Source organism: Ruditapes philippinarum, unplaced genomic scaffold (assembly GCF_026571515.1).
Source record: "Ruditapes philippinarum isolate M1 unplaced genomic scaffold, ASM2657151v2 ctg1884_1_1_1_1, whole genome shotgun sequence".
Taxonomy (NCBI): Eukaryota; Metazoa; Mollusca; class Bivalvia; order Venerida; family Veneridae; genus Ruditapes; species Ruditapes philippinarum.
The window spans coordinates 18,288-90,376 of NW_026854812.1; the positions used below are offsets into that span (position 1 = coordinate 18,288).

Consider the following 72,089-nt stretch of genomic DNA (forward strand, 5'->3'; position numbering starts at 1 on the left):
TAGGTCTGTCTCGGTTTCTTCTTCTCTTACAGTTGTTATTTCTTCTCCTAAAACGACAAAATAATGATAATATCTTTAAAACGAGAAGTATCTTTGACGAGGTAAAACTTTTTTTACTTGCATAGGTTATTTTGGAGTTTTGAAATACCAATTAATTTTTAGATCTAGATAATACTGGACGGTATATTTCTAAATGGAACTGACGTGTTTCCGTAAGTGTACCTTACACTTAAGTATTCATGTACACATTAATATATGTTTTTTATTCTTATGTTAAATAAGATATTCACTATGTAATTAATGGCAATTTTAACAGAAGTGCAAATTGTTTATTTGGAGGAAGTTCACAAATCTCAAATATCAGAGAAATTTAACCAGAAAGTTTGTTACCGATAACCCTTTAGTTTATTTTATTATTTGGATGTGAATACGTTTCAGAAAGATCCTTTAGATGTTAATACTAATTTTAGAATGACCAATGAGATTCCCTGATTTAAAGATGACCAATGAAATTCATAGTAATATTTAGTTGTTTCCTGTAAATTTTATAAGAAGTCAAACCGTTCTCAGACAGACTTCGTCCGAAAAAAGAACGATAAGAGGCACAATGGAAAAAAAATTCTCTTTTGAAATGTGTCCATAAAGCCATGCATAAAGTGAACAACTTTTGTAAGACAAATAGATATTGATCTATGCAGAAACATCATGTCAATAGAAGATAAACATTAAGGATTTATGGTTTTATAAAAAAAAAGAAACTTAAGAGACTTACATGTATCACTTAAGGCTGGAATATACTGCTTTAAACTGTATGAATACCAATTACCATAGTATGACATAATACAAGTAAATGATATATTTATATTGAAGCATACCGTCTGCTAACGCTATAACTTTATATCCCCGGATGATGTTTGGAATATCTACGTCATCATCTATAGTCTCATCGTCATCAGCATCACGCTTTCTTCGTCTTCTGGTGTCGTTTGTCAAAGACGAACAGTTCTTCTGAAAAAAAATAGTTCTAAATGACAGACAGAAACAGTAAAACAAAACTTTTTCAGATACAGTACTTGATGTAAGTATCTTTCAAATTGGTATAGCTTTTATAAAAACTAGTAAAATATCTCTCATCATAGAATTATGCAAACGAATATGTTCTATACACGGTATAAAAGAACACTAACTTGTTAGCTTGTACTTTTTACACGAAAAGAAGGTACGGACAAGTCAATATTTTTTCAATGTTCTTGAGAATTCAACTAAACGATGCAAACAAATAATCCAACGTTAATGTTATTACCATAATGTTTGCATACTAAAACTTCTTTCATAGCAAGAATGATGTCATAAGTAAAAATAGCCAGAAGTTACCTCCTGACAATTCCACATGCAGACCTTCAAAATGCAGGTAAATACAACTTCAGTCGGTCCTCCAGCAATGTTTGTTGGTCGAAACATGCCGAATGTGTTAACTAAATAGCCATGGGCAGTTGAATTAAAGAGTCCGAACAAATTCTCATCTACAGGACAGTGATCTTCTAGCAGGATAATACCAGATGCATAACAAGCTTTGGCACTGATGTCAAAATAATCTAGAAAACAGAAATAATCATTTCTTCAATTATTATTGAGCAATAAGATAAAAAATGTTCTTTTTTCAAATTACTTTTCAGTACATTTGTAATGTTCGTTTGGATATTGAAGATGGCCGAGAAGAGATTATATTTAATGTAAAAATAACCTTGGTTTTAGCATGCAAACTGTTTAAAAGAAATCCTATATAAATTACAGCGGGTTAAGGTTTTGTTTTTGGATTCAGAAAATCGGTTCTTTTTCTAATTCAGTATTTTATCTTTTTTTAATTGAGCACATAATACTGTCAAAAGGGAATACATTTAAATTATAAACTTCATGTAAATTGCGTTTGACTCGGTGATGTTATGACGTAATTTCCTGTTACCGTTTACATTGTTGGTTACAGTCATGATCATGGTAAGCTCGTCACCAAGTTTGACTGCACTTCCGCTGTCAAGACGCGCACCTCCATTGTAAAGCATCAAAGACACTTCCGGTTTGTACTTCACTAACGTAAAATTACTGTCCTCATTCCTAAAGAGAAACAACAGCAATTCTATTTTAATCAATAAAAGTTTAAAATACATGTAAGTTTCCCGTTTCTTATTGACATTCAGAATATTTACCATTAGGGTCGAGTAATATACGGTGCTCTTCTGGACCAATATTATAGCGGAACACCACCAAAGTATTTTAAATATGTTTATAGTTGAAGGAACAAAAATGTTCTGGACACTAACTACCTTGGATAATGCTATAGAACTTTTTGGAGCAATTAGGAATAAACAAAATAAACGCTAGAGCTAATTAAAACCTAATGCGTATAATACAAAAGTTGTTCACGTGACGCCTGGCAGTAAAGATACATTTCGAAAGAAACCTTTTTCTTGTAGCATGTTAGTGTCCTTTTTAATTAAAGGCAATTTCATTATTTATCTTGTTATAAAGGATATATAACTGAAAGAGAAGAAGTAACCGAGACCTTTTGTTTTTGTTGTTTAATTTGAAGATGTCTGATATTTTTGTTAACAATATACTCATTTTTTTTGTTTTACGTATATCAGTGATGATTAATTTTGGTTCTTATATATGCTTATATAATATTTCCGTTCTATTGTATCTTATTTTTTTTATTTAAATGATCGGTAGTCTAACTTTGGAGTGTCTACCATCGGTCATCTGAAGAAAAAATGTCTGATAAGAATAGGAAATATCATACCCTAGAAAGTCTATATCCAGCGGCTGAATGGCACCAAAGTCTGTGTTACATATAAACCAAATAATGACGTCATGATGTGTTTGAATATAAACATATCTCTGAACAACAACATGGAATTTCTCATCCTGAAATTCAGAATGTAGGTCCGACAGTATGAAACGAGGATTTATTGAAATCGGACTGGTTTGTATTTAGATGCAGGATTAGCGTTTTTATGTAACCTTTGTGGCATTCTTTGTCAAAAAGCCTTATATCTTAATTGTTAATTGAAATATAATTTATATGAAAAAATTTTGAATTACATATGTCCTGACTATTCTATTTAACTGTTGATTATGAATTTATGTACAAACTCACTCAAACCGAGTCTGCAATGTTCATGTAATTTTGTTGTGATTTATCCTTCCGAATTTAAAAAATGCTAACGTTAAAAGCTTTAGTTTTAAAAAGCAAATCTAGATATGTTTGCGGAAATTTTCTCCACAAAATTGAAATAAAAGGGAAAATGGTGTCGTCAGTTTGACCAGTGTAATTATATACTGTATATTACGAAGATATGTGTATTAACATACCCAGTTTATGTTACATTCTTCGAATTTACACTCATGTACTAGCGTTCCACCTGTCGTCTGCACGAGATTGTATGCTGTGTCTGTCCGGAAGTAAGCGATCCCGCCTTCCGGCGTGTTCTCTATCTTCACCGTAACAGTATTATGTATACATGATGTCAAATTGACTAGAATATAATATTATAATAGTATATACTTAACAAATGAATTGAGTCTTAGAGTTAATTAAAAGTTAAAAGCTTCGATACTTTTTGGGTGCCTTAATTTTTTTTGTGAGTTTGGGGCGTACTTTATTTTTGGTATACAAATACCTTGTTTCTTAATTTATAACTTTTAATCATTTTCACTAGTGTTGACTTATAAAGATCAAACATGAGCTGTTTATATTGTTTTATGTCATGCATGCACACTTGTTATACGTATATTAAAATTATAATGTCTGAAAAGGCCAATGGTTGGAAAGTAAAAAATATTCTATTTAATTCTTTTAATGTATGTATTCATTTATTCAATAACATTTATGTACTTGTAGATTCTATGTTTTTAACTTGAGTATGTTTTAAACACATTAAAAAAAATACCTTTACCTGTAGGTAATGTATATCCATATACAACATTGGAATAAATAAACATAAAACAAATAAAAGAGATCATCTTTCCAGGCCGTTCTTGCTCCACCAAACAAAATTTCTCATTTCAAAAAATCTTATAATGATACTAAAATCCGATAAAATACTGCATTTTACATCATTAGTTGCTTATTATATAATAATCATCTTCTGTTTTTCTTGTTATTTCATGTCAATCTTAAGATTGTATGCATATTCAAGCAATTTTTAGTTATATCTCTACAAATTTTCTCATTAAAAATTGCACATTTTAGCTAGTATTACCACTTAACGTTCACGTTTACATACAACGTCTCAATGAAATTCCAAAATGCAAATTAAGTTCCATCATATTACTGTGGATTTCTAGATATTATCTAAAAAGCACCACAGTGAACAACAACCTGTGTACAACAATGCGCATCTGACCATATATTTTACAAGTCAGAAGATCTTACAGGTTGAATGGGGATGTTATTCTGTGAACTTGCGTGTAACATACTTATTTCCTTAAAGTAATAGGTCATCTACTAATTTATTTCTTAGTTAATTAGATAAAAGTGGTAAAACAATTATGTGGTACGTGTGTAGATATTGTCAATATGAGGTCTTTGAACCTATTATTGTCCTCTCCATTATTATTGTCCATTATCAGGATCTTGCCGGCCATTATTCAGCATAATTATGCACAAAAACAATGCACTAAATAACCCTCTCTAGATGTAATAAAAGTATGCTAATAAATTATGCATTATGAATGAGGAATTTAAACAAATTTATTCCACCAAAGTAACTATATCCATGTATTTTCTGCAAATTCGATTGACACTGTCGTAGTCATTTACTTTGTAATCAGGGACATAAATACGTAAAATATATTGTTCCTAGTGTAATAGAGACACAAACATTTTGGAGAGGGGAGATTGTTCGACATCAGTGTCAACAAAAGTGAAAATGCAAATACCAGACTCTGATTAAGGCTCTCGACGTCCCCATCCCCCCACGTCACCTGCTTTAAGCCGTATTAAATCTTCTATTTGAAGTATCAGAATCAATTATTCTGAAGGGCTTGAATAATAAAATAACAGTAAGAATCATAATAGTTCGCTTATTAAGACGTAAATGTTATTACATGATCACTGTCGTAACTAATAGAGAAATTTAAACAGATAAATAGATTTTTGTCAGTAGACTTAAAATTTCTTTTATTTTTAGCTGATTTTAAAGGTTCAAATTAACAGCTATTAAGCATACAAGAATAATGCATATACATGGATTATGTGATACATGTACCAAGGATCATATCAATAATCGATTGAGATACAAGCTCTACAGAGCGATACCCTTTGGTAAGCAAGTAGGTTGGTTGTTACATTCAGGTGTCGCTCTAGTGAGGTTAAATTTATAGTAAAGTCTTGTTTTGGGAATAAGGTAAACTCTTGATGTAAAGAGGGTCGCTCAGCGGAGTTTGCACTATGACATTTTTTCATTTTTGTAGGTTTTTATGATTCTATGGGGATACGTGAAACTGTTGTTCGACAGAGGGCGGATTTGTGGAGGTTGACCTATTAAGTTGTTAATGGCAATTACATCATTTTCGTAATGTTTTTATGAGTACAGTTAATAACGTTCGCTCGAACTCGGAGGGCCCGTGCAAATTTGTTCGAGAGATCGGTAGTTCGAGCCAACCGCGGTTGAACTATTATCACCTAGGACATAGGCCTACAGGTTTTTTCAGCTTACATCGTCGAATAATTAATACGTCAACATAATTGTTTGACTGTATATCAGTTCGTCAAATACGTCATTTCTTGTAAATATTTAGAAAATGCCATTCAGTTGGTGAGATTTATTTTATATAAATCAGTCATATTATATATTATGTACTTTAAAAATATATTCTAGCGAAATGTTCGATTAAAAATACAATCATATTTTTCAAAAAATCTGAGACTGCAATGTTTCTTATAAGTATATTCATATTTTATTTTCAGCGAAGAAATTGAATAATTAATGTTAAATTTTTACAACACAATGTTTTTTTTTCTAAACTATCTGTATCTGGAAAACTGAACTGAGCAATCGGTCTTGGAACACTAAATAATAAATCAATCAGGGACACATACATATATATTATAATCGAAAATGACACCCACATACATGTATATAACACGCGGTCTATCAGTATTAAGTGTATAAACTAGAAAAACTAGACTTTTATACATGCTTAATGCCTCATTTTATAACACTGATTGAAAAATACTTTAGTTTAAACATATTTTATTCATAATCATATAAAGTACATAATATACATTCATTCAATATATACAATGTTGAAATCGATTAGAAAAAAAAAGAGATGAAATCTTTTAAAGTTCTTCTCCGACTCTATTTTAAATTTACAACAAAATGATGGCATCAATCTACTGAGACAATGTGTATGAACTCATATAATATGTTAGAAAAAAACCTGAAGGACACATACATATTCAAACATATATAATAAATGTTAAGATATGTTATACTTATATGAAAAATACTTGAATTGGAAAAGATGTTCAACAAAATTGTTAAACTATTTCTTATGCATTATAATTGTTCTCTTTTATGGTATGCTTTATACTGCGATTTAATAATCAAGATTTTCTGACTCGAGTGTGTATCAAAAGACTCTCTGTAATAAGCGAAAAATAAATAGGATTTGAATTTGAAATGACTTGACGCTTTGTACAAATGTATATGTTTTAGTTAATATCATCGTAAAATATAAATATTATATTTTCATGGCGTTTGTAAAAACACCTATTTTGAAAGCAAAACAAATGTTCTATGTGTAATGCTATATCTAATGAAATACTTCTATAAATTAAATTTCTTACATTGTAAAAATTATGTTGTTGCCATAATCGTATGATCGATTCTGAAAAGAAATGTTTCTGTCATTTATGACACAGGAATAATGTACATAAAAGTTCAGGACCAAAATAGTTTGCTGCTAATTTAAGTAGGGTTTTAACCGTTTAGCAATGGCATGCATCATTTGTTCTTAAGGAAATAAACAAAAATATTTTTTCATACAGGTGTTTAACAATTATTCTGTTTCAAAAATAATACAACAATAATTCTAGACAAAATATTGCTTTATACTTGTTAGTTTTACGAGGAATATAAATGATTCAGTCCTATGTGTATGAGACCGATTTATGCTCTGGTGATGATGTTATTCCAGCAATCGGTATACTTTTACGTCTATAAGGCCTTTGATTATCAGTTCGAGCCTGTAATTGTGCTTTCAGTTCCTGCATATATTTATCCTGTTTAGACATTTCACAACAACTAGTATGCATCCGGTTCGTGTCGCTATCTTTTCGGCCATCATCGTTTTCAGTTATTTCAGAATTTTCCAATGCGACGTTGCAAACATTTTGCTCATCTATAGGTTCTTCAGACACTGATTTAGGTTCAGTGAAAACCTTTTTGTCGTCCCCATCTTTTTGCTCTTCATCACAAGAATAGTTTTCGTATAGTTGCAATAGTAATTGTAGCTTATAGAAGTTATGGCGCTGCTTGACCCGACAACAAAGACAAACATACCAGCTAAAGTTGCTATAACTGATACTGGTACACAAAGATCATCAGAACTTGGCTTCTCATTTTTAACCTCTATCTCCTCACCTTGAATATAGGAATAAAATATAGAATGATTATTATCGGAAATAACTTCTTTATACATTAATGATGCATATATACAACTGCAAAACCGTATATTTCAGTTTAACTATATATAAATGTTAGGTCATTGTCTCCAGAGCACCAAGTGTTCTCTATATACGTCCATCTAGGACATAGAAACGTTAATCTATGTTCACATAAAATATATTTTGTATTACCTTCTGCTACAGCTGTCAACGTGAAGCCTCTGACGACAGAAGGATTGGATTGTCCATCCGCAGGCCTTACATCAGCATTTCTCTTTTTTCTTCTGATGCTTGAACTTGATGTTTCCCCAGAAGAACAATCATACTGAAACAATATATATTAATAAATGACATAATTTAGGATATATATAGAGTGGTAATACTTTTGTTAAACAAATTTGTCTGTCTATATCTGCAAAAGAAGCCGTTAATCAAGCTGAATTGCCGGTTACAAGTACAGAACCTATCAGTGGCAATATAAGAGAAGAACAGGGTTCAACATCGGGCATCTCCTTGTACCGAATATACACTGTCTTGCCCTCGTTAGTATTTTGATGACATATTAAACTGAATAGCATTCTATTCTTGATGGAAAGAGGAAGCACCCATTTTTATATGATAAATATAAACAAAAAGGATTATACAAAAATTCTACCTAATATAGGAGTGGTTTAATGTTTTTCTCTCTGTCCAATGGCTTAAACGTAAGTCATATATGTATAACTAATGAATATATTTGTTCTACATATCTAAGTTCTGGCAAGCATAACTGCTCAGTTCATAGTATAATTCAATCAACACTAACGCTACAGTAATAGCATTATTGTAAATCTAATGTTAACAATATAATTATATAGTAACTGCACAAGTATCACGCAGGAACAGAATTTTCCATGAATTGTCCTCTTAAAACTCTGAAAAATGCTATAACAGGGGGTCGAAATACTTTGACGAATTAATAAGCAGCATGATTCCTTTTGTAATGAAAAGCATGCAGCTTTCCTCCAACAATACCGGATTTTTGTGCAGAACCAATATTTTTGGTCATAGTAAAATTGAACACGCGGCATCTGAACTAAGAATCAGAAGTATTCACCACTACCTTCCTGTCCTGATTCATATATAATGATATGAGAAATTTCCCGCAAAACCGCATATATAAAAAAATGAGTATAAAGATCAATAAAGACAAGACGACGTTCTCAGAACGCAGTCCCGGTTTTTTAATACTTGATGACATATTATGTTTTATTTGCCCTGGAATGCATTTTACAATATACATCCGTTACCTACCTCATCACAGTTCCACAAACACACCTCCAATATACACGTGAACACAACTTCATATGGTCCACCTGAAATACTAGTAGGTCGAAACATGCTAAATGTGTTGCTCAAATATCCGACGGCAGTGGCATTAAAAACATTAAATAGATCGTCACTGACGGGACATCTGTCTTCTATAAGTGTAATGCCAGAAGCAAAACATGATTTAGCGCTGATGTCAAAATAATCTAAAATGAAAAAATTAAATAAAGTTTTTTCTTGATTTAAACATGTTATTTGTACCCTTAAGGAGTAATGGTGTAATAAATCTAAACCAGGCATATAACATTGTTCAATAAATAGTATATCTTTTTATGAAGGTTTTTTTTTTTAAGTAGATAACATATCTGAACAATTTTACACAGTCGCCTTTCAACCTTTACAGTGTGTTACTCAAACAAAAATTAACCACCGTTCATGTGATATAACCCTAGGATGGAATCCATGACAATTAGCAAATTCCATAGATCCGGATATTCACCGAAATATTTATACAATAACTGTTTTTAATTAATACCCTTAACAATAATAAGAATTGCATTTCTCAAATCTATCTTGCGACTTTAGTCCAGCAGATTTTTATTGCTATTGGTATAAGTATTACTAAGATATATCGATGTTATATTTTAGGACATGAAAGTATTGTTGTTATTGTTCTATGTAATGTTTGTCTTATATTATCATACCATTAGCATTATTTGTAACTCTTATTATCATTTGTATGTTATCTCCAAGTTTTACTTCCGCTCTACTATCCAATCTTATATCTTCTTTATAAAATGACATTGCCACTTCCGGTTTGTACGTTTTTGTTGTCAGATTTTCAACAACCTGAAAAGAACTAAATGCACAAAAGAGACAATAAATAATAATTTCCAATATAAATTATAATCATTTCACTTAACTTATTAAAATAAATACATGTACATGAAATATTAACACGGGTGCTTCTTATATGTGTCAATTACTTATTTAGGAATTTCATGTTGAGATAAATTATTTCAAAAGTTTTCTACGGCTGAGATTTTATTTTCAATAAGATGGACAATATGTTAAACTATGAATGTGGACATTGACCATCATGTAATTGTGCTTGTATCATAGTTTGAGGACCTTTCTGATGAAAATGTGTCAGAGTTAAATCGTATACATATATATGCACAGTGCGTTAACTGGAGTGCAGGTATTAGTTACCCGAACTCCAGAGCATGCCCACTGATTGGCTCATTTTATCTGGGGTTTACTTATTGTAGCGACAGAGAAGGGGAAAGCGGTTGAAATATTATATTCAGATGCTCGTTCGTTGGTTTCTTTTTTTTCTTGTGTTTTATATTGTGACAGCAATGTACGTGTTTTTATGTTTGACTATGATACAAAAGAGAAAAAACATCAAAACACTCGGAAAACTGATTAATACTCAGGGGCTACGCCCCCTCGTACAAATCGGATAGCCTCGTGTTTCGAAGTCTATTCCTCTACAAAATACGTCAGACTAACGAATTAAGCATTTTCTCGTGACAAAGTGTAACACAAAATATCAAACATTTCGGCATGGTATATTTTAAGATAATTACCTGAACTCAAATTTGATTGCATTGATAGAGTTGGAATCAGACGTACATACCAACCAGACTACAGAATCTTCACTTGTTTGATATATGATAGTTTTCTGAATCACAATATAGAACTTCTCGTTCTGGAAGAAATAAGTTTTAATGTTGGTTTTTTAAGAATTGCTATGATCGAAAAAAATACATACATAGAGGAAATTCAATTTTGTGAGTTTTTTTCTATAACTAGGAAGTTTATTCAAAAAGTGGTATGAAAATAAGTATTATTTTACGGTCATTTTCATACCACGAGATAAAAGTAGATCCCGCTTTTTTAGAGAAGAAAAACTTGAATTTTCTGTTTATCGTAATTGTATGATTTTACTTTTCTCTCTCTTTTGACATCAAAATTCGAAAGAATTGCACTTTAGATGTGTGTGTTGGCTGTGTTCAAAAGAAAGTAGTCCGGCCAGACATCATTAAAAAACGGACAATATGTTCCAATGCAATGGAAAAAATACAGCTGAATTACAGAACAGAAAATATGCATTTTATTTTATCAATATTTCTCAATATTTCATTTATGGGTAAATAAACATGTAATAAATACATTCTCTTGATATACAAAGCGAAGTTGATGACACATATCAACATTTTTTTTCTTTTAAAAGTCACCAGAGGCTTGGTTTATAGTGGTTACACTTTCTTACCCATTGTATGTTACATTCGTCAAATGCGCATGCGTGGACGACAGTGCCACCTGGTGTCGTAATCATGTTGTAAGCAGTATCTGTCCTAAAAAACAAAATGAAGCCTTCTTCCACGTCTGTTACAGTAACTGTCGCTGTGTTAGCCTTACATGATGTCAAGGTTACTGTAAAAGTAAAGCTGAATAATTTCTAGACAACCGATTTTTTTTTATCTGGCAGAAACGTGACGTCAACACCTACCTAGAGGCTTGTAACATATTGTGGAGGACACCAACGTTTTATTAATGAGTCTATTGCCATAGGAATATAGGTAAACGTGTCCTTAAAATGATCAGGACTGTATATTTTTTGACTGAAAAATTAAGTACCGATATTATAGGTGTCAATCTAAAATGTGCACACGTAATTTGCGCGGAATGTTTAAATAAAATGTTTGAGCTTTTTAGGAAAACTTTTGGGCCTTAATTTGCTGAATTTATTCAAAGGAGTTTCTTTGCTTTGAATCTGAAACAGTAAATCCAAAGTTTAAAGGGACTCCACTGTGGTTTAAAAGCCCAAAAACATAACATTTGAATTTCTTTAATACATGAGCTGTGGCACTTTAAACAGAAATACATGTATATACAAAGGTAGTTAAGAAATATACTTTGAAATAAATTGAAAATCGTATTTTATGCTTTTCTTAGCCCGATCTGAGTGAAAAATGTTTAAACGCTTTTCATTTTCGTTCATTTTTTTACAATTTGAATAATTATTCTGGAAACACGAAGCGCGCGATTAGTGGTTAGTGGTCTAAACCTACATCAAATGATTCATTTATCTGGAAAAAAAATATTTTCAGTCCCATCATGTCAAAAAACCTCAGTGGAGTCCCTTTAAGATATTTTTATATGAATTGCTAACAGTATAGAGCCTTGTCAGACGGCACACATGTGGTAGCTGGCTGGCTGGTTGGCTGGCCAGACCTGACTCTGATACTGGAAGCAAATGCTAGTTACGTTCGGTTTCATTACTATAAAAACGTTCAAACTTTGCAATACCCTAGTATAATCAATGCCGTTAATATCTATAAGAAAAAAGAAGTGTATCATTATCTGGATATATACTAAGAGAATAGTTGACAGTGCTCTTGGTTTGAAGTCGACTGATATAGCAAAGAACAAATTTATTGTATTAATTCAGTTAAAAATCAGATATTATCGAAACTTTTATAATTATTATGCTTAAAATATAAACTGTTTTTCCCATAATTAAGCAGTTTGTCGTTTAGTTTAAACAATGTGAAGGTAAATAAAAATAGTTCTCACAAATATGTTGACATTAACACTATGTATTCCATATCATCGTAGATGATTTAATTATTTCTTTAAAGGAAATAGATTTGATTTCAAGTTTAAATTTTTGAAATATTTACCTGAAGGAGCAGTATATCCTGGCGTGTTGAATATAAAATAGAAAACAAGAAATAACAAAGTATTCATCTTCGAATGATGCCAGTTAATTATTCAAGGGAATCAACTATATTTGATAATAATCCATCAAGCTGCATAGTATTTTGCACACCAAATATGTTCTTGGTAAAAACTTTAGAGCTATACTCTTTTGATAGTCACATAGAATATTTAACTATGTAAGAACCATTTTGTTTCTTACTGAATTGGTTTCAACAGAAATCAATTTATAAGAAGGTAATTTCTTAATTTGTTTACGTGATTGAACTATTGTGCGGGAGAAAAATTAATATATTAACTAATATAGTTATCATAATTGATTATGCCTTAGTGTAATGTTTAAATTAATCAGTTGCTAGGTCAGTGCGTGTTAAATCACATAAAGATTCTATTCTACATGAACCTAATTCAATGCTAATGTTTTGCCAAAGGAGACCAGGAATATTTATTTAGTAAACCTTAAAATTTCATGAAGACTTTTACAGTAAAACATTACATGCCTAGCAAAATAATTTCCTTGAATAACTAAAAAAACATTTCGACTGAATGAATAGAAAGATATCTAATTCTTGGTGCGCTACAAAGTTTTTCTTGTACATGTTTTACTGAATGACCAGCATATGCCAAGTTTTCACCAAGCGGATATGTAAGTACAGTAATATTAATGATCTTTGCTTTTGTCCAAATCAGCATCACCAATATTGCTATAAAAACAGAAATACAGTTACAAAACATAATGTAAAATTATATATATATACATATATATATAATTATATATATGGTACATATATATGCGTTTGTAATTTTGACAAACGACTAGTGTCTCACATATAGGACATGGTTAGAAACCATTGTAACATGTGTACTTGGTTATTGTCTACTAAGCATTCGCTTTTGTGTTTTTTTGTCCGTGAAATCATCAAGGTAATGCTTCCTGGCTTGACAAATGGTCCCCGGCTTTGCGACACGTGGAAAGTTCATGCCTAAAAACTCGCTCAGTGGTGACAGGTGGGCCAACAAACAAATATATAAATATGATGTTTCAGTAATGAGCTTTAGTTGAAATTGAACTTTTTTGGTAGTGACTTAAACCCTTTATAATGTAAGTATATATTAATACATACTAATATTAAATTGATATTTTTAAATAATTGTCATACATTGTTTTATTATTATAAACAATGTAAAACATACACAACTACCCAACTGAGAAACAGTAAGTGCGAATTAAGTTTTTTTTTTTGTTTTGCTGTAATATATTATAACTTCTACATTGTTCGCCTTCACTGATGTTTTATGACATGACGGGAATTGAGTTAATTGTCGAGATTTCATTTGCCATTCGATGCAGGTCTGGACCAGTAACTTGTACAAAACTTCAAATCATTCGCACAACTCGTTTTCAAGAATAATTATTTTAATTGTGAAAATCAGCGCTACGAATAGAACAGAAAAACAGAAAAAGAACGAATTTCCAATCGAATACTGAATATATTCCTTTATTAATTTCTGTATATCTTTCCGATGTAGGAGACCAGTTTGATATGATGTAAGCTATTCAAATTTATGTCTTACGCTTTTTGTCTTGAGTAAAGTCAAAGGACATTTGTTTTGCGTTGTTTTCCAATGAAAATGATTGTATAAATATATACTTATAACTTGTTTAATAACGTTAATGTAAATGATTTATTTTTTCAGTTAACACAATGAGGTGCATAATCATGATTGAAATCTTTGCGGCAGCTCTTGTTTGTGAGTTGTTTCAAATATATTACTAATAAAACTTTTCCATTTCATACCGACTTGCAATGATTTTTGACTCCTTTACAAATTTTCTCTGTCAAAATTTTGTTTGGTACAGTTTAGATAGTAGAGTATTTTAAAACTGACAAACCGCTGTCAATACTATGTACATTCTATGATGGTCTGAAAAAAGTGTCTTTAGAATATATAATGCATTTTATTACTGTAACATGACAAAATGAGATATATGTAGATTAAGTATTTATTTATTTATTAATTTATTAATTTATTTATTTATTTATTTATTTATTTATTTATTTATTTATTTATTTATTTATTTATTTATTTATTTTATTTATTTATTTATTTTCCTTATCATTTAATTTGATCTATGTTTTATCTTTGAATTATAACACAGTATCTACCAGTGCGAGTCTTATCCGAGACAAAAGACGTGACCTGGTAGTAGTATGCGCATGTCAAGATATATACCAGCCTGTATGCGGTGCCGACGGTGAGACTTACGGAAATCCATGTGAACTCCAATGCGCGTACGTATCCCGTTTGCAGCAATCATGGTGACAAACGTATGATGAAATACGCTAAAATGTATATGATATGTGAAATTTCATTTTTATTTATTGGACTATTTGTCCAACAACACATCAAACCAACGTCAATTAAGAAAGAACCTGTTTGAAAAGAAAACTATGGAAATAGAAAAAAAGTATTGCCATTTTCAGGACGTGAGACGGTTTTTTTTTTTTTTTGTAAATAATAGTAGAAACTCGCAAGCATTTTAGTTATTTACCGCAAGAAGTTTTAGATATCAAAGTTATACCACAATTCTAAAAAAATATTAAAGTATGATTTAGTAAAATATATGTAATCATCAAAATATCACTATAAATATCAATTTTGAAACTCTGAAGCTACGTGTACGAAAATAGAGTTCATATAACAATTTTAAAAGTATGACTTATAGAAATATTTCTTATTTCAGTAACGTAGAGAAAGCATCCGACGGTGAATGCCCGAATGCACGAAAGAAACGCTCAGATGAAGGTTGTGTGTGTAATCTGATACACGAGCCAGTTTGTGGTGAAGATGGCAAGACGTACGGTAATAAATGTATGATGGAATGCGCGTAAGTTGACCATGTTTTCTATGTCTGATTTTATTGTGCTAATAAAGTGTACAATGATGTACCGTCCGGCAGTGAGCTTTCAACTGTTTCTCATTTTAGATTCGATACAACTGTTTTTATTTAAACAGGTACAGTTAACCTTTCTCGTTATGTAACGAAATCCTATCTAGTGACCATTTAAAGACGTAATGAAAATTCTAACACGGTACTTGTTTTACTCCTCTTTTAAGTAAACGCAGAGGAAGGAACGTGTGCTAAATCGCCTGTGAGTGTATGTTTCCCATCAACCTCTCGGGTTAACGGCATTGTGGGTTTATAATTATATACATTTACAAATGTACACAAAACATTTTGTAACAAAAAAGCAGCGACTTCATACTTGTTATTTATCAACTAAACACCCGCACACGAAGAGTTTTAAGATCAGCTCCCAATTAACGTGTCACATTAGCTAATATCTTAACTAATATATACATAATCATTATTCAATTGTTAAATGTTTTAATCTGGTACAAAATTGATATTCTCTTTTTCCAACTGTATAAAATTATTTGCTTAATTGAGTTGCTTGGTACATTTAGAGGCAAAACTCTGAAATATGAGGGAGAGTGCACTAAGGACTGTGCCTGTAACTTTGATTGGTGGCCCGTATGTGGAAAGGATGGTAAAACGTATGGCAACATGTGTGCAATGGAATGCGCGTAAGTTTTATTAATATTTAAATTGAATAATTTTATGAAAGAAAAACGAATTGTTTTATATGCAATAAGTATTGTACGTGTATGCTAAATCATTTTCATATGTAATTATTTACAGTATGTTCGTATGAAATATAATATTTTTTCGGGGATTGGGCGTCTTGTTGTTGTTGTTGTTGTTGTTGATGTGTTGATGATGATGATGATAATAATGATGATGATGATGATGATACTGCTGCTGCTGATTTGATGACAAAAATGATGATGATGGTGATTTTTGTTGCTTTTGTTATGGTATGTTTTTTTCTTTTCGGTGTTGATTTTGTTGTTGTTGTTGTTGTTGTCTTTGTTCTTGTTTATGTTGTTGTTTTCAATGTTCTATATAAGCGAGAGAAGTTTTTGCTTCATTGAAAGTGAATTATTACAGTGATGTAGAAATCGATTTTGAGGGACCATGTGAGAATACCCGTAAAAAACGTTCCGATGATGGCTGTCTATGCACGATGGAAGAAGACCCCGTGTGTGGAAAAGATGGAAACACATATGGTAACAGGTGTATGATGGACTGCGAGTAAGTAAACTTTGAAACCTATGCTTTATTTATTACTAATATGAAGATCATAATTAATTTTAGAGATATTCATTCACCTCAGGTACTTGTAACGTAAACATTTTTAACAAGCTGTGTATTGTCTATTAAATATTAAATTAACTGAAAAACTTGATCACCAAAGTAATCTTTCAAACCGATACATAAATACCTTAAACGAAGTAGTTTCTAGGTCTTTAGCAAAAAGGAAAAAAGCTAACTTTATAGAACTTATAATTAGTATGGCGGATTGTGCACTAAGTTTATTAATTATATATTGTACTTAAATTCTATAGAGACATATTGCGTTTTTATTTATAGACAAATTCTGCTTGTAATAGATGAGACACTGCACTGCTCTCAAGTGCTAGATTAAGGATTCAATATTGAATAGCTAATTTTCCTTTGATTTTTTTTGTAAAGAATGGCTGTTTTATATTTATCAATATTAAATAGTTGTTTTTTCTGTTCAGGGGAGTCGAGATGGAACATAAAGGAAACTGTTGATTCACAGAGGTTTATTCATTTTGGAGTATCATGTGACATAACAGAACTGTGTTTTATCTTTTGAAATGATAATGAAAAATAAACATATATTGAAAACATGACAAAAATGGTTGTGATAATTTAAGAATGATTTTATTCCTTTAACAAAATCAGAAATGTTAACAGGGAAAGAGTCATACAACTGTCAGACTATAGAATATACTTTTTTGAACTTTACGAGTCTTAAAAAATGTATATACATCCAAACAATATCACTTTAATCTGTAATCAATTCTTTTTTAAACGAACAGAATAATTTATAACGTTACTTTTCTAATATATAATGTATCAAATATAGTTTCTTTTTTCATTGTAAAATAAAAATTGACATCAAAATTAACATCTATTGCTGGATAACTTTTGACTAACTTGACACTAAACATATACTTTATGTGCTAACATATCCTTGTTTTTGGTTAAGTGGCATGATTTGAGATTTTTGAAAAAAATATAATCAATATACCTCACATATGTGAATTTTCATGATTGATTAAAAGCTGCATATGCTTACGTAAAAATAAATATTAAGTGTTCTGCTGTATTTTGTGTATATAAATAATGCACAGTCATTATACAATATGCGTAGCTTTTTTCATTTTTTACTTTAACATGGTGAAGTATGCATGCGCGTAACTTTCCACATATTCCACAGTGATTTTGGTTTTCGTTGCTGTCTATATAGCACCCTTTTTAAATAATTGTAAATGTTTTTGAATTGATTTCCTGGGACGCCAGGGAATTAATCAAATTTAAACACTAATTTTTATTAATACATACAGAATGTTCCTATTTCATAATCGTTCTTCAACATTTTATCATATTTTCAAGTCCCTCTATATACAAGAGCTTTAGCCCAGCAAGACACAACTGTATACAACAAATATCAGAAGAAAAAGAACAAACATAATTCTGTCAAAAACCAGAACAACCTGGTACCACTCTGTTCTCACGTTTCCGTGAGATTCAGCTATCAAACTTCTCACGGCAAGGACGTTCACTTGCTTTAAAATCTCCTCAACATCTCTTTCAAGTTTGTTATCACCATGTTTAATATCAGGTGTATTTGGTACAACACTCTGTCTTTCAATGCCTTTAAATGAAATTGTCTCAGTGTCATCTAGTGGATGATAACTGTCCTCTGTCACACATACCAGCTTTTTCAACGTCTTTAAAAATAACTGAAAATATATAAACGAATCTAATATCAATAGTTTGCCAGGTTATAAATGTTATGTTAAAAATGAAAAAGTATACCAAGTTTTCTAAAATATGAATAGTTTGCAAATATGTGTATATTTTCATTTAAAATATGACACGGACGCGTCAGGTTGCACATTTATATAGAAAGGGAGGTAACTCGCATACACTAACGACAATGTAAAAGAAACAAGAGTAACTGTTATCTAATGGATAAAGAAATGTTATTCATTTTTCCTACATTAAAGAGTGGCGTCAAAATATTTCGCATTGTTCTCTTATCCTCTAAATTGGTACACAAATTATTTTAGAAATATAAGACTGTAAAGCAGGAAAATAAGCGTATTAATAATGATAATAATAATAATTCTATGAGGTTGATCTAAAGATAGGTCTTATGATTATAAGAACCAGGCATTGCCGAGTTTTATCAAGATATGAATAATGTAAACATACCTGTCTAACTATTACTGGCACTTTTCGTTTTCTCGGTCCTCTACTTTGTGTGGTTACAGCCCAAATAGATAGAATCATAGAAACTGCAATCCATACCATCGTCAGACAGTAATATTGCACTGTAAAATATTTAATATAGATAAAATATAACTAGTCTTTAATCTTTACTAGTATAATGGCGATATAGTTTAATTCAAAAATTCTAATTACAAGAAATTACTTTGATTTTAATTCAAATTATGGTTAAATTAGATGAAACATGTACATGTATAATAGTTTTGTCTTTTTGTAAATTTTGTTGTATTAGAAATGACAAATAAAAGGCAATGGTTTTCTATTCAGGGGCATCGTTCATAAAAATCTAGGTCCTTAAAAGTATTTTCAATTTGCAATTGTGCCTTTATTTTTTTTCAAACGATGATTTCATGGATGAAAAACCTGTATAATGTCTTACCTAGGTAAGGTAGGGTTGGATGAGCTTCCGGTAAGAAGTTCTGGATCATGGCAATCAAAATGATTATTCCTAAAATCAACGTAGACCCTAAAAAATAAAAATATTTCACACTTTATATCACCACCTCTCACTACCAACTTTTAAGGCATAATGGGCCTTTAACATTTGATTTTCCCAATAATCAACTTATTATTTATAGAGTTATACTTGTATTTTTTTCTAGATCTGCAACTTGTTCCTGGCTCTAGCCGAATCCCCGGTAGGTACACCCCCCTCCCCTCCTATATCCATTGTGATAATTAAACCTTATAGAACTGGCAAGTTATCAGAAGTTACTAACATCAGGTGATCACAAGAAAATGTATTAAATCAAATGATAACCAATAGTAATTTAACAAAAACAAAGCTAACTAAGTGCAATACCCTCTCGCTGGCCATCATTTTTTGTGATTTTTGTAATTTTTTTAGAATAATTTATTTACAAATAGAATGATAATGGTTTTGACAAAACTCGTAAAAAAACATTTATTAATAATGTTTATAAGTTAAGATAAAACTTGACTGTTAACATACCGATTGTTAGTCGTTCCCGGCAGTCTGGCGGTAACAGGAAGTGGAATGGTACTAGAATGGCAATAATTACCGCTGGTAATACAAACACGTGCGTGTAATACACTGTCTTACGCTGAAAAACGTTAAAGGTATAATTTTATTTCCAAAAACAATAAAAAATTAAATATCTAGAAAACTGTGATTCCTCGGAAGCATTAAAATAGCAAAATTACATGAAAACTGCAGACTCGGTTTGATTGAGTCTGTACATGAGGAATAACGCAAAAGTGCAACAGCCCTCACGTCCCCCTAGCACCGACTTGAGCGGTACTCAATTTTCATCACTTAAAAGTGCTGGAATCAATGACAAAATCTTCCAAAATAGTATAAACAACATTTTCATTCGACAACACAATGAGACATGCTGACTGTTGACTCGTTGTTATCAAAGACAACAAATCTAAAATAAACATAATTTCAATACTTGATACGTTCTTCATGTATCTCGCTTTTCAGTGTTATTGTAAAATCAAAAAATCTAGTATGGACGGGTATATGGAAAACAAAATAAATATTTTCAGTGATATACCGATGCTCAGAATTTTGCATTGACTTGTAGATGCATTAGAGTTACATGAAGAGTGATCAGTATTTATTGCAGATTTGGTCTGATTTCAACTAGCATATTGAGCCATTGGTATGTACTCAAACAATGAAGTTTATCAAAATAGAAACTAAGAATCAAACCTTAAGACTGAGGTTAAACTGTATATGCTGGTACGGCTCTGGACAGCAGGCGTATGTTTTAGTGATAACAGTTGCAGGGGACGCTGTAAGTTGCCATTCTTTACTCTCCGAATACTCGGACAAGTCAAAACTTATGTTTTCCTAGAAATAAATAAAATAGAACAATGAATCAAATACAGGCGTAACAAAATTGTGAAATAAATTGTTTCAATAGCAAATAGCCCTAACGTGTTTATCAAATTTTAGTAATAGAGGAAAATATACTCAATGATTCTAAATTGATAAAGGGAGACAATACATATACCCGCTTAAAGACATTCCACACAGAGTTGTCTAATATTGTTACTTACGTGGTACATTGTTAGATTTATTTTATAACCGTCGTATGTATATGAACCAAATTTTATAGAACACGTTTGTTCGTCATATGGAAACTTCATCATATCCATTGTACAACGTGTTCTGATGCGTGCTTTAGGTGAGTAAAATACCTGACCATTATTAAATACTATAGCCAGCGTGTCCATAGTCTCTAGCTGAACCTCTGCACTGAAAATAAAAAAGTTTAAACCATGTTAGTATTATAAAAAATACTATATATAATAATTTTTTGTTCATCTCGTCATCATTTTCCTTGATCCATTTTCTTAATAGAAATCTTAATTTCTTATTATTTCTGATATTTAACCCTTAACTTGCTGAATTTCTTAAATGGACTCTTCCAATTTCTATTTTGGAACAGTCCATTATCAATTTTAGGTATATCAAGATAATAATTTGAACTTGGCCAGTCAATAGTATAGCGCTTTGTCCGATTGTAGAGAACTGCATGCTGGCCTGGCTCTATACTGGTGGCAAAGACAAATAACTTTCGCCTTAAGCAGGGTAAATGTTACTATAATTCGATAACAACAATAAGAATAAAAAAAATCGTTTACCATAACATGATAACATCTTAATGTTATAACATTGTGTACCCTTTTAAGATATAACAAATACATGTTCTAACCAGGAAAATAGTATGAACTCATATCCATAAGTTATGTAGAGTTAAATGTTATTAAACTCTCTTTTTACGGTTCACATGTGAAATACAATAACGGTAACACTTAAACCAGAGAAACAATTATCTACATCACATGTTAAACTCACAAGCCCCCAAAACATTTAGCCTCCTGGCGGTAACAAGTTTTACTTATGAGACAAGTGAAGACCAGTGTGTCTACCATGTCCATGTCGGCTGATGTTCGATATTCATTTGGTACATATTTCATTATATATACAGTACATGTATATAATATGATAGTGATTTCAATATGACAGCAAGTTCATTTAAGATATTTCGCTCGACTGAAGCTGACCTGTTCAAGCAATTTAAGAAACACACCCCGTCAAGTCGACACCCCGTCCATCCGATAATCCTACCTTATTGACCAATAATTACCTAATAAATCACTTTCTTTTACCAATTTTCCCCATAATTATACGCAACTTACTTGTTAAATAACGAGATATCAGGCTGCCACAATTCTTTTACAGGAACGTTGATCACGTGTATACGGTTATAACGAGATGGATCCCAGCTCAACCGGAAGTCAGTCCACAGTTGTTCAATATACACGCTGGTTTCCATAATCTCTTCATGTTCAAACTTTAAAACAAAGTAATATCATCATTATGAAGTTGTTTAGACCCTCTTTCATTACTTGATTGCTGTTACATGAAAGACATGCCTTTCCCGCCAACAAATTAGAATCATATTACAAGATCTCTTATCAAATGTCAAGCAAAAGGCAAGGCAATTACTGAAGGAATAAAATGGTATAACGATCGTCAGTGCAGACAACTTCTCACAAATTTCTCACCAATTGTTTTATTTTTTTTTTCAAAATTCAAATACTCTTTCATATAGACCAGTTTTAGACGTTTGCACATCAAGGGCAATAACTCTATGATTGTAGGCCTTTGCTATGGATATCAATATATAGTTTCGATAAATCGTCGTTGCGCACCATGTGAAATACTCAATATTGAAATCATCCAAATATATAGTCGACTATTGTTTGAAGCTATAAGTGTGAAACATGCTTCAAACGGTGGCACACAGAGTGTATAATTGTGCAACTAATGGCGAGCGTCAGTAAAAGTGGAGTGTGCCCCTCGTTTCCGGTTGATGTAAAAACTTACTTTGTTGAGGTCACAAGTCTTGTTCCATTGACAAACCGCTTAACAATAAATAATGAAATGACTAACGTTCATATGAGTTAACCATTAAAGGTCTAAATGATTGAAGTAAATAAGAACAACTTATAAGTACAATATCACAGCATGATACTGGTGACCCTTGAAGACTTTAACAACATTGCTCCGCCTATGTACTTGATATATCAATGGCATTCACGAGAGCGTTTGTTTGTAAGTAAATGTTAGTTTAAGTTGCGCATTTAAAGGTTACAAAAACTTTAATGTGGTTATGTTATGTATAAGGACTATTTTCAACAGCGCAAGAGCTTTCTTGTAAGATGTCATGCGCCTTCATCTGACTGAAGCAATATTATGATGCTGGCAAGAATAGACATAAGAAATCTGAAAATATAATATCAAAGTGTCAGATTCTAGTTACAGATAATCTATTTTTCAATAAAATGAAAATAATAATCAACTCACGAGGTCAACGAGGTCAATAAGACGTATTCCGATTGAGAGACTAACAGGAATACTGTCGTTTATCTGGGGAAGAATTCTCTTGTCATAGTTACGAAATATATTTTGGAGCAGACGACTTTGAACGCTAACTGTTGTCTCCATGGAACCTGAAACAGATAAAAGAAACACATTTAAATGCGAGAAGGCAGCTTACTAGATTAATAATGATAATAATAATAATAATAATAGTAATAATAATAATAATAACAATAATAAAAATAATAATAACAATAATGATAATAATAATAATAATAAAAAATAATAATAAAAAAATAATAATAAATAATAATAATAATAATAATTATAATAAAGTAATAATAATAATAATGATAATAAAGAATAATAATTATAATAAATAAGGGTACGTTGGTCCAAACATAGACAGGGATTACATGTACAAACTTTGAATTATCCTAATGGCGCAAGCGTTTAAATAAATCATTCATTTTCATTTTTTTGTATTTAAACTTCTTTTAATCTAATTTTTAATTCAATGTTTGAAAATTTATTGACTGCCGACATGTAAAATGTCTTTGGCCATATTTACAAAAAAACATAGCAAATGCCAAAACATGGCAAAGACGTCGACAGACATATATAAAAGCATACAAACATCATATAATGTATTACAATAATTAATATTTCGAACATTTAAGAAACAGTAATATTTTTCAGGCTATTGTTTCCTAACGTAAAAGCATCTTAATACAATTCCTACAAACTAACAATAGATCTGTCGGCTATTCAGATACATCAATTAACCAGGTACAAAAATACCTGCAAAGATGCATAGCTTCAAAGAATATTTGTCATTCAGAAAAGCAAAACTTCGGCAACATTTCAGGAAAAATAAATAAAAACATAAGCAGATAAAAGATAAGTCGCATCTTCATTTTTACCCTGAATGACTTAATTTACTGATAAATTGGCGGAACAAAACATAATGTCAGATGTCAAAACAAGCACGTGCTCCCGCGAGATTACAGTGGCGCCAAATGTCGTCTGCTATCAAAGAAATCACTTCAGATGTGGTTTTCAGAAATAAGAAAAATGTTTGCCTTATCACGCAATACATTTGAAATTGCAGAAGTTCTTTTGTAGTATTTTTATCCGATAGCAAGGGATAGTTCCGCTTAAATCACCTGCAATTTCAAGATAATTTTATGACTTTGAATTTACGGCAATCGCAACAAAATTAATAAGGAGAGGATAGTAATTTTCTTCAGCTACATTAAGAATTCCAAATAAGAAAATTGAACACATTTTTTTTTGGTCGCATATTTAAAAATCTTTATTAGTTTTCTTAAGATAATATCAAGCACGTTTTAAAAACAAAAATATCCATATTACAAAATGAATCGTTTAACCACAGTGCATATGTCTCTAAAGCATACGACTTGCTTAAATCATAATTTTTGTGAATATATGTAGCTGAAAAACGTCCGCAAATACTCGAGACTTGCACTCACATGGTATATATAGGATGTTGATCCTAAAATTATCTCTGTTTATAACAGAAAACTAGCTACATGTATATGCATAATCTGTTCCTAGGACTTGTTTGTAGACTTTAACATTATCATGATTACAGGTTGTTTACTTATTAAATTAAATATAAAAACTATTCATAAAATAAACATGAATATTGTAGATACACATTTATATTTGGACACTCAGCACAAGTTTATGAAGTTATAATCAAAACTGACTTATTCAAAAATCCAGATAATAATTTTGTGCTTTTTTTAGCTCTTCAAATTCAAAGTGATTTGACTTCTGAATGTCGAGGCCTCGTTATATCAATTTGATAACATGTTTAATATAACCAAGACTTTCACAACATATAATTTTTAATATGTTATGTTTCAAAGTTGATATTGTCCCATTTACACAAGTATTTTCCACTGATGAAATGCCGTTTTGCGTTTCTTATGAAGCTTATTAATTCACAAGCCAAAACCTTCTTTATGCTTAATTGCTGGTAACGTTTGTCATTTGTAATTAACCGCAAGGTTTTTATATGATTTACTTTGGATGCAAGTGACACAAAAACAAAACAAAAAATAAATAATTAAAATTAAACAATTTCAGTTGAAAAAAGGGTCTGAGAATATCCTCTTAACGCATACAGTACATCACAGTGCATGTGTAAATCTACTAATAGGAGAAAATGATTATTATAAAATTCTAGATGTATAAACTAAAACATCAAAAAATCTTTTGTCGTAATTCTGATAAAAATTGAGTTATAAACTCCTACGTAGGACTTTTAAACTCCTACGTAGGACTTTAAAACTCCTAATTAGGTTTTTTGTCTCCTACTTAGGAGTTATAAAGTCCTTCGTAGGACTTATAAAGTCCTACGTAGGATTATAAAGTCCTAATTAGGCTTTTTTAACTCTTACGTAGGAGTTATAAAGTCCTACGTAGGATTATAAAGTCCTAATTAGGCTTTTTTTTAACTCTTACGTAGGAGTTATAAAGTCCTACGTAGGATTATAAAGTCCTAATTAGGCTTTTTTATCTCCTACGTATGAGTTTTAAAGACATACGTAGGAGTAATAAAGTCCTACGTAGGAGTTATCTTTTTTATAGAACATGCTAAATTGGCACCCGGACGCTTCCGATAGTGAGAAAGAGGTCTAAATTTTATTGGTTATAAATTTGGTTGGTTTGATTATATTACGTAGATAAAGTCTATCTTTATTAACCTTCTTTATAATTATAATCGGTAAATTTTAAATCTCTATCATCACAGCAGCAATCTGTTATAGCTGGAACCGGTTATTAGTATACGATGTGAAATGTTAACGCAAGTCTTTCAGCTATTAGAATTCTTATTATAATCAGTCGTATTGTTTAAAATCCTCCCAGACAAAAAATAATTAAAAACTCATTAAAAGTTTGGCTGAATTGGTTAAATTAACGTACGATTTCGAGCACTAAGTAACTAGAATACTTCACGCTGACTTAATATTGTGTTTGGGCCATATTTTTCTTGCAAACTAAGTTTGACTCAATATTGCTTAAAATATCTTAAATATGAAAAGTAATCATCGACCGGCATTTGTGTGGCTCCATTACAATTACTAAGTATTTAACAAGATCTGCTTATACATATTTCATAGAATCGCAGCTATAATGGCATTGAAAGCAATACATTATTTTTCTGGTATTCATTCATCCGAATACATCAACTATGTAATTTGATTTTCTTGATTAAGAAGCACCTTTGCGCTCCTGCACATATTTTGGAATCAGACCTGTATTTACATAAGTGCAATGAAAAAATATACTCATAATGGACAAACTTCTTTATTTACTATTAATTTACATTTTGAGAATAAGTAACTGAGTTTTTACCAGTCAAATTACCAGGAAAAATGAACTTTAACTAAATGTGATACCGCATTAGATAATAAATGACCCTATTTTGGATTGCTAGCTTTTTAGTTTATGTTTGTTTTGGTTGAAGGACAAACCGACAAATAACTATTCATACTGATTGAAACATTTTGGTTTGTTAACAAATGTACGAAAAATCATGTTACATAGATCATGTGTCGTCATATTGCATAGATCATGTGCCGTCATGTTACATAGAGCATGTGTCGTCATGTTACATAGATCGTGTGTCGTCATGTTACATAGATCATGTGTCACCATGTTACATAGATCGTGTGTCGTCATGTAACATAGATCGTGTGTCGTCATATTACATATATCATGTGTCGTCATGTTACATAGATCGTGTGTCGTCATGTTACATAGATCATGTGTCGTTATGTTACATAGATCTTGTGTCGTCATATTACGTAGATCATGTGTCGTCATGTTACATAGCTCGTGTGTCGTCATGTTACGTAGATCATGTGTCGTCATGTTACATAGATCGTGTGTCGTCATGTTGCATAGATCGTGTGTCGTCATGTTACATAGATCGTGTGTCGTCATGTTACATAGATCGTGTGTCGTCATGTTACATAGATCGTGTGTCGTCATGTTACATAGATCATGTGTCGTCATGTTACATAGATCGTGTGTCGTCATATTGCATAGATCATGTGTCGTCATCTTACATAGATCGTGTGTCGTCAAGTTTCATAGATCATGTGTCGTAATGTTACATAGATCATGTGTCGTCATGTTACATAGATCATGTGTCGTAATGTTACATAGATCATGTGACGTCATGTTACATAGATCATGTGTCGTCATGTTACATATATCATGTGTCGTCATGTTTCATAGATCATGTGTCGTCATGTTACATAGACCATGTGTCGTCATGTTACATAGATCATGTGTCGTCAGGATGATAAAAAATTCCCAATTCAAACATTGCGGTATTGATTAGTTCTTCTTTGGAAAAGAATACCACTTTTACTATTTAAAAATGTGTAACATATCTGCTTTATCACATCACAATTCCCAGGTACCTGCCATGTTCGCTTCTTGCAATTGTGCTGTAAGGGTTACCCCAGGTCAAAGCTTGCTTATCATAGATTCTTAAGAACTATTCGTTTATGTTTTGAATGCGATACAAAAATAGAAATCCCGGTAGCATGCTTTTATCTTTGTTTATAACGGTGCCGGATCTGTTTCTATGATCTATCATAAAGGTTAATGTAAACAGAATTTCAAGTTGTTTACTGGAGAAACTGTATGTATAACTGTGTGAGGATCATTGTTTCATTAATTCTGTTATAGAACTCTCAACACTAGGCAATGTCAAGATTTTCAATATTAACCTTGTTTTAATTATTTTTGTTGTAAGGATCTCAAAACCAGACAAGGTCAAGATATGAATTATGACCACTCATTTATTCTGTATAAGTACTCCAAGCAGCAAGTCATGTAAAGATTTGCAACATGAACATTGTTTTAGTCATTCTGTTTTATGACCCTCAACACCAGGCAATGTCAAGATTTCTTATATTAAGTAAACATTCTTTCCTTTATTCTGTTTAAGGACTCTCAACACCTGGTAATGTCAAAGTTTAAAACATAAACGTTGTTTCATTATTTTTGTATAAAGAATTTCATCAACACAAGGTAATGTCAAAGTTTGCAATATGATCATTCCTTCATGTATTCTGTTGGAGGACACTCGAAATCAGATAATGTCAAGGTTTAAAACATAATTAAAATTAAGGTTTAAACATAGCATAAATATGTATTGTAACTTATAGAATTTATATCGTTTGTTTTCTTTCTGGCATTTCAACGACGTTTTACAATAACTTACGACCGGCAAAACAACAAAAACAAGCTACAAAATGGGATTGTCTTTTTTTATGGGGGGGGGGGTAAATAAAGTAAAATGTTATTTTCATTAAGAGCAATGGCAATGAAAATAAAAAATAATAAAAAGGCAACATCTTCAATGCCACATTGAACAGAATTAAGCGGTACCTAATGTATGTTCTAAAACGTATAGTATAATCTAAAAAAACAATTTTAATTGGCACCATGTTTATATGCAGAATGTACAAAGTTCCCAACTTCCATTTATTTCCTGAAAGCTGTGTAAACTGTATTAACTGTCTATGAAATAAAGAAACCGAAAGCATTGTTTTAAAAAGTCATACTAACATTAAGTTATGAGTAAGAGAAAAATAAAGTAAAAGATAGCCAGCCATCTGTTCTTCTATACTCTGATTTAATAAAGTATTCATTTAAAGTCTTTAAAACATAGGAAAGAGATAAAATTGCACTTGACAACTAAAACCTGAAGTAAAACTCATTATTTTTATCTCATTTTATCTCAGGTTATCTCATCTTCAATATCTCTTTGGTCGTAACGAAAAATCAACTTTTCTTGTAATTTGTAGTTCATTTTTAATTTACACAAACTTTTCCAAACATTTATCACTCATTTTTTTTTATATTTCAAATTATTCGTTTCAAAATGACTTATTGCGTTATGCTTTTGCCATCGTACACTCTGATTATAATTTTGTTATTTATATATAATTATGTTCTTATCAACAAATTAACAAGAAGTGTTTGTGTCTTTGATCATAAGTGAGTAACACTTGTATATAACATATAAATCTCGTTAAGCAGAAGTCAAAACTACAATTTTAACGCTTTTACAGCATATTGCTACGTTTTCTTTATAAGAATTAACCTAGTGTTTTTTTATGTTTTCAAGGTTTGGCAATCGGCATGAGAAATGCCTTTCACCATCTTTGACCATCTTTAGTTATTACATAAATATAAAATGATAAAACTTCCATAAAATTTGCTTTTAGAAGACTGATGGTGTTTAATATGTAATTGTTATGATAAAACATTTGTTTCTTACATTTGATGTTAAACGAACTTACTCAAACCAAAACTTGAAACTCCGAAAGCCCGTTCATATAATTGATAATTTTTAAAAAGTTAACTTTATTGTGCGAAACGTAATTTATTTTACCAATACTCGAATTTGTATAATGCCATGTTGAAATTCATGTCTAAAATACAGAGAACAACAAAACACTTGTAAAAGTCCTAATTTTGTTACTTAATTGTCAATTAGCTTCAGTTACTCCAACTTGTCCTTTAACAAATATCCAAATGTCAAAATACGCACCATATTAAGTTTCGTACATGTATATTTGTCTGTAGAAGAAAGGAGAAAATACACATTTTTCAGCTTCTCAAATTACGCACCACTTCACTTTAGAATTAATAAGTAGCAATGACATTGAAATTACAGGAATGTCGAAATGTTAAACAAATAAACGAAACTAAAGTAATTGTTCATCATCAGATGTTTTACAGTTTTATTAATAATAATCTAGTTATATAATATTTATTATTTGCATCTGGTTTTACAAGAATACTTTTAATATATAATGATGTGAAAAAATCGGAAAGTAACACAAAAACCTGCTACCGGTAATTTATATAATTGTCTATATGTAGTATAGCATTGTTATGTAGTAATGCTATGTTGCAATGCTACATTCACAATCATATTTTTTATGAATGCAATGATATTGCAATGGCTTGCATAGATTTGACAGTAAGGCAGCTTTAATCGACAAATACTTAGAAAACGTATTGTATTAATATATTTTGTTAACATTTCAACACCTTTAAAGTTTGCTTATAACAGATTTTGTGAACATCAACCACCTGTTCTGAATTTTACCAAGCCCTGGTTGTTAGTAAATATCTAGTAAAATTTATTAATTTGGAACCAACAGTTTCATACAAAAATAAGCATTATACAATTGAAATACTGCCGCGAACAGAACACGCACAGGTTTACCAGTAATTAAAATATCTTAGACATGATGACTTTATTGAAAAAAGTTTAAGCACTCATTAAACTGAATATCTAAAGTAATATCTAATATAATGTATATATCACACTGTATTTCTATTCAGTTTTGGGCCAGGTTTTTCCATCTTGATAAGTTTCGATTTTGATAAAACAAAATCCAAACCTTTTTATCCTATAGGTCTTTCTTATGAAAGATAGCATTTTCTCAAATAAGTGCTTGTTGATTAACCATTGTTACACAAAACATTTTTTTATTGTATTTTTATTGCTCCCGGAAGGACTTTAATATATTTCAATTTGATAACAATTTGTTTTGGCAGAATTCACAATAATGCAATAACTAAGATATGGCATGTATTGAAATATTTCCTTGTATTAGCCATACCTTCCGTTGAATTAAGTAATTGATTTTGGAATTTCATGGTTCGTTTATATCAAACAATTATTTACCTAAGCATCCCTGCATCATATCGTAGTTAAAGTTGTGGATGTTTTGTTCCATCTACACTATTATAAATTATATTCTAGAAAATCCGACCTGGCAGATATTTATTTCTATTAAGATAAATATAATGTAAAAGATACAAAATTATAAAAAAAAACATAATGTACATTATGGTTTTGTGCAATTCTTATAACCTCTCATCCCGCCTTACAATATACTTTAACTATAACTGATGGCTTACTTCTAAAATTATTATGGGACTATGTAAAAAGTTATAGAGATTGATTTTTATGTTTAAAAACGCTGACAATTGAGACTGTGTTATAAATGACAATATGCACTCATCGTTTATTTTAAAACACATTGTCAGCACTTCCCGTGTATAATTACCCAATAGTTATTGTTTGATTTAATTCCCTATTTATCCACCATGATGAGTCCTAGATGGTAATATACAATATAAGTCACAGCTGGTTTTTTAACTATAAATATCAAGTAATACTTGTGTTTCTGAAAAAAATGCAAGTTCATTTCTTATTGTTTAGTTATATTTGTTATCAGTTACAAGAAATGTTGAAATAAAATTTAATAGACCAGAACACATTTCCGCAGGCTTTAAAACTTATGCCAGAACACAGTTCTATATTTTGGGTGCTATATAAGACCATAATATAATTGAATATTAAATTCAAAAATAAATCATAATAATATTCATAAAAAGAATAAAGTTGGTAATTAATTGTAAAGTTTATGACAATAAAATGGCATTTTAATGGGGTAGAACACATGTTAGAACTTAACATTTATTACTCAAAGACCAGATTTCATTTCTTGCCATGGACTGTTTAAAACATAGACATTAATGAAAACTATTTTGTGCGTAAATACTGCTATAAATTTAAGTTAATTATTAAAAAAGCAATTATAATGATATAGACCCTGCACTTTTCTTTAAGAATAATAAACAATTATATATGTTTTTAAAAGTTTTACATATACTTCTTTGCTATTTTCTAATCATACAATGTCATGTTATGAAGACATGGCTCAACAAAGAGTGGCGGGATTTAATTAACGCTTGACCCAACAAAAACCAACAATATCAGACCAACGACAAGTCGCATCATTTGTTGTTTATATGAAACATTTTGAAAACAGGATTTAATTAGTTGTTGATTAATTAATAAATTGTTAGTCTGTATAAATATCTATATATATATATACTACTGTACAGTATTGTTGCGAGATGTTCTAATCGGTCGCGCAATAACTTAAACAACCTTTTAAATGATATATGCCAGCTAATTCAATGCTTAGTTCATCTTCAATTCAAACAGCTTTGCTAAGGATATTTAAAACCAACACGTATTCTTACATGTTTAACAACCGAAATTTCGACAAATGTCTGACGGGAATGCATTACCGGTATTGAAACTTCTTACTTAAATAATGACAGATTTTTGTGAGACTTTTATTACTTCTTTTCAGATCTTGCACAATGTATGTATTTGTAAGTAAATATCGTTTTTGGAAGATATGATTTATTTCTTTCTAAACAAAACTTTTCATGAATACGTATTTAAACAAAATCTATCTGAAATATAACCGTTATCAGAAAAACAATAAATTAAAATATCACAAAGATGGTGGCTTAATTGTTACACGAGCATAATTGAAAGATGTTACATATACCACAGTGTTTTACTGTCAAGCTGTAAGCCAGAGTTTCCATCTGGATTAAAGACTAAAGATAATTTTTCTGTTTTGATGAGTTTTTCAAAGACTTTTTCATTCTTTTTACATCTTTTATATCAAACAGGTATTTTTTTCAAACAAAAGCTAATTTTCTAATTTACTTTCCATTGTTACGAAAACAATATTGTATCTGACCTTTAAGCTATGAGTCGTTCAAGATGTTGCACTTTCCAGTAACTTTCAAGAACACGCTAAAAAACACCAAATATGAGATTTCAACTTTTGAAGTGATTTTTTTCGAATTTTATTCGTTCATTGCTGTCGAGGGATCTACCCTGTCCAGAATATATTTTTTTATTTTCCATTTCCATTGCAAACCATTTTAACACTATTAACTACGACGTGGTTTGTATTGAAATATTTCCTTGTTTTTGCCATACCTTCCGTTGAATTAAGTAATAGTTTTTGGAATTTTATGGTTCGTTTGTATCAAACAATTATTTACCTCAGCATCCCTGAATTATATCATAATTTAAGTTGTAGTGTTTGTTCCAATATTTAAGAGAATCAGACCTGATAAATACTTATTTCTATAAAGATAACTGTAATGTAAAAGATAAGATCGTAACACTTATAATGTCAATTATGACATTGGGCAATTATCGTTTCAACCTTTTCTCTCCTCCAACTAGCAATATCTTATTAAAATATACTTGAGCTGTTCTTAATTGCTTAATTCTAAAACACATTTAAGCGATGGAGAAAGATAATTTGTAGAAAGTTATGGAGCAATAACCATATAAACGTTCAAAATTACGAGTAATCACTTAGAACTGTATAAGCATTTTTCTAAGGAAAGCTTTATAAAAGTATCTAAATGAGACAAGACTATTGTGTGTATTAATATTTGAAACATTTATGGAAAATGTGCCCAATTGTAGACAAATCATCTTTATAAAGACCAGTTTTAATATAAAATTTTATATTTGTACTTGTTTGATATTCTTAAAGTAAGTAAAGTAATAACTGGATTTACCAGTTTATGAAAAAATGAAAATGACATTTTAATGGGATAAAACACATGTTAGTACTCAAAGACTAGGCATAAATTATATTACAACATTAATGAGGACTCTTTTGTGTGTAAAAACTGCTGTAAATTTGAATTAATTACATACATGCTTAAATAAATTAGTCGTAATGCTAATGATATAGACTAATGTTAGACCCATGCTAATGATGTCTGCGCATTTCTTTAAGCAAAATAGATCCTTAGAAATGTTCGTTATCTGCTTTTCATGTCGTGATAACAAGAAACGCAAAGAAGAATTCGTAAAACATGTATTAGATTCAGATCTATGAATAACATCTTAAAAATTTAAAATTATAATACATTTTCTTCATCATATTTATCAAACTGATACATGGGTAATGAGAGCTTTTTGTAGACTTAAAGTAAGTGGAAACTTTCAATCAATACTCTTAGTCATGTTCCTCACAATTATAAACAATTCTTCAAATGTTTACATCACTTCATACTTGCATTTAAAGGTACACAAATTATAAATTATTATAGTAAACATGGGAACGGAGTGGCCAGAGCAGTAACGGTTGGTTGACCCTGCGCTTATGTAAAATATGATATTTTTCTTGTGTATGCATTGAGAAACACGGTCTCTAATCCATAAATGTTAAAAAGTTAAGATGTAAAGATATTTCTTTCCAAACGTCAGATTATACTTTCATCTAAATCATCTTTGACAGTGAGTCTGAAACTCCACCTAACTATCGTTCTATCTTACACAGTTATAGATAACATCTCTGTTTTACATTAGGCGGCAATGCCATACAAAAGTGAACCATGAAATTGATGGTTATGTTTCCGTGATAAAAAACAAAAAGAAGTATGTGGGTGGTTTTTTAAATGTTTTAAGTTATGATATCTTTTTTTAAAAATTGTTGCCATTTTATATAAATTAATGATCCATGATAACGATACTGAAATGTCTGATAGTCTTTTATAATATTTTTTGTGAAAAATAAATACCATTAAGTTCAATAAACTTAACCAATTAAAAGTAAAATTAATTCATTTTGTTTCATAATTAAAATTTTAAAATAGAGAAAAACAGAATCCTAAAAGAAGGCCTAACACGGCAAATGTTGCAAGCTCGGCTTGAGCCTGTTCATGGACGGGATTGCATATTGCAAGCTACCGTCCTCGCTCCCTAGCACCGGCAGAATTTAATACTGAACAGTACATCCAAAAGACAGAAAAGGAATTATAGATTTTCAATGTAGAATTGATCCAATTTACAAACTTTAAGTTTAATTTTGCTTGTCTTTAATATATTCTTCTTACGTGCAAATTTTCTATATAGTTATCTAATTAATTCAAATGATTTAATTAGGAATAATATAAAAAGGAACTTTTCTGTAATGAAACTCAAACCAAATTGGTTTAATGGATTTTTGATATCTTATTTAAATGATTCTTACTAAATTTAAGTACATCATTTTACTGTAATATTAGTCCAAAATTACTGTGTTTCTATATATTTTAGTTAAAAAAACCCAAGCAAACAGAAAACTTTTGCCAAACATTGCAAATTTCATATAAGTAATTGAATATTTACTTTGTACGTGTAAAACGATAATCAAAAGAACCTACCTTTAATCCCTGAAATACGCTCCAGCAATAACAATAAAATAAACCATTTCATGTTTGTTCTTGATTCTTCTATTTCATATTGAAATTTCTCCAGAATTTATAAAAGTAACTGATTTGATACACAAGTCATATCAGCCCTATTCCTTATTTTTCTTATCGATTTTTCCAAATAACAGAACACTTCTGTAGGCTTTCTCATAATAAATTAATTGCCATTAAGCTTTGTCGTTTCTTTGATTTCTTTTTTAACCAACATCAGTGATGCCTGAACTGTTGTGTTCTTGATAACATACACTTTCATATCAGAACATGTGTTTTTGTAGAGACGCGCGCGCCAGTTTTACAACTGTTAAAAATCATGTTTTTCTTTTTCACCGTTGAATCGTTTCGACCTTACATCGAAAAAAAAAATCTAACAGAAGATTTTGTATTTTAGAGATGATTTGAGAATGTGAAAGAGATTTTGAAAAATAATCAAATTCTATTTTGAAAAATATTTTTTAAAAAGACATCGATATACAGAAAATGTTTTGCACATTAAAATTGATAATTTTCTTGATTTCTTGTAAAGTAAATTAATTGAGATCAATTTGTACAAATCAAACAGCACGGAAATTTTTCAACTGACAAAAGTAAAAACAACAAAGTATTTTTGTGTAAGTAAAAATGTACATGTAGTACGTGTTACTGATACAATTTGCAGGCAATAGATCAATTTATCAATCTGAAATGAAAATTAATCACTGAATACAAAACTTGAACTTGTAAAGCTGTACCCTTGACAAAACAATATTTATTATATACTTTAAAGGACATTTGAGTTAAACTATTTTTTATTTCTTGAAATATATATATATATAACACTGTCAAACTTTAAACATGTATGTTACTTTTTCCGTTGGTTTAACTAATACCCAAATCACATGGGAAAAATGGATTTTCAATCAAAAAATAATTTACTGGAAGTGATAAGAAAATCATGTAATATTTAGGTGTTGGCGTACAAGATATAAAAAGGTAGTAAGTGAAAATACCATTAAAAAGATAACTGACATAATATGGGTTTCTCTTTTTGTTTTCGTCATGGAAATTTTTCATATTCTGATGAGAATAGCATTTGTTTAAAAGGCGTTTTCCAAAGATGAGGAATATGCATACTCATCATTTAAACAAAATCCTTCAATATACATTAACAATACGTTTATTTGAATACACTTTTGATGAAACCTTTTACTGAAAAATTCATGCAATCAAACAAGGACTTACAATTGAATTGGCAATACTGGGAAAGGGGCAAAAGGGGGGATAACATTTAATGTTTCTTTCCGATGAAAGTATCGCTATTAGCTACATCAGAGTTATCCACTTATCTTACTAATATTTGATTTTGCTTATATTTGATATGTTGCCTGAGTTAATTAAAAACAGAGACGTCCATTTGAAGTTTTGTTAATTGTTACCTGAGAAAAGCATGTTTTGCTGGCTTTATTCAAAAGAAGTTCCTGACAGTAATGTCTGCTAAAGCAGACATAATACTGGTTCTATATTTGTGTTTAAGAACTAGAACTGAATTCAATAAGAATTTACAAAGAAAGGACATTACTAACATTTATCACATAAACAGTGCAAATTACTCGACTGTACGGATTTCCAGTGGTCTTATATAGAACTTCCAAATACTTTTTCGATTACAACAGACACAGTAGATGTCATATGACGACTTTCCATATGCTCGCTGGATAGCTTCCTCACATGAAAGAATCCAAAGATTTCAGTCTACTGTGGTCAGAACCAGGTACAATCAATATATTTATATTATTCCTTACGTAAACGATTACGAACTAAAGGTTATTTCAATTCTCAAACAATATCATTGACATTACATTTAAATGGTTTGATTACGCGTTGTCTGAATCAATTAAAGTACAAACTTAATGCATAAAATTATGACATCGTGTTTTCTCTTCATCACATTTCTAATTACTGTTTGACATTTCTTATTACATAACAGTGATTTTCTTTTTTCAGTTCTTATGTGCTTAAACCATGAAAGTCTTGTCCTGTCAGAGCAAAGGAACACACATGGTTAATTGAGACATTCCTTGAGGTAACAGAAGATAGCAAGCTAATTCAAATTATATTTGACAGTCAGATGGCAAAATACAACCTTTTTTCTAACATGGATACAAACAACATTACCAGTACCCGTTCACTGTATGACTGACATGCAGGCAGAGTAGTTTTGCTACCACCAGGTGCCTAGTTGTTAAATCAAGCAATCACAAACTTTTTAAATGCGAAAATATAACAACCCGGCCAATTCACTTTGAAGTAAAGAGGGAGGTCTCTTGACATTAATTCCTTTGGAATGGTTCATTGTAACTAAAATATATTGCTAAAAATGATTTACAATTGTAATTTGTCTATCAGATATATAAAACACGGAAAAGTCATAATACAGACTTGAGGGATGTTTACAAAGAGGTGACTCCGAATATGACATCAATTTACAATTGCATCAGTGTTCTATCTAAAAAAATATGCTTAAAGTTTCAAATCGTTTAAAATGGTGCTGTAATTTGTTGCCCAGTTTTTACTAATCTTTAAGCTATGAGGCGTTATAGATGTTGTACTTTCTAATAAATCATTAATCTCTCGGATATCCTCAGTAAAGCCACCTTCCCCATTCTTTATTTGTTCATATCCACCTTGTCCAAAATATTTATATTTTCCATTTTTATAGCAATTCATTTTGACAGTATTCAATTACTGCAACAATTAGACGTGGTATGTATTGAAATATTACCTGGTAATTTTCATTCCTCCTGTATTAAGTAATTGATTTTGGAATTTCATGGTTCGTTTGTATCAAACAATTATTTACCTGAGCATCCCTGAATTGTATCATAATAAAAGTTGCAGTGTTTGTTCCATTATTCAAGAGAATTAGACCTGGCAAATACTTATTTCTATAAAGATATATAAATGTAATGTAAATTATGAGAATGTGCAATTATCGTTTTAACCTTTCCTCTCCTCTAACTAGCAACAAATCTCTATCTAATTAAAACATACTTGAGCTGTTATTGATTGCTTACTTCTAAAACACATTTAAGCAATGCAGAATGATACTTTGTAGAAAGTTATGAAGCAATAAACATATAAACGTTCAAAATTACGAGTAATCACTTAGAACTATATCCGCATTTTTCTTAGAAATGTTTAATAAAAGTATCTAAATGAGACAAGACTTGTGTGTATTAATATTTGAAACATTTATGGAAAATGTGCCCAATTGTAGACAAATCAACTTTATATACACCAATTTTAATATAAAATTATATTTGTACTTGTTTGATATTCATAAAGAGGGTGAAGTAATAACTGTAACTAAAATGACATTTTAATAGGATAAAACACATGTTAGTACTCAAAGACTAGGCCTCATTTCTTGTCATAAATTATATTACAACATAAATGAGAACTTTTGTGTGTTAATAGTGCTGTAAATTTGAGAATTAATTACATAAATAGTTTAAAAAAATTAGTCGTTATGCTTATGATACAGACTAATGTAAAACCTTTGCTAATGATGTCTGCCCATTTCTTTAAGCATAATAGATCCTTAGAAATGTTCTGCTATTCATGTCGTTATAACGAAAAAACGTAAAGAAGAATTCGTTCCTTGCTTTGATATATCAGAACATGATACATGTATTAGATCTCTGTTTTACATTTGGCGGCAACGCCATACAAAAGTGAATCATGAAATTGATTGTTATGTTTCCGTGATAAAAAAAGAAAGTATGTGGGTGGTTGTTTTTTTTAATGTTGTAAGATATGATATCTTTATAAAATATTGTTGCCATTTTATAAAAAATAATAAATTATGATTACAAAACTGAAAGGTATGATAGTCTTTTGTAATATTTTTGTGAAAATTAAATGCCAGTTAGTGCAATAAACTAAACCGAGTTAAAGTAAAATAAATTGATTTTATTTTATAATACAAATATTAAAAATAGAGAAAAACAGAACCCCTAAAGAGGGTTCAACACAGCAAAGGTTGCATACTCGGTTTGAACCTGTTAATGGACGGTTGTGCCAATTGCAAGCTATCCATGCCCCCTAGCACCGGCTGAAGCAGAATTCAACATTTAAAAATACATCAAAAAGACAGAAAAGTAATATCAGATTGTCAATGCCGAATTGATCCAACTTACAAATTTTAGCCTTCACTTTTTGATAATCAATTCTTCTAACGTGCAAATTTTCTATATAGACATCTAAATTCAGTCAAATGATTTTAATTAAGAATCATATAAAAAAGAACTATTCTGTAATGAAACTCAAACCAAATTGGTTTAATGGGTTTCAATATCTTAAATATATGATTTTTACTAAATTCAAGTACATCATTTTACTGTTATATTAGTCAAAATTACTGTATTTATATGTTTATATTTGGTACCAAAAAAAAAAACATGACAAAAACATACTTTTTTGCAAATGTCAAACAAATAATGTATTCAATTAGTATTGAATATTCATAATGTATGTGTAATATGGTAAGCAAACGAACTTACCTTTAATCCTTGAAATAAGTTCCACCATTAACAATAAAATAGACCACTTCATTTTTGTTCTTGAATTTTCTATTTCACATTCAATTTGATATTTCTCCAGAATTTATGAAAAGTAACCGATTTTATACACAAATCATATCAAACAAACAATCCTTGTTTTTCTTATCGATTATTCCAAATAGCAGAACACTTCTGTAGGCTTTCTAATAATAAATTAATTGCCATTAAGCTTTGTTGTTTCTTTGATTTCTTTTTTAACCAACATCAGTGATGCCTGAACTGTTGTGTTCTTGATAACATACACTTTCATATCAGAACATGTGTTTTTGTAGAGACGAGCGCGCCAGTTTTACAACTGTTAAAAATCATGTTTTTCCTTTTCACCGTTGAATCGTTTCGACCTTACATCGAAAATAAAACTAATAGAAGATTTTGTTTTTCAGAGATGATTTAAGAATGTGAAAGAGATTTTGAAAAATAATCAAAATTCTGCTATGAAAAATATTTTTTAAAAAGACATCGATATACATAAAATGTTTTGCATATGAAATTGATCAGCATAATTTTCTTGTTTTCTAGTAAAGTAAATTGAATGAGATCAATTTGTACAAATCAAACAGCATGGTATTTTTTAAATTAATAAAAGAAAAAAGAAAATAGTATTTTTGTGTTAGTAAAAATGTACATGTAGTGCGTGTAACTGATATAATCTGTAGGGAATAGATACATTTATTAAAATGAAATAAAAACAATCACTGAATACAAAACTTGAACTAAGTCTTGTGAAGCTGTACACTTGATAACACATAATTTATATCCTTCGAAGGACATTTGAGTTAAAATCCTTTTTTATTTCTTTCAATATATATATATATAACACTATTAAACTTTATACATGTATGCTACTTAACGAAATACTCAAATCACGTGGGGGGAAAATGGATTTTCAATCAGAAAATCATTTACTGGAAGAAGAAAAGATAAGAAAATTATGTAATATTTGGGTGTTGGCGTACAATTTATAAAAGTGGTGAGTGAAAATGCCATTAAAAAGATAACTGACACAATTTGGGTTTCTTTTTTTGTTTTCGTCATGGATTTTCATATTCTGAAGAGTAATGACATTTGTTTAAAAAGGCGTTTTCTATAGGTGAGGTATATACATATTCATTATTAAAACCAAAATCTTCAATATACATTAGCAATTTTTGTGCGCCACTATCTAACAAAAACGTTTATTTGAATACACTTTTGATGAAACCTTTTAACTTTTAGATACATGCAATCCAATGTATTTTGCCAGATTATATTACAAGGACGAGTTTGTTTTGTTTTACAATTCATTTGGTAATATTGGAAGAAGGGGAAAGAGGGATTACTTTAAATCATTCTTGCCGGTGAGAGCATCGCAATTACCTACATCGCAGTTATCAACTTATCTTACTTATAATTCCTTACATGCGTTCTAAAGCATATGTAATATTTTCTAATATTTCTGTATAAGAACTAACTTCTATAATAGTTTTATCGATTAATGTCCTTAGATACATCTATCACAAAACAGTTCAAATCATTCAACACTACTGATTTCCAGTGGTCTAACGTAGAACGTCCAAATATTTTACCCTTACGTCGCACCGACACAGTACAGGTCATATGGCGACTTTCCATATGCTAGCTGGATAGCTTCCTCACATGAAAGAATCCAAAGATTCCAGCCCATTGTGGTTAGAACCAAGTACAAGCACTATATTCATATTATTTCTAAAGATTATTTCATTTCTTTCTCATACAATAGTATTGACATTACACTACAAAAGGTTTGATTACGCATTGTCTGAATCAAATTAAAGTATATTCTTAATGTATAATATAATCACATCAAGTTTCATCAACCACCATATTTCTAAGAATCGTTTCGTATCACATAACAATGATATTCTTTCTTCAGTTCTTCATTGCTTGCACCATCAAGTTCTTGTCATGTCAGGGCAAAGGAACACACACGGTTTAATTGAGACATTTCTCGAGGTTACAGAAGGATAGCAATCTAATTCAAATTGCTTTTGGCAGGCAGATGGCAAAATTCAACCTTTTTCTAACATGGATACAAACAACATCACCAGTACACGTTCGTTGTAGGCGGAGTAATGTTGCTTCCATCATCGGGAGTCTGGGCGTTAAATCAAACTATCAGAAACATTTGAAATGAGAAAATATTACAACCCGGCCATTTTGCTTGGAAGAAAAAAATGTATGACTTTTTTATGGTACAATGTTACTCAAATATATTGCTAAAAAGGATTGTAATTTGTCTTTCAGAACGTGGACAAGACCTTATACAGACTTGAGTATATTGTTTACAAAGAGCTGACTCCGAATATTACATCAATTTACAATCACATCATTGTTCTGTCTTCATAAATTTCAAATCGTTTGAAATCATGCTCCAAATTGTTGCACAAATTTACTGGTATATAATACTTCCTGTAAATTTAAATAAAAACATTCTATAATCTATACATGACATTTTTTATCATTGTTTTGAATCCATAAAAAATGATATTATTGCACTTTCTTCCGAACGATATCACAGTTTCATTTTTATGATACATTGAAATTACATTATTTTGTAATGTAGATAAAAGTACTTTTATAAAATATAGGTAGGTAAATAATTAAACTTTATAACGATGAATTTCATCAACAGTTACTTATATACTTTGAATCTCGGGACAGACAGGCTGACCGTTGACATTCATATTACAAAAAAAGCATTGTTTGGTGTTCACTTCACAGGTGTTAGAACTGGCAGATGTTGTGTAAGTTTGTATAATGATTAAAGTATTCCTTTTTCAATTCCCTTTACTTGTTTTTGCTATTCTTGTATACGAACAGTCTTATAAACTCCTAATTCAAATATGTCAAATGCATTTGTATTCGTGGTTAAAAGTTAGTGGTAAATATGATAAAGGCATAAAGATGTTGGTGTCCTTGGGATATTTAATCATAATCAGTTTACTATTTTGCCTATATTGGTTTTGACCGCTTACAGTAAACCTAATTTTTCACAGCTGATTACTTACATATAATGTCACTGTTTTCGTTATAGGTACAGAAATGCACACATGAATGGTCAAAAAATCTGGAGAAAGAGTGATCCCTTGGAAGCATTAATCGCAATAAAATTACATGAAAATCAACTGTACATGAGGATAATGGAAAAGTGCAGAACCCTCATCGCTCCCATCCCCCAGTACCGACTTGACCGGTACTCAATCTTCAACACTAAAAAGTGCTGGAATCAATTATCAAAAAACAAAACCAAACAAAAACATAGAAATATATAACAACACTGAAGTTTTAACAACATGTTGCTTCATGAAGTTCGTAAATGCTTTGAAACAACGTACAGTTCAAAGACTAAGACAAGCACTGTCCATTTCTTTTTAAACTTCATCCTAACAACGCCCATTCTGAGTATATACGAAATTGGATAAGAACATTTACACAAACTAGCAATTATTGCATTTCCTATAAATAGACATTTGATTACCAGCTTGCAACTGTCACTCAAAGCTAATATATGAACTAATTAATATTACGTTTTTCACCTTCTGCCAGACACTTATATCTTTTAAAACAGAAACGCGTATAAAGTAAATATTTTCGTCACGGTAACGATTCTCCTTCCTGAGAACGTGCTCTATTAAGAAGAAAGTGTATAAACACAGGTGAAGGTGCTTAGTTCCGTATTAATATCATATATCTTTTAAATTTTCATATTCCTTAAATTTAATAATATATTGGCAAATGGATGTTACAAGTAATGCCAAGTGACTACATTTAAAATAATGTCCGAGATTCAGACATTCGAAAGGGATAAGGTTGTCTTCATAATATTTTTCTCGTTTCGTCCCATTTATGATAAATAATAAAAGAATTAAGAAAAATCTCATTTTTTCTTTTTGTAATATCTGCGATTTTGGTTTCTGCAATAATATGGCTTACATGAACAGATTGAGCTAACTCGAGATAATCTCCATTATTACAATCATAATATATCTTATATTTATATTTGTTTCGAATTTATGCGACGTTCTTTGAAGGCTTCAAGGGTTCAAGTTAAATTTTACATAAAAAATGAGCCGCGCCATGACAAAACCAACGTAATGCGTTTGCGACCATCATGGATCCAGACCAGCATGCGCATCCGCGCAGTCTGATCAGGATCCATGCTGTTCGTTTAAAAACCCTATAACAAGTAGAGAAACTGATAGCGAACAGCATGGATCCTGATCAGACTGCGCGGATGCACAGGCTGTTTGGATCCATGCTGGTCGCAAACGCATTATGTTGGTTTTGTCGTGACGCGGCTCAAATGGATTTTATATTATGGAGACAAGAATATGTATACTCGACGTTGGTGTTATTTCTGGTTTAATTTTGTATTTGGTTGTAAATGATATTGTTCTTATATCTAGAATAAACCAATGGAGCATTGCACTTGAAATGTGAAATGTTGAAAAACTATTCTAAAGTGTCAATGAAAACAAACAAAGCTTAATATGGTTGAATGAAACATTTATTAATAGAAATGGTTCTTAAGACACTGTATGGAAGTCATAAAATGTAGATAAGTATTTGAAAATGTTGATAATATTTCCACATTCAAATGCAAACAAAGAGTCTTTAAAATGTTATGTTGGGATAAGCCGTGGTCAACTATTTATTTATTATTAGTGCAACAACAGTTATCTCCTGAATAGAGACATGACTTCAAAGTTTTAGAAATGAAAAATAAGAATAGGTTAACCTTAACAAAAACAACACGATAAGGCAACCTTTGAATTTAAGTGAACACCTATTTATGATTTTATACTAAGAAACATATTCTAGATGATAATTATCTATCAAAAATGCTTATGAATATGTATAGGATATCGACCGAGTACGAGGTCTTTCTGTTTAGGAAAGACCTGGTCACGAATTTCATGTGACACCGAGAGCGCGTAGCGCTCGAGGTGTTTCATGAAAGTCGTGACCAGGTCTTTCCTAAACAGAAAGATCGATGTACGAGGCCGATATCCAACTTACACACCGTAAAACTATATTGACTTGAGCAATGGCTGATCCGATGCACACATATTATTTTTAACACAACGCATTTACAGGTAAGCTTTTATCAACGTTCTGCCTAACAACAATATATATTTTGCATTTAACTTTGCTCTTCCCTTTTAAATAATAATCAAAAAAGCTAAATGTGAAATTGTCAATAATAAAGTGAATAGGTCTGTAAAAGAATGAACAATTATGTTGATCAGACAATGCAGATTCTAAGACATTTTCCCTCGGACAGTTGCCCCACCCCCCTCCCGGACGCTTGCCTTTTTGTTTTTGCTGTTGTGACTTGTCACTTGTCAGAGGTCATCTCGTGTATAGATTTTTACAGTTAATTTATTTATGGATGCTTTTTTGACTTTCACAAATTTGCGCGAGAGTATTTAAGTACAATGTAATTTCGACAATAGGCGATGAATTTTTGGTACCAAACAATTCAACAATAAAATATTTTAACATTTTTAAAACAAGGAGGGGGTTTAATGTCCGCCTCAAAGATATGAGGGGGCAAGTGACCGCCACTGCAAAAAGAGGGCAAATGTCTAAGGGTCAATTGTCCGGATATCTAGCAGACCACGAAAGACCTACATATGTATATTGTTGGCAAATGGGAGATACATGAACCGAAATTTTAATTATTTTATATAGCAGATTATAAAGAGTTCTATAATTGAATGATCGTTCATCATTAAGTTATATATACTAAATCACTAATAACTTGATTAACATTTTGAAATCGTAATAAGCAAAGTATGCTGTGCTTTCTGCTATATAGTTTCATTGAACTTGAAGCGTCCATTTTGTTAGATTGTGAACTTAGTGACAGAAGAACCACTAAGATTACTATTACTTTGAAAAATGACGCATTCAAGTGAATATTAAATGTGTCCTAACTTTGATATGCTATCCATTATTTTTATTCCACGATTTGATATAAGGATGCTGGAATAATTGCTCAGTGCACTCAATAAACATTATCTTGTTTAAAAATATATCCCGATTTTGTAAGACAGGATCATTATCACAATCGTTTACAATTTATTTCAATATTCATTTTTTGATTGCATTTCATGTTTTCTTTGTCTGCACATTGGTAGGTCTATTTTTTCACGTGTATTTCATGACCGGGTCTGTCTGAGTAGAACAGACCTGTGCACGTGCAAAAGATAGACCTCATAACGGAATTCTTTTGTTTAAACAGGTCTTTCCGAAAAATATAGACCTGTCACAAACAATAGAGGAGGTGTGTAATTGTGAATAAAATAAGTAGAAAAAAATTATGTTGGTTTTGTGAAAATGAAGTTTAAACCATTATTATATTGCATACACGTGCATAAGATTACCATTTAGACAACAAGGGCGCGCTCATTTCGCACTGTAAACTGTCGGAATAATTCAGAATTCGAATCGAAAGCTCTGAAACACATTTTCTTCTGTAAAAGTTCCAAAATGTGTCATGTTCTGGGAAGTCAAACTATGTTTCAACTTATACTAGTTACAAAATGGCGTTCAAATTGCTTTGTGCGAGTGTGGATACTGACCTAAACAAAAGTATCACCAGATACATGTATAAAACATTGCGTCAAATAAGTTTGACTTTTACTTATTGCCTCTACTATTACTTCTATCGCGGATTGGTTTTATTACAGATCTTGATACAGGAATCAAGATCTTACAATAAATATTTTTATAACAACAGAGCAGATATGGCTCACTCAGAATATTCTATCTCAGTGTTATTTGCATTAGTTTTCTAACACTCAAGTTATATGTACATTGAGTTTATTTCTTTCGGTAACAATAACGGATTTCTAATGTCTTAGAAACGTTTGTCTTTCCCGCAGAGAATACATATATTTGATCAAATTCAGTCTTTAAGATCAAAGAACATATTATCATAGTATGTCTTGGCTCTAACTATGTATCATATTTATTCATATAAACGTCTTCTAAGACTTTAGACTTTTATCAAGAGATCAATTACACCTGTAGGAATAATGGGAAACACATTTATTGTGAAAAAAAGTATTCTCAGCAATTTGATATATACCATGGTATGAACAACTGTGGAGTCAAAACGAGGTGGTATTATAAAGTATTCAAGTAAAGCAAAAACACATAAAATGTCTTCTATTACAATGTACATCCGCATGTAACTGATCATTGCCATCTGTTTCACAAGAACTGCTCATGTATTGAATTTGAACTTGGTATATGTTTTAATATTAAGAGAAAATGTAGAAATAAATATGCTCATTTATAATTATACTTATATATTGTCATCTTTCCAAACAGCGAAAGGGAACAACAGTAATAATGTAATTGATGAATAGATGCTGTACGGTGCTGTTGTTATGGTAAAATGATAGTGCTATAACACAAAAAATTAAACATAAAAGTAACGATTAAAACCATTCTCGTACTTTTTAGATGGGTCGAAGCAAAAATAATCCACGTCTCTTTGAGTTTTAATACTTTGATTGTTTACTTTTATGTGTGACATTTAATTAATTTTTACAAGCCAAACAATTTAACGTAATTTGTGTTACTAAGCTAGTGAAATGTCTGAATTATAACAAAATACTCTTCATGCACTATTCACTTACTGAAAATCATACATGAATTAAGTGCCAATTAATAGTACATACTTACAACAACACTTGACAATCGCACAAAAAGTAATTGCGTTGTGCTGTTGCATCAAGAGACTTAAAAACACCCCTCAAAATGTATTATTTTATTTGTTTGATTTTATTAAAGTTAAGAAAGGGTTGTTATGAATGGAATTTACCCACATATTTTTTTAAACTTTCATTTTCATTTCAGTTTAACACGATGTGGACATAGCAGTGGATATCTATAGGGATAACTGTCTTTCAGTCAACTATTTGATTTAAGTCAGCTGCTGTTTAGTCATGGTTCTGGTGAAGAATGTGCACAGGGCATTACAGGGGACATTATAGCATTTTAGGGGAAATATATCTATTTTGGTCTAGGGGAAGCAGCCTTTATTCTGCTTAACAATCACTGAAATTACCAATATTATGTCATACATATTATTGCCAAATGGATTCAATTGGCAGATTGACCTTTTTTCTATTAAGATATTTGTTGTATTTATGAAACCTACTTATTTTTTACATTTTTAACACACATATAATTATAATGTGTTGCTATATAATTATTTTTTAAACATGTTTTAACGCATTGGCGTTACATTGTCACGACAGGTTTAGACTGGCAATGATGTTAGAAATCGCAAACTTGGTGTTATTTTCTCTGACCTTTTCAATTAATGTAACACAATAAGTATCAACATAAAAACACTCCAGTTTTATATTTAAAATGTTACATCTCGTTTTTACTGAAATAATTGATAATGGTACAAAAACATGGATTTTACGATACATGTCAAGGCAATGCAAGAGTATAGCTAGTTTCCTTGCATAATTCTGTTACTATTCAGCATAAGAAATAAAAACTATTGCGAATTATTACATTTCCAACTGACAATATTGCAGTTTCTGCTGACGGAAATGTTTCTATTCATGCGACCGTTGCAAACCAAGTTCATTTATGATATTTAGCGTCGTGAGAATTGATTAATAAGTTCGTTTTTATAAATCTCTTTTTTACGATCGGATAGAAATGTTTTACCTCTGCTTCTTACATGGTTAATAAAACATTGTCATTTAACGATTCAACGTTTACTGTATAGTCATTTCAAATTTGTATTCGGAGATAAGGCCATGTAACGAAAAATATAAATATACAACAGTGATAACGATTAAGGTATAGAACCTAATTTCTTCAGATTTTCAACTTAAAAGAATGAATAGGTTTCATATACACCTAATAATGCTATCATCATTATCTTTGAGTAAAATTTCTGTTTACAATATACTTCCTGTAAACTTCAACCAGATATTCTATAATCTAAACATGACTTGATTAACTGCTAAGAATCCTTCAAGAATATAAGTTGCTTCTTTTCTTTAACAAAAATACTACTCTCTTTCACGTAGAATCTTAGGCTTTTATAAAACGTTTATTCATAATTAAACCTTGCACTTTATAAAATTAAACATTAAATGCAAATATTTAAATGAACATAAATGACCTAAAAGTGTTACATTGTAATTACCCCTATAAAGATAACCCAAATTTAAAAAAAAAATGAAATCACAATATTCCATCGTTTCACTAGGAAATTTATCTACACATATTTTTCCATATGAATTTATGAACAGAAAAGTGAATTAGTATTGATTTACGACGTATGAATACTTGTCTGCTGTTTTTATCATCACATTGCAATTTTGTATTGAACTTATGCTTAAAGTATTTTGTAAACTTCAGGCTAAAGGCTCCTGAACAAATTTATTTCTATAAAAACACTATTACGCGACAGGTCATAATTGTTACGGAATATACAATTACTGTAAACATTCTAATTTTGTTAATATTTACCTTCATTTTGAACCGCATCGATGATATTTGACGATGGTCATTTAAGAGGTATAATGTAAATATAAAATAATTGTTAGCTTTAAAGGCAAACACTTGTTCGTAAAATACGAGTAATGTGGCAAAAAAGATTCAGATTACATATTTTCCATTTAATTTATTATTTCGAAAGGTTTCAACCTGCATGATACAGGACACATTTCATTTTACATTTCTTAGATATTTATAAGGTTTAGTAGATTAATTTGATGTTTCGTCACGTATGTTACAACGAGAGCATGTTAATTGCGATTGTAGTTTATAAAGAAAGAGCATATCTGTGTTATAAATTTCACTCGGCAATAAACATTATATATGGTTAAAGTTCGTTTGTCTAATTCATACCAAAGCATAGCAAATAGTGTGTTTATATTGTTGAGAATTTACAACATTTTTATTACCATAACTATTTTATAACGTACGGATTCTCACATATGAATAAGTAAATCATCTGAGACTTCACCTATTTATTCTAATTGAATCATTTATTTATTTCAGACTCACTCCAAACGCAGTGCCGCATATCGTTCAAACCACTTGTGATGCTACATAAGTTTGGTGGTGATAATTTAGCAATGTTTCTTACATTCAACATGACAGGTTTAGATATACAGGCGACAAAACTACTTAACCGTTATTTACGTTATATATCTATATATTTTAACGTTTCAGTATTTTATTATTATTATTATTATTATTATTATTATTATTATTATTATTATTATTATTATCATCATCATCATCATCATAATTATTATCATCATCATCATCATCATTATCATCATTATTATTATTATTATTATTATTATTATTATTATTATTTGTTTGTTTGTTTGTTTGTTGTTGTTCTTTTTTTTTTTGGCATTTTCCCTCAATTTCTCTACTTGATGCATTTTGATACTTTTAATGACTAAAACTGTTTTTAAAAAGCATTGCTATTTACTTTGATAAAAATAAGGGAATTCCACATCACGTTCTGACGAGATCAAATAACATGTTATCATGTACTGGTGCAACCGTCGTATTAATTACACCTCTTCACAGACTCCGGAATTTGTATGAAGGGATCAAATCCACCTGCTGTATTGATGAGAAACACATTCTCCTTCCGAACAAAAAAACTCTCTCTTTTAGCAATCTGCCCTACCATGATCTTAGCTACTTTAGAACCGAACCATGCGTGGTAAAAGATTACAATATCTAAAAGAGGAATTCGTGTCATTTATATTATATAAAACAATGAAAGTTGTTAATATTAAAAGCCAATATTGATATGACACCATTCCGATAATCTCCACATTGACCATATACCATCTTTGAACAGTCTATTTTATCATGCATTTTCTAAAGATTTCATACTATCTTTAAATTACCTAAGAATAAATTATGTTTATAATAATAATGAGAATTTAAACCATTTCTGTTAATAAAGACATTATTATAGTATAATTGAAATACATGTACTGACATTACATATGAGGTCTTAAAATAATGTGATATATTGTGTTTTGTATCACATAAAGTGGAAAAAAAAGCATAAATTCAAGCCAGTTTTATCATTATTATAGTAATTACTAATTAAAATTACCTGACTCATTGCCTTGTAGAGCACATGTACATATCGGCAACAGTAGTATCAAAGAAATAAAAATAATCCAATTTGTTTTCATATGTAAAATTTCCATCATCTTTTGTTAACACTTATTTTATCTTACTCTTACAATGGAGTAGCAGTTAATTTATGAGTTAAAAGTTCAGTTTAAAGTATAACAAAGCAGACCGCATGTAACTACATTCTTATACTTGACGTATAGCATATATTAATTGCCAATTAAAGTGCTCACTTAGTATTTGTCTAGAATCACGTGACAAATTATTAATATCCTCTTGGTATGAACGGACTTTAGCCCACAGTTTTTACATATTCATAGTTCATTTAGTCTTTCAAGATCATACTTCCAGCTATTTTATAACGTAACACGCTTATAAACTTGTTTCCAGAATGTAGAATCTTTTATATCTTTTTCATCTTTTAACACTTAAATGAAAATAATTTCGGTGCGAAAAAAATAAGAAAAAAGAAAGATATCGAGAATGTTATATATACGTTTCAATACCCAAACACTAATATTGTCCAGTTTATGTAAATACATTTAGCATTTTCATAATTTACATATAAAATCTGAAGGTGACAAATGAGTTCAACGGGCAGGTTGACCATTATTCATGTAAAATACACACCGTTTATTACATGTGTCAGTATTCACATGTATAACAAAACCAAATTTTCTTAATTCACTGGTATTAATAACTGTATGTACAGAGGGAAAAAAAGTGTATACAGATAACCAAATAAACAGTGCACGACTTTGTTTGTGATGTGTCATATTAAAAGAAAAACAATAACAAAGGATGAACATAAGTACATTCAATTCATTTGGTTAATTCAATTCTTTAAGTAAATGATTGAAATATATAATTCTGCAATCAACAAATCAATAATTCAAAATTTATTAGTAATTTTTCATATCATGCATTTAGAAAATAAGTAATAGAAAGAGCACCGAAACACGAGGCTATCTGATTTGTACGAGGGGGCGTAGCCCCCGAGTATTAATCAGATTGCCGAGTGTTTTGGTGTTCTTTCTCTTTTGTATCATAGTCAAACATAAAAGCACGTTCCCTGTTGTCACAATATGAAACCCCGGCAAAAATGAACCAATGAACGAACATCTGAATATGACATTTCTGTCGCTTTCCCTTTCACTGCCGTCACAATATGTAAACCCCAGCAAAAATGAGCCAATCAATGGGCATGCTCTGGAGTGCGGGTAACTAATACCCGCACTCCAGTTAACGCACTGTGCATGTATATGTATACGATTTAACCCTGACACATTTTCAACAGAAAGGTCTCCAAACTATGATACAAGTAATAGAAAGAGCGCCGAAACACGAGGTTATCTGATTTGTACGAGGGGGCGTAGCCCCCGAGTATTAATCAGATTACCGAGTGTTTTGGTGTTCTTTCTCTTTTGTATCATAGTCAAACATAAAAACACGTTCCCTGTTGTCACAATATGAAACCCCGGCAAAAATGAACCAATGAACGAACATCTGAATATGATATTTCTGTCGCTTTCCCTTTCTCTGCCGTCACAATATGTAAACCCCAGCAAAAATGAGCCAATCAATGGGCATGCTCTGGAGTGCGGTTAACTAATACCCGCACTCCAGTTAACGCACTGTGCATGTATATGTATACGATTTAACCCTGACACATTTTCAACAGAAAGGTCTCCAAACTATGATACAATCTATTTTAGTTCACATATACATGTATTATTAAATAACTTGCTTTGTTAGCAATGCACATGACATGAATTATACGACGAAACTGTGTTACGTTACTTGGCCTAGTCGTGTTTAGTTTTGACCTTTTGTCTTGATGATGCAAACTGAACATTTATTACATAAATCTCATCTAAAACTTAATAACAAGTATGTACTATAAGGTTACACGCTTTTTCTAATACAATACCCTAGCTTTAGCGAAATACTGTTCGGAATGAAAAAGATTGAAAGTATTTTCTGTAAAACTGTTATAAAGAATGAGTATATAATTTTGCATATCCAAGTTAAATTAATATGGGAACACAAAATAGTGCCAAACACGGCAAAATTAGGTTCGGTTTCATATGGTGCATTCAGGATACAGAGAAGTAAAGATTTGTTGGAATAAAGGATGTTTGATCTACGTCAGTGTGACAGTAAGAATACATTTAAAAATCAGATGTAACATTTGTATTGATAATATTACTATGTTTCACTTTGTTTCCAGAATTTTGTACTTCACAACAGCAGGTGTCAAGTGCCGTGTGGCAGCTGTAAAAAGTTGCCCCGTACTTCACTTCAGTGTTGTTATATTTTCTGGTCCTTCGGGATCATTGATGCCAACACTATAAAGTGTTGAGAATTGAGTACCGCTCAAGCCGGTGCTAGGGGGCGTGAGGGATGTTGCACTTATTCATTATCCCTCATGTACAGACTCAATCAAACCGAGTCTGCAATTCTTATGTTATTTTGTTGTGATTAATGCTTCCGAGGGATCACTTTGTTTCCAGAATTTTGTACTTCACAACAGCAGGTGTCAAGTGCCGTGTGGCAGCTGTAAAAAGTTGCCCCGTACTTCACTTCAGTGTTGTTATATTTTCTGGTCCTTCGGGATCATTGATGCCAACACTATAAAGTGTTGAGAATTGAGTACCGCTCAAGCCGGTGCTAGGGGGCGTGAGGGATGTTGCACTTATTCATTATCCCTCATGTACAGACTCAATCAAACCGAGTCTGCAATTCTTATGTTATTTTGTTGTGATTAATGCTTCCGAGGGATCACTTTGTTTCCAGAATTACGTATGCAATGTGGGTGTGCATTCGGACGTATTTTGCATTGATTGGAAAAGGCACAGTAACGACCATCTTACTAAAACAAACGTATATTCATACATAATCAAATATTCTCTTCTGTAATTAAAAAAGGAAAACCTTTATTTCACAACTATCTAATAATGCTATCATCGTTGATATTGCTCAAGTTTTCTGTTTACAATATACTTCCTGTAAACTTTAACCAGATCTATAATCTAAACATAACCTGAATTAATGCAGTGAAGTTATCCTTAGAAAAATATGTCAGTGTTTTCATAGGGATTATACTTTCAGTGTCAAATGTTAAATTGTTATAAGAAATGAAATCATATAATAATTATAAAACAAATTTTACTCCTTTTTCAGCATAATACAAATGTACATTGTTTCAATTATGAATCTATGTAGTTTTATACAGTCTTAGTTATATGATCATTCTCATCTCACTGACTAAAAGAAATTTTATTTTACAATAATAAGGTTCGAATTGAGATATCCCTTGAAGTTTTAGAATAATTGAGATGTCTCTTGAAGTTTTAGAATAATTGAGATGTCTCTTGAAGTTTTAGAATAATTGAGATGTCTCTTGAAATTTTAGAATAATTGAGATATTTTAGAATAATTGAGATATCTTTTGAAATTTTAGAATGAGATGTAAAATATTACCTTGTTATTTTACAAAATATCAGAAAAAGAAAATTACAATTACAGTAAACTACAACATCAATTTTAACATCTTTGTGCTAAATTGTTAGTTATGTTATGTATTGAAACTTTAATTGGTTGACCTATACATTTTCCCCCCTGCTAAATTTCTAAAATTTACTTAAAACAAAGTAGTATTAAATACGGGATACAAAGGTATTAAAGATTTGAAGTTTGTCAGCTAACAGTAAAGAGGCAGGTCAGCATGCGCTTTACAGGGTGGCAAAGGGTGGTCACTTTAGATTAAAGTAATGTAAGGGTCGTTCTATTTTCCTAAATGTAGACAAAGTTATAAATATTCTACAGACTTATTATTACGTACAACCATAAACATACAACTTTAACTGGTCGTCAAATTTGTACATTTACCTGACGTATGAAAAATGTCACATTCAGTTAGAGGACAGGAAGAAATAAGCGTTCATATGATGTGTAACCATTCATCACTCAAATGTTAAAATTAACTTATCCAGATGTGTCTTTTTGCAGATATCATCACTTTAAATACATTGTTTTTGTATTTATATTTTATGACATTATATGATACTGGAAAGTCGATCACAAATCACCGAATTTAAACAAATATACTTGTAGATCAACCAATGAATGTGGATAAAAGAAAGTTCTTACCTATATTGTAGTCCTTGGAAAAGGCTTTCGTGAATTGTTCGAGCATTAACATAAGCAATATCCATTTCATCTTTAACACCATTGTATGATAATTTCGCACAAATTACTTCATCAATATTCCATTCAGGAAATTGAAGACATTAATATCCAATGTTAAATGTTCATTGTTAAGTTCACTACTGAATTTAGAACAACAAAAACTCATTGCAAGCAATGCATGCACTTTCTATATTTAGAAGGTTTATTACCAACTTACATTCTGTCACTAAAAGGTCATTCTATATCAACTAACTAAACATGTGTTTACCGTTGCTATTCCTCGATATAAATGTTTATATTTTACAGAAACAGACACACCGGTAGTAAACAGTTTCGTCACAGTGGACTATTTTTCTTCCATCGACTTTTAACTTTTAGTATTTTAATCTTTGTAAGTGGTTCATCTATTTCCGAATTTGATTTTTTTATTCAAGCAAAGTAATATTAATCTAGCAGTTATCTTGAATTTCCCAAATTTACAGAAATTTTTTTTTTTAGTTTTTAATCCTTCTCATTTTATCTCAATTTCGACACAATTAAACTCTCCTACAAATTACTTTTTACAAACAATCATGATATTTTAGAAAGTATTGAATCTCCTAAGTTTTAAAAGTATTATCTAACAAAAGTAATTTACAAATGTAAATGTCATTTAGCCGTAGCTCGTAGCGAATGTACTATACAATATTACAGTAAACATTTAAGGTTAGTTAATATTTGCTGAAAGTTTTAATTTCGTTCACGTCATTGAAAACCATTTGTAAATAACCCGCAATGTCAACAGAAAGCCAGGAACTGATGGTTAATTTAAGCATTGCGTTACTTGAGGTGAAAACGTTTGTAATGCTAGACCCTTATGTAAGTAACCACTTCTCAGATATACATTGTAATTAAGTACTAGTATATGGGAGAAAGTTGTGCATCATACTAACAGTTCTACTAGCAAGAACGGGATTGAAAAAAAAACACAATCGATATACATGTAGGTGCTACTTAATTCTAAATTCTCTATAATTGACTATTGAATTCTGATTAAGGCGGTGCTAAGGGGGTAGAGGAAGGTAACATGCATTAACTACTATCATATTTATAAGCAGGCATTGTAAAATTTTGACGGTTTGTTGTTGTTGTTGGTGGTGGTGGTGGTGGTGTTGGTGGTGGTTTTGGTCGTTGTTTTCTGTTGTGCTGTTTTTTTTGGGTTTTTTTGTTCCTTTATTTGTTTGTTGTTTGTTATTGTTGGTTTTTGGGGGCGGTGCAGGGGGTGTGGATTTGGGTGATTTTATTAAATCGTGACGGGGCTTTCTCTAAGATTTCCTTTTACTTTAAAAGGAACGAATCCATATGTGAAATTGGTCTTATATTTTAATACTGTCTTTAAATACACATGTATATAAACAATCATCTACATGTCATAAATTATTAATATTTTTTCCTAAAAATCGTTTCTTGTACTTCCATTTGAAATACTATTACATTGATTTTGAATGTAATTTTGTAAATATATTTGTATCATGTACATGTATATATACAATGTCTATATTATTATTTGTACAGTCATGATACGGTGACTTATAGATGCAAAGGGCTGGATGTTCTTATGTTTTCTTATCATATTTATGTATTTGATACATATACTAGAATTATAAATAAAACAATTTACTAACTAGATGTAAGTAAAGCTACTGCTACTAGATTAAAGAGGTTTTTAGTAATTAATGTGAAAGTTCAGTGTTACAAAACAATTTAATGTGAAAGTTCAGTGTTACAAAATGCCAAGAAAAGTGATAAAAGAGGGAGAGGTGACGTCGAAATATGATGACAACTGTACATTAAGTGTTAAATACAACAAAAAGTGTCAAAAACAGGCACAATAACAATACTGCCTGGCGGAAAGTGTCAACACAACCTAGGTTATTTCTTTGGTGTGCTTAAAGGTGTTGGGTTCATAACTTGCGGTGTTTCATATCATTGACATGTATTCAGTTTCTAAAATGTTTCAACATAATGATGTTTTCAATGTCATATTAAACATGTTTTAAGGTATTCATACACAATGAAGTATCGTGCTCATGTCTTGTATTATACATGTACATTTTTTAACTACATGACAGAATAAAACTTTACCTTTAACAGGAATAACATCATGCATTTTAAAATCGAAACTGTAAAGAAAGCATGATATGGAATGATTGTAGCAGGCTCAGTTTGGTTGAGCATGTTCAGGTTAGGTAGTTGTAACTGCGAGCTACCGTCTAGTCCCCCCCCCACCCCACTAGCACCGCTTAATATTAAAACATGAGTATGGTGTTTCATAATAATTCAGAAATATCTACTGATGGATAAGTTTGCATTGAGGTGATTGTTGTTTTAAACTAGTACATTATTTCACTATAGCTGACTCTTATTTCTGTATGTAAAACAATTATTTTTCGTTACATTTTTGTTCTTGATTGATGCAATTTATAAACACGTTTGCAATATATTTATTGACGAAACTGCATTTTAACTCTTTTCTCAAACAAAAATATATTGAGAGCTACTTAGACAAACTTTTTTATTTATGGTGATAACAACCTATTATAAATTTGTGAGTTATAATAAAGATGTAACGATATATTAAATGGTATACTGCTTGATAAACTAGTTTTGAAATTGAAGATTTCCATTAGATTTGTAATTTAGTAGTGTGAGGGTGTAGATGCGCGCTTATTGGCACCAATAGGTTGCCTAACATTGTGAGATACTAGTACATAATTAGATTTATATATATTCCAGTACTTAATATATTCCTTATAATTATCAAAACATCGAATTTTTTCTGAAATTGAATTCTTACTAACAATATCCTCACAGTCACAGATTAAGTAAAAAGTCAAGTTAGGGAAGTCAACTATTTTGTCGTCCAAAGCTAGATTCTGATATATTTTTGTTGGCATATTGCCATTACATCAAATAGCATAATATCTCAATTCGTATATTTTAATTTGTTGGACTAAAGTTAGGGCACCGAAAACTGACTATTATAATTTCAATAATTTCTATTTTCTATGTATTTTTCCGTTCATAAACAATGTAATGAACATACTTAGAAGAAGGAAGGACCCGTTCTATAAATGACGATATTACACCGATTTCATAATAAAATATAACATTTTGATACCGCATGCAATGTTTTACAATTGTTTTTCAATCTAATTTACACACTCCAATCTAAAAACGCGTTTTCCTAATCAAGATATAAGAACTTTCAGCACCTGTCAAAATTATGGATAAAACATTAATGGTATTCTAATCTGCTCTAAATGTGAGATAAAATATTTGGAGGCTAACAGCTAAATGTTTATGATTGAATGTAAGTTTTATTTTGATTTTTATCAAGATAGTTTACACGAGTTTCTCGTAAAAATTGAACATCCTTTTTGCAACTAAATGATGTAATACGTAATATTTTGCTTTTTCTCAATCTTCGTAGAAGAACAATAAATTTCTTTATCATTCTCTATGGGTTCATTATGACTAATCTGCGACGTGTTCCTCCGAATACACAAGAGAAATATATAGAGAATATCATGCTAGCTAGTGTCTGATATTACAATAATTATGAGCCTAAGAAAAACAAAATAGAGCGAGACTCTGCCTGGCCCTTCGTGTTTTTTTCCGTGCCGAGCCTGATCAATTTTATTATATCAGACACTTGTTTGGTATTCTATTTATCATTTCTTCAATTTTAATATGCGTTTCTTTCTTTAAATTTCAAATGAAACAAAAAAAAAACTGACAAGAACATCTCGAGTTCATGCCGCGCGCATTAATATGCAAAGAGTCATATCTATAAGAAATAGTTCCAAATGTTTTTAGTGAAATGTAAGAGAGACTTTAATATTCAAACAATCAAGCTTTTATTAATTTAATGTTTTCACACCAGTAAGTGGAAAAAAAGAGGTGTCTGATAAAGCTGAGGAAGACTGATAAAGCTATACAATTATCAGACATGCACTTTATTAACAGAAATCAATGAAATGGCATGAAAAAAAAGAATAGTTCGATCAAATATTGTTTTAAGTGTCTAAAATACACAAAGTTGTTGATATGTATAATGCTATACCAACTTACCTATTTTGTTGTCTTTTTGTATGCCTTGCACCACTAGAAAACAATCAAACATCAATGTAAGTATTATGTATTTCATTGTTGCTCTTGAAATATATATGTCACTTTGAATGTATTAGAAAAAAACTTTTGAATAATCCAAAATTTAACACAGAAAAAAATTTACACTACAAGTTTTCATCTTGTGTATAGTACTGCACACTGTCATAGTTTGATAAATAATCGGTAATAACCAAGAAAAAAACACCTCACATGTTCGACTACTTTTTTACAATATAGATACTGGTCTGTTCGTGGAAATATATTCTTTAATGTAACAACTTTTACACCAGGGGATTAGTGTTTTGATCTGGTACACACAGTAAACTTCTACAACCAGATATTATGCTCATATTTCCAGAAACACTTTGAGCCGGCACCTAGCGTGTCTGCATTAAAAACTACTTTTTGATATTTTAGATGAATTATAACACTTAAGAGGCGTTATTTTCTCTAGAGAATGCTGATTTTATCATATGTCTGTCAGAATAGAGAGATTCATTTCTGACATTATCATCTTCTATAATATTGCGCGGTTAAAATTCCGGCACCCATCACACAAAATCACCATAGTTTTCTATGAAAGAAGTTTAAAATCACACCCATGGTTATTTAGAAACAACAATGGTCAATATATAAGTTACACGTAAAAAAAGTCCTTTATATTTTTTTCTTTCAGAATCTAATGAGTTGTTATATTTTATTTTCACTTAAGTTTAGTCGCAGATTTTATTTTAATTGAAACAAGTTATTTTGAAATTTATTCAGATAAGTAAACTGTTGTAGCCACAAAGTATACCGAGGCGATTTTATGAAATTCAGTAAATAAGATAAAACTGTTTATATTTACTTTGTATTCGATTACTACGACTTTAAAGTACGATGGTCATTCAACGTATAACAAAGCCGGAAATGTAGAGGCTTAAAGCAGGTTTCTCGTAAATTTGTATATATAGTTTGTGTGCGGATTAAAGATATACTATGCTCAAATGTGATATCAGGAATAATTGGTAACTGCTTCACAGTCTCTTTGTAAATATAAAATAAACATGTTTTGACTTCACACAAAGTAGATATTTCATGTTAAAATCTCTACACACTATAGATGATCACAATATAAATATATAGCGTCGTTAAAAAAACTGGCAGTTTTTTAAAGAAAAGCCCGTTTTTACTTTTTCTGTAAAAGGGAACGCGACTTCCAATACATAGTTAATTCATTTTTTCATTCGAATTAGACATATTCAGTGAGAATTTCATAGGTTTAACAAATTTCTTTGATAAAAATATTTTACTTAAAGATGAGCATAGTATATCTTTAACATAAAAATTTCAAAGCCAAAAAAAAAGAAGAAGAAGAAGTTTAAAGTACTAAAACTTTATACTAGTACAGGGCATGTCCACCGCAAATGTACTGTTACTTACATAATTTACAATTACACGTTTTAATCACGATGATACACAATAGACGTCAAAATAGACGTCACTGCATATTGGCGTGATTTTATGACCTTTGGTCGATTACGTGTAAAAGGAATTACTGTATACATGTTCATATTTTGCTAAATCAGTTATAACAAATGCGATCCAATCAACAAAAATCCGTATCGTAGGTCCTCTATTGAAGCTGGGGATGACGCTACAGACGTAATGTTATTATTTTTTGATTATAGTTTAGGCACTAAAACTTATAATAAAAAGGTTATTGTAAAAAAGTATCTTTATCGATTTGGACAGGTTTTCTATAATTTTAACCTCAGAAACAGTACGGTTTAACCTCAGAAACAGTACGGAAGGTTAGCTCAAATATTCAAAACATGGCCACACGAGACAACTGCTGTAATGTACTTTTTCAGGTTCATAAAACATTAAAGATGAAATTTTATATGCGTTTTGTCTGTCAATATCAAAGGACGCAAATTAATAGTTTTTGAAATTAAAATGAAATATAAGAAGCCGTGTATGGGTTTTTAATGATAATGTCATTAAAATGCAATAAAGGTCAAGTTCTTACTCGGTGATTTACATCGGAATGATGCGTGGATAAAACGATTAAACGGTCAGTGATCACTGACTTACCATTTTTTCCGAGGTGAATTAGAGATGTTCCAGTAACAATTCCGAGAATGTCTAAAAAAAGCGCTATACATGCATGCTACCAGCTTATGCGAATTTTTCTTTCAATATGAAAGTTTTAACTAGAATCGGTCATTTGATTAGTTATTAAATATGAACAGCATATTAATCAGTCGGTTTGTGTGTTGTTTTGAATGCCATACTATTTAGTATAGGTTGATGGGTTGATTGTTTAGTTGTTTAGACGACATATTGGTCGGTTGGATGGTTAAATTGTTCAGTTGTTTATACGAAAGATTGGTCGGTTGGATGGTGTGTTGGATGATTTGTTGTTAAGACTACAGATTGTTCGGTTGGATGGTTGGTTGGATGATTAGTTGTTTTTACGACAGATTGGTCGGTTGGATGGTGTGTTGGATGATTTGTTGTTTAGACGACAGATTGGTCGGTCGGATAATTGTTTGTCTGAAAAATACAATCTCAGATGTGCGCTTGAAATATGGAATGCATCTGTAGCATTCAACAGCTGTCACATTTATTTTATCAAACATGAAGATATCTATGGCTAAGATGGCAACATTTGGTGGATTACAAATTACTTTGTATAAAATGAAGAACAAGGGGAACAAATATGACAGTATATTCCTAGATTTATAAAATGAGTTCTCTATCCTTAACTACATTTTGTATGCCTCTCGCGATCGTCGCTACTTTTCTAATTAGTGAAAATGATATCAGTGGTATTAGACATATCTGTTTCATTTCCTTTCCTTTGATCAATCGATTTTATAACATTGAAATATACATGTGTAGTTCTTTAATTAGGAATATCATACGTGAAACATTAAACGGGTTTGTCTAGAAGGTAAAGGTTTATATTAAGATTGAAATGATCATTCACTTCATCTACGACTGAATAATAAAGATTACATAAAAAATATTCATTCTTCATTTTCATAATATATTTCCCAATAAATATTGATTCTTACTCTTGAACGCCTCCTCAGTTGACGGAATAGCACGACTGAAAAAGAAAATGTTTACTAAATGTTTAGATAACCGATCTTACTGGAGGCCACATTGAAAAAGTGCACAATTTTATTCAATGAATTAATTAATAAGAAACACTGGTAAAACACACAAACCAAATATTTTTCCCTTATATAATAAAGCGATTCTAAGCTATTTGTATCCAGGAACAATATAATATTAAAAATGTATCATATAAATGTCGCATTATAAAACAATGTACATTGTCTCATGTATGTTGTTAAGAAAAACTTCTTTACTTCTTAAATATGAAATTTCCTTCTAAAATTTTGTTCTCACACTCTATAGGTACTTTTATAATCAAGAAAAAGGATGTCCTCAATCAGGAAAGTACGGAATTTTGTACTTGCCTTTTCGACCCAAATTACGAAACACTTTAGAATAAAATATTCAACACGTTAGTACCACTTAAACTTGGAAATTAAAGAAATATTTTATTCTTCTTGTATATAGTACAATAGCTTTGCCATTGCTTTACATGCTTAAGAAAAATATAAATATTTACACAGAACAAAGACAAAATCTCAGATTACTCTTTCGTTTAAAGGCACATTATGCATTAGAAAAGAATAAATTCTTATTTCTTTAGAAATGGCAAACATTGGTGTTAAATCAAAACGTGTAAATAATGGTTTTAGGGCATGGTAGATGCTTGTTACTTAAAGCAAGTAGCACTAAATGTGAAATTATTTTTCATATAAGTAGCAAAACGTTAACAAAATCGTATTGTGGCTTGCATAAAAAATAATTAATCAACTATAGCTGTAATAGTTATTTGCCAAAAAGCAACAGAAAAAGATGGTTCAGTGTGTCAGCGTGTAACATATAGGAAACTATTAATTAATGCACACCAAACATAAAAAAGCATATAGACATATAGCAGATGGAAAAATACGTTATATACTTTATGATCTTAGAATATGATACCAGAAACATTTAAAGCAAATGAAATTTGGCGTCACCGGTCCCGTTTCCGAACAACCTACCCTTGGTTATCATCTGTCATTGTAACCGATATTTTTACATAATCATATATATATACATATATTTTTTTTTTTTTTTTATTTTTTTTTTTTTGCTTTACTATGAGCCACAGTAAATCTCGTTAGTATGGATCGTATACTTGACTTTAAGTTGATGAAACGAATATGGTATCGATTTTAAAGATAGGCATTCCAGAAATCATTGTTGACGTTGGTTTTCTACATTACTTTAAGAGTGGTTATATTTGTATTAATATCGGTACTGATTTATCAAGAAATCTCCGGAAGATATGTAAATTATGTCTAATCAGTAGTTGTCTTAAAGCTGCATGTCTCCAGATGAGCAAATCTATTTCAATACAATGAAACCTAAGAAAAATATACTAAGATTTTTGGAAAAGTTAAAAGATTTAAGATTAAAGTAATAATTTACATGACATGTGCGATTTCATTATTCTACTGCGTTACTGACGCACTAAAGGTTATTTTTGAATATTGTTGACCCCATTTTGGCAATTCACTTGAGTAGTGAGTGCTGTTTGTAATGTTTAAATTGATTCCTTCATTCACCATATTTTACTTTTAAATACATTTTCAAAACTTTCATGAAAATGAGCATGAATCTGTAGGCGTGCTGCTTTAAAGATACTGCAATATTCAAACGGGGAAAATCTCAAAATTATGAAAAGCCATCTTAAGAAGTACCTTAATGGTTGCCATAGCTACATTTTAGTCTAGACGTTCGTCAACATTTGTTATAGTTGAAGAATTACAGCACGTGCAAAAAAGTTCATACTGTTAAGCCTAAGAAGGTCAAATATTATAGCACATGTTTTCTCGCTGCGCTCTTTCTTTTTAGAGACCTGTCACGAACTTATGTTGGATGGAAATTATTTTCATGCACAAATTACAACGGATACGGTAGGCTTTATTCTTAAAATTTACCACAAAAATTTACCACAAAACGTTTGATTTTTTTTCAAAATGACATATAATGTATAATAATTATGTTATGACAAGACAAGGAGGTCTTGTTTGGTCTTTAAATGTAATTTCGCATATTGTTCACGACTGGGGATATATCTGATGTAAAACGTTAACTTTATCAAGCTGCAAGAAGTGATTGGAATATATTGATGCGGACATGTCTGACAGAATGAGGACATTGATGCTCACAATGTCACTTGTCCTGATAACTATATCCCCAATTCTCAGAATGTTTGCGGTTATATTAATTTGCTTATGACCAAGTTTAGCCAACAGATCACACTGTTTACTTGAATTAATTTAATTACGTGGTTTTAGCTCGCGGTTAACAGAGAGATTATTCTAAACACAGTTTGCTTTTTTTTTTTTTTTTTTTGCTTTTTCTGAAGATTTTGCTAAGTTATGAAACATCTAAGCTGTTTTGCGACTTCGTCAAAACGATATAACACGGAAGTGACATCATAAACATTACAATAAACATTACACAACCTTTCCATTGCCAAGCTTGAAGGCTTATTATGCCCTAAAATGATTTTATTCTTATTTCTCAAAAGCTTTTTATTTTTTATATCATAATTATTATAGTTTCCAAAACATTTCTCATTGTCTTATTACCTGAACCGTTTTTTGCTTCTGTTACTTTTCAGTAATAAGTACAGTTTTTAGTGATTAAGTATTTTGTAAGGTAACCAAAATACTACTTTGTTTACATTTTGCTACTATTATGACAAATATTTTCTCATTCAGCGATTATTTCTTCAGGTAATGAACACAATTTGCGATTAAACTGCATTATCTAAATGTTATAAATCTCATGGTTGCCCTTTTTTTAAGAAGGCAAAGGTTTTCGTTTCTGTGGCATAAAGAAAGTTTCTTTTGGACTGTTTAATGTGCATATATTTTGGGTATGTGATATTATGAAGTGATTATACATTGTTGAGTACAATACTGATTTCTATTGGACTAGTTCACAGCTGTTAAACCTATATCCGACGAGGTACTAGGAACTAATATTGATTGCTGAACTGTGGAAATGAAATGAAGGCCAGGTAGAGCGTGATATGCATTTGATATAGACATTTGGACTCTGACATTGAAACCGAGGCTATATGGCGTATGATATAATATCCGATTTATAGGGATTTGATGGACGCTGAAGAATAGACTGGATCCATTTTTATAGGAACATCACGTGGTACAAACACTGAAAGTTCATTTGTTGTATTTTATAAGGTGTGAGAAAAATTGCACACATAAAAAAATTTTCGAGTCCAAAAATTCCATATCAAATCTATATTGTTCTCTATCTAAATCTTGATATCAAATCCATATTTAACTCGAAGTAATAATTGTTTCTTTGATACAAAAACAAATGATTTTGAGTGTTTTCTCTTATTTAATGTGCTTTTCCCCTTAATTATTGGTGTGATTTTGTATGATTGTTTCGTTTGTTTTTAAGCTACACCGACACAGTAAAGGCCATATGGCGACTAAATTGCGACTTTCCAGCTTTACTGATGGAGGGAGACGTTAAAAAAGTGCCCCTCAAGCGAGTAGAAACACCGACCTGCAACCTAACTAAATTCCTCACATAACAGAATCTGAAGTCCCTGACTGGCGCTACCGCCTCATCCAATATAGGTTTAACAGCTGTGTTCTCGTCAAATATATTTTGAACAGCGTTGCACTCAACAATGTATACTAAGTTAAACAAATTCGTTTTCAATAAAAAATATTATGCCTCACGTTTGTAACGACGCTTTTCATTGGTTAATCGTGATGTTTATATAAATTATAAACACAGCTGCTGTCGATCGTGTTTTTTTAGGTGTGTGTTTTTGTTCTTGTTGTTGTCATTTAGCAGTTAGGGCTATATATACAAACATCCGTTTATATTATTAGTTATAAAGATTGTTGACAGGTTATATGGCCCTATATAAAACGGATCTTTATATTGCAAACAGCCGTTTATATACGGCCATATAACCTGTCAACAATCTTTATAACGAATTTATAATGCTGCAAACATCATCTTTTAGAGAAAAATAGCGACGTTACACACGTGCAGTATTATAAAGGGCCATATATAACCTGTCAAAAATCTTTTTTCATTTAACTAATAGTATATATACACTACTATACTAGCCAGAGGCTCGTATAATATAAATTTATTCAGGTATTTAACTCGTGAAATTAAATTCAGTGAGGAACTTAATCAATTAGTCTTACACCCCCAAATGTAAGACAAGTCGAGTGCTTTAAATGACGTCATTGACGCGCGAATTTTATGAATGAATCGCGTTCTTAGGATGACGCCATTTTTCCGTTATGAATGAAGTTGTATGTTCATACGCTACTATAAGAAAAAGGTGCGTAATGAGAATATCAGTTTTCATAATTTCTGTTCCGAAAATAATTGACCCAATATGCAAGAAAAAGAATCAAACACCGGCTGTTGGTACAGACGGGAATATCTAGCTCTCGGGTAACTGTTTAGCGGAAACTCAGCAGAGCCTCGTTACCGCTGTAAACAGTTACCCTGGAGCTAGATATTCAAGTCTGTACCGGCAGTCGGTGTAAGATTCTTATAATCTCTTTCAATACCTTTAAACAATTGAAGTCGGGCATCTTGTTTCTGAAAATAATTCTACTTACATATATACTTACTGGTGATCGATTACCAATGACTAGATTGGATAAACTTTTTATCTGTTGGTTTAAATAGTAATGTGATACAGTGCTGCCTGGTTGATAGCTTTACAGCCAGAATGTTGATCCGATATAAAATTTCCCCATCATTCTCGGCTCAAAATCGAGGAAGTGATTTATCTGGTTTTTTTTGTACTTATAAAAGTAAAATTGAGAAAGATTGATGAAATAAAAAGTGCATTTTTATTTTTTATATTTTCACTTCAGTGGAACATTTTTTCAGTATCTTACCGGACTTCTGTCTTCTTAGTTAAGCCTATATACACAAAATTAAAGAAGTCTTAAGAATATTAAGGTAAAAAAGGAGAAAAGTATATAATTAACTTTTTTTTGTATAAATACAGGATTTATCTATACCAATGCGGGTATAAAGACAAAAGTCACAAGATTGTTATTTAAAGAAAAAAATTTATGGAGTTTTAGACAGACCTTGTGAATTTTCCATAAACCTAAAGGCTTAAAGATGTTTCTGTTATTACAATCTTTTCATATTTTCTCAAGTTTTTTATAGCAATGTCAGTAAATCGTTTTGATCTGTACCAAGTTTCTCTTTTTCGTAATCTTTTGTAAGGTTTGAATTCAGTATTTGAATATTGATAAAAGATATTGACAAATAAATGGGTCCGTTACTCAACTTTAAATAAAATGGCATATTATTTAATCCGTGTTTTGCATACGCAATACTGCACCGCTCGACACCAATTTGAAAGGTGAAGTAAGAATGAAAACCAGTGAGTTATGGTGATCTAACACCGCTTTAAACAGCGTTTTACATATCCTGACTTGGTGAATGATAAAGTGGTACAAGAAAATAACACCAGTTTTAGTTTTTGCTCCTTTTATTCTTTGGTTCTTAGGTCACAAATGGAAAAAAAATAAATAGGTAAATCAACAAAATCACAGATAACCCCTTACAATAACGTATTGTATAACTAGCACAAAGAAAGCTACATAACAACCGTTTAAAGAGTAGTTAGTTATAACTCAGGCAAACATTATAAAGTCCGACTCGGGAAATCTAGGCTAAACACAAATATTGACACTTTATGGGAATTGGTAAAAAAATCCTAGTCTCTGTTCTGTATAATAAATAGTCACTTGCATAATTTTTCAATGAATGCATAATAAATCAAACAAATTATCCATTAATATAAACGGACGTATTTTGATGTCAAGTTCTAGTTTTGTTAAAGTTGAAAGAACATAAGTCTAAACACATTTTTTAATGAAATTGTCTTAGTATCTTGGTCACACGATTAATACAATGTCTATTAAGGACACATTTTATTTCTTTCCTCCAGCAAGTTCAATTTCCCATGCCTTCAATTTCAAAACGCCATTCAACATTTCCCTCACGGCATCGTATTCAGTCAGACCAAGTCGGCGCTTGTTTGACAGATCGTATACGCCTCCCTCACTCTCAGAGTGCTCGCCATGAATACCTGGAAACAGAATTCATGCCGTTGAAATGTGTACAAAAAATACATAAAGTGACTGGTATCATATGTGTTTTCGGTCGTAGGCGGATTGTTTTCACATTGACTTCCGGTAAATATACAGCCTATTTGCCATCATATTCCCGGTATTTACCGGACCTATTTTCCCGAGCACCTAACAAGACAGCATTAAGTTCTACTACTGGCCGTTTCGAAACCAAACTCCCCAAGTTCAGAAACAAAAATACATTTCCACAATAACTGAGCAAACTGGATATATAATTCGACAAAAATTGCAAAACAACTGTTTAACAAGCTTTACAACATCGTGTATTTTTGTTACTTCTTATTTATAGCTGCACACAGCATTTACAACTGTTGTTAAACGAAAATGATAAAAATCACATGCATATTATCATTCTAAAAGTAATAAACAAACGTTTTAAGTTTATACAAAAAACAGTACTCACCTCTTGGTTGAATGTTGTATTTTTCACACTCCTCTTTGAAGTTTGGTTGTTTAGATACATTTGGTATCTTCATGTGTACGCTAGCTCTAAGGGTGGTTCCCAGATTGGATGGACAGAATGTAAGGTAGCCATAGCCGTCCCTTTTAGCAAATGTCAGTTTTTTCTCTAACTCACCGATGGCCTGGAAAATTGATTAGTACAACATTGCTATTATATATGTAGATTTCATTATACCAGCAGACTATGATTTCTAACAATGGTTTTGTGCTGTCGGTACAAAAGTAATATCCATGGATCAGTTCGTGTCTTCTTCGTTTTCGGACAAGACATTTTATGGACAAACTTTGAATCAAAACACCACATATCCTTACATATCGTAACTGACCTTAATACTGTTAAAGAAATAATTGTACATGTTGTATATATTAACTGGAAGAAATAAAATGATGAGGATTAATCAATCAATCAATCAAATCAAATCAAATAAATCAATTGTACGGTTGTGGTGTATTACAAGCTTTAATAAGTGTTGTACATTAACATTCAATGTTAAATTTTACTAACAGTACAATCTGGTCTGTAAAACAAAAAGTACCACTACTTTAGCTTTGCTGAATTAAACAACCGTTTTTTATCAGCTACACATGTGAATTTACCTGTGATGAGTACCAGGTATTGTAATATTTTCCCTGTACTAAACAATATTTACCAGAACCCAGCTACAAACTACCTGTTTTCAAACTACAGAATATTAACTTCGGAAGTGTAGGAGGAAAGATGGAATATATTTTGTCAGAATTCCTGCAACAGATCCGTTATGACAGAGGTATAACAAACAAGTTTCTGTGCTATACTGTTGCTGTAATTATCAGCGACATGTGAACACAGCAAAAATGAATACTGATTTAAAATCCTTGCCAGACAGGTTTTCTCTTATTAGAAGGTGAATGAACCCGTCAGATATTATAAGTTATATTTCTATCATATTAGCTATACGAATTCCTTATAACTTATATTATAGTAATGAAATAAGACAAGATGTGAATATATATGTATATACACTAGTTTACTTTTCAAAATTCGGTTAAGGTATTCTCGAAAAGTGGATTAATCATTTAGTCACTCTTTCTTGAAATTCAAGATGATTATTTTATTAAAGAAACACAGTTGTTATACCTTGACCAGACGTCTGTATACACCTCCCAAATCGCCACCTTTCTGCATAGAGATCAAACGAAGATGGTCCTCCTCGTTAACCCAGGTCAAGAAGGTCTTGTCCTTGTTATGGTAGATACCACGACCGGTGTCCCAGTACTTGTAGCCGCCAGCGTCTCTCAAAACGCTGAAAAATAGAAAATGTAGGATTTTTTATATATGTTTTTTTATAATTCTGCAAGACCCGAAGGTTCCCGGATACTTTAATTCAGTTACCATAGTCCACCGATGCTAAATTACCTCTAAAAGTTTACTTTATTTATCTGGTATGTAAAATGTTTCTCAAAGAAAGAAAAACGGAAGAAAAAAAATCATAAATCATATACAATGTTTCCGTAAATAACACCAAAGCAGCAATTCACCTGAAATTATTTTCCTATCTTACTATACAATGCTTCAAGGTTATACTTTGGCAGTGTAACAATTATTTTAGAGAATATATAACTTCGCTAGTAACAAGATCACCTCTAATCTCAAAGAAAACGCAGTTTTACTTTAATATCTGCCTAGCACAGGTAAAATAACCACCATTAATTTATTTTGCACGACAAGCGTAAATTATAAATCGATTTTATAATTAATGTATTTTAAAGGTAGGACCAACACAGATAAAAGTCATATAACGAATGACCGGCATGACTTGTATGTACAGACGACTCATTCATGGTCAGGTGCAAGACGACACCCGAGTTAAGCAATCGACCGTTACGCATACTAAGCTTTATTATGTCTTTCTTAACAGAAAAAGAAAGTCTTGATCAAACGTTATGTCGTGTAAAAATACAAACTTGACTAACTTAAAAAGTTTTTCATATCAACGCACGAATTTCCAATTGATATTTACTTTCTTTGACAGCGCATGGCATGTTAAATGTTTTAAAAAGGAGTTTATCAAAATGCTTAATTTTATGAAAGGATAAAGTTACTAAAAACATCGGTGATTGTAAGACTATTAACGATTATTCACGAGGTGTACCGATGTTGAAGTGTCAAAGCATATTGCCCGTCAATATAAACCTTGTCGGAAAATAAGATTCCTTTATAATTGTATAAATGAATACATATGCACATTTATTGTCAGGTAATAGCCGACTTGGTTTAAACGATGTAATCTAGATTCCCGCCTACGTCAGCAAAATCTTATACTCTGTTCAGATAATCATTTAATCAAAGAAACTATTCACCAAAAAATACCAACATCACTTAACGACGCGACAAGCCTAATGTCTAAACATTGGCAGGGTATATTATTGCACTGTTAGTAGCTAAGTTCAAGGCTTTGGTAGAGCATCCCTGGAGAAAATACATTTTGTGATAAGAAATAAAATCGAGTAGTACAGGTATGAAACAAGGCAATTA

The 72,089-nt window shown here is 30.9% G+C and overlaps 5 protein-coding genes and 1 long non-coding RNA gene across 12 annotated transcripts in view; 1 reads left to right on the plus strand and 5 right to left on the minus strand.

Annotated features, from left to right (window-relative positions):
• The window catches only part of LOC132741140 (uncharacterized), a 3,119-nt gene extending 2,115 nt beyond the window's left edge, over positions 1–1,004 (minus strand). The window contains exons 1-2 of the long non-coding RNA XR_009627248.1: positions 876–1,004; positions 1–47 (exon numbers count right to left, since the gene is read on the minus strand). The exon at positions 1–47 is cut by the window's left edge and continues 2,115 nt beyond it. This is a non-coding gene — a long non-coding RNA (uncharacterized LOC132741140). The remainder of the gene's footprint in view (positions 48–875) is intronic.
• Positions 1,005–1,347: 343 nt separating this feature from the next.
• Positions 1,348–7,300, minus strand: LOC132741138 (uncharacterized). The gene is made up of 5 exons (XM_060729231.1): positions 7,216–7,300; positions 3,370–3,533; positions 2,798–2,922; positions 1,964–2,112; positions 1,348–1,595 (listed from the first exon to the last, which is right to left on the minus strand). Exons 1-5 carry the CDS (start codon positions 7,298–7,300, stop codon positions 1,348–1,350), a joined length of 771 nt encoding a protein of 256 aa, XP_060585214.1.
• LOC132741146 (uncharacterized) lies at positions 6,691–11,324 on the minus strand. Its single transcript, XM_060729242.1, has 6 exons — positions 11,259–11,324; positions 10,573–10,694; positions 9,685–9,839; positions 8,966–9,186; positions 7,865–7,997; positions 6,691–7,649 (listed from the first exon to the last, which is right to left on the minus strand). The coding sequence occupies exons 1-6, from the start codon at positions 11,322–11,324 to the stop codon at positions 7,408–7,410; spliced, it is 939 nt and encodes a 312-aa protein (XP_060585225.1). The 3' UTR covers positions 6,691–7,407.
• Positions 11,325–13,708: 2,384 nt separating this feature from the next.
• On the plus strand, positions 13,709–17,666 carry LOC132741143 (serine protease inhibitor dipetalogastin-like). The gene is made up of 7 exons (XM_060729238.1): positions 13,709–13,811; positions 14,408–14,461; positions 14,871–15,003; positions 15,456–15,599; positions 16,181–16,300; positions 16,725–16,868; positions 17,360–17,666. Exons 2-7 carry the CDS (start codon positions 14,416–14,418, stop codon positions 17,391–17,393), a joined length of 621 nt encoding a protein of 206 aa, XP_060585221.1. The 5' UTR covers positions 13,709–13,811; positions 14,408–14,415; the 3' UTR covers positions 17,394–17,666.
• Positions 17,388–59,966, minus strand: LOC132741141 (acetylcholine receptor subunit alpha-like 1). 5 transcript variants are annotated; one of them, XM_060729235.1, is made up of 9 exons: positions 59,769–59,966; positions 23,506–23,651; positions 22,335–22,489; positions 21,189–21,387; positions 20,839–20,979; positions 20,113–20,224; positions 19,540–19,626; positions 19,086–19,204; positions 17,388–18,610 (listed from the first exon to the last, which is right to left on the minus strand). In XM_060729235.1, exons 1-9 carry the CDS (start codon positions 59,842–59,844, stop codon positions 18,281–18,283), a joined length of 1,365 nt encoding a protein of 454 aa, XP_060585218.1. In that variant the 5' UTR covers positions 59,845–59,966; the 3' UTR covers positions 17,388–18,280. The 5 variants fall into 5 exon arrangements, with proteins under 5 accessions (XP_060585218.1, XP_060585217.1, XP_060585216.1 ...); XM_060729234.1 differs by lacking the exon at positions 59,769–59,966 and adding an exon at positions 55,617–55,802; XM_060729233.1 differs by lacking the exon at positions 59,769–59,966 and adding an exon at positions 51,442–51,668.
• Positions 59,967–68,430: 8,464 nt separating this feature from the next.
• LOC132741145 (arginine kinase Oct f 2-like) overlaps positions 68,431–72,089 on the minus strand; it is a 19,419-nt gene continuing 15,760 nt past the window's right edge. For all 3 annotated transcript variants that reach the window (XM_060729240.1, XM_060729239.1, XM_060729241.1), the window contains 3 exons: positions 70,692–70,857; positions 69,516–69,696; positions 68,431–69,051 (listed from right to left, as the gene is read on the minus strand). In XM_060729240.1, coding sequence (XP_060585223.1) covers positions 68,894–69,051; positions 69,516–69,696; positions 70,692–70,857 — 505 coding nt within the window. In that variant the 3' untranslated portion in view covers positions 68,431–68,893. The remainder of the gene's footprint in view (positions 69,052–69,515; positions 69,697–70,691; positions 70,858–72,089) is intronic.

Excerpts from the sequence above, each read along its gene's own strand:
- LOC132741138 (XM_060729231.1), bottom strand. The coding sequence starts at position 7,300 with ATGTCTAAACAGGATAAATATATGCAGGAACTGAAAGCACAATTACAG. Across the intron at positions 2,113-2,797 it reads CTGGATATAGACTTTCTAGG|GAATGAGGACAGTAATTTTA; the intron begins GTATGATATTTC and ends GTTTCTCTTTAG. Across the intron at positions 1,596-1,963 it reads TGTAACCAACAATGTAAACG|ATTATTTTGACATCAGTGCC; the intron begins GTAACAGGAAAT and ends TCTGTTTTCTAG.
- LOC132741146 (XM_060729242.1), bottom strand. The coding sequence starts at position 11,324 with ATGATTACGACACCAGGTGGCACTGTCGTCCACGCATGCGCATTTGAC. Across the intron at positions 10,695-11,258 it reads ACGAATGTAACATACAATGG|AACGAGAAGTTCTATATTGT; the intron begins GTAAGAAAGTGT and ends TATTTCTTCCAG. Across the intron at positions 7,998-8,965 it reads GTTTGTGGAACTGTGATGAG|TATGATTGTTCTTCTGGGGA; the intron begins GTAGGTAACGGA and ends ATATTGTTTCAG.
- LOC132741143 (XM_060729238.1), top strand. The coding sequence starts at position 14,416 with ATGAGGTGCATAATCATGATTGAAATCTTTGCGGCAGCTCTTGTTT. Across the intron at positions 14,462-14,870 it reads CTTTGCGGCAGCTCTTGTTT|TATCTACCAGTGCGAGTCTT; the intron begins GTGAGTTGTTTC and ends ATTATAACACAG. Across the intron at positions 15,004-15,455 it reads CCATGTGAACTCCAATGCGC|TAACGTAGAGAAAGCATCCG; the intron begins GTACGTATCCCG and ends TTCTTATTTCAG.
- LOC132741141 (XM_060729233.1), bottom strand. The coding sequence starts at position 51,541 with ATGATGGAAATTTTACATATGAAAACAAATTGGATTATTTTTATTTCT. Across the intron at positions 19,627-20,112 it reads CCGGGAACGACTAACAATCG|GGTCTACGTTGATTTTAGGA; the intron begins GTATGTTAACAG and ends TTTATTTTTTAG. Across the intron at positions 18,611-19,085 it reads TGCCAGTAATAGTTAGACAG|TTATTTTTAAAGACGTTGAA; the intron begins GTATGTTTACAT and ends ATATATTTTCAG.